The 72,089-nt window shown below is 41.3% G+C and overlaps 2 protein-coding genes across 9 annotated transcripts in view; both read right to left on the bottom strand.

The window, feature by feature from the left end:
• Positions 1-20,563: 20,563 nt before the first annotated feature.
• LOC117965548 (far upstream element-binding protein 2-like) lies at positions 20,564-61,308 on the bottom strand. 4 transcript variants are annotated; one of them, XM_059006916.1, is made up of 19 exons: positions 61,009-61,308; positions 48,495-48,600; positions 38,845-38,883; positions 37,079-37,112; positions 36,575-36,624; positions 36,370-36,441; positions 36,201-36,258; positions 35,701-35,872; positions 35,304-35,402; positions 35,034-35,168; positions 34,456-34,573; positions 33,617-33,717; positions 32,707-32,848; positions 29,290-29,450; positions 29,022-29,131; positions 24,667-24,755; positions 22,368-22,568; positions 21,579-21,809; positions 20,564-21,177 (listed from the first exon to the last, which is right to left on the bottom strand). In XM_059006916.1, the coding sequence occupies exons 1-19, from the start codon at positions 61,132-61,134 to the stop codon at positions 21,143-21,145; spliced, it is 2,079 nt and encodes a 692-aa protein (XP_058862899.1). In that variant the 5' UTR covers positions 61,135-61,308; the 3' UTR covers positions 20,564-21,142. The 4 variants fall into 4 exon arrangements, with proteins under 4 accessions (XP_058862899.1, XP_058862898.1, XP_034766218.2 ...); XM_059006915.1 differs by having other exon boundaries at positions 37,079-37,115; positions 61,009-61,307; XM_034910327.2 differs by having other exon boundaries at positions 21,646-21,809; positions 37,079-37,115; positions 61,009-61,306.
• A 2,096-nt stretch (positions 61,309-63,404) lies between these two features.
• The window catches only part of LOC117965550 (mitochondrial adenyl nucleotide antiporter SLC25A23-like), a 102,111-nt gene continuing 93,426 nt past the window's right edge, over positions 63,405-72,089 (bottom strand). For all 5 annotated transcript variants that reach the window (XM_059007234.1, XM_059007233.1, XM_059007237.1 and 2 more), the window contains one exon: positions 63,405-72,089. This exon is cut by the window's right edge and continues 2,175 nt beyond it. The gene's annotated coding sequence lies outside the window, so the exon portion shown is untranslated.

Here is a 72,089-nt window from a genome sequence, read left to right as displayed (position 1 = left end):
TAGCTATCTAGTTGTGGTGAGTGAAAGCAATGGCTGGTGAAGAGCAGGCACACCTGGGAGATATGAAAATTGCCACCATTCACAGCCAATCAAAGCAGGGGAATAGAGCCTGACAGCTTCTACGATCATAGCGCTTCAGCTGTCAATGATAGCACCTGCAGACCCCAGGTCCACCACCAGGGGGAGCTCCGGTGCAGCACCACTGCACTTGCGCTGTGCGGCTGACTACCTGCAAGCGAGTAGCTTTCTAGTTGTGGTGTATGAAAGCAGTGGCTGGTGAAAAGTGGGCACACCTGGGAGATATGCAAATTGCCTCCATTCACAGCCAATCAAAGCTCGTGAATAGAGCCTGACAGCTTCTACAATAACAGCGCTTCAGCTGTCAATGATAGCACCTGCAGACCCCGGGTCCATCAACAGGGGGAGCTCCGGTGCAGCACCACCGCACTTGCACTGTGCGGCTGAGTACCTTCTAGCGAGTAGCTTTCTAGTTGTGGTAACTGAAGCAGTGGCTGGTGAACAGCGTGCACACCTGGGGGATATCCAAATTGCCACCATTCACAGCCAATCAAAGCAGGGGGAATAGAGCCTGACAGCTCCTACGATTACAGCGCTTCAGCTGTCAATGATAGCACCTGCAGACCCCGGGTACACCACCAGGGGGAGCTCTGGTGCAGCATCACTGCACTTGAGCTGTGCGGCTGACAACCTGCAAGCGAGTAGTTTTCTAGTTGTGGTGACTGAAAGCAATGGCTGGTGAAGAGCGGGCACACCTGGGCGATATGCAAATTGCCACCATTCACAGCCAATCAAAGCGGGAGAATAGAGTTTGACAGCTTCTACGATCACAGTGCTTCCGCTGTCAATGATAGCACCTGCAGACCCCGGGTCCACCACCAGGGGGAGCTCCAGTGCAGCACCACTGTGCTTGCGCTGTGCGGCTGAGTAACTGCAAGCGAGTAGCTTTCTAATTGTGGTGAGTGAAAGCAGTGGCTGGTGAAGAGCAGGCACACCTGGGAGAAATGCAAATTGCCACCATTCACAGCGGGGCAATAGAGCCTGACAGCTTCTACGATCACAGCGCATCAGCTGTGAATGATAGCACCTGCAGACCCCGGGTCCACCACCAGGGGGAGCTCCGGTGCAGCACCACTGTGCTTGCGCTGTGCAGCTGAGTACCTGCAAGCGAGTAGTTTTCTAGTTGTGGTGACTGAAAGCAATGGCTGGTGAAGAGCGGGCACACCTAGGAGATATGCAAATTGCCACCATTCACAGCCAATCAAAGCGGGTGAATAGAGTTTGACAGCTTCTACGATTACAGTGCTTCAGCTGTCAATGATAGCACCTGCAGACCCCAGGTCCACCACCAGGGGGAGCTCCGGTGCAGCACCACCGCACTTGCGCTGTGCTGCTCACTACCTGCAAGCGAGTATATTTCTAGTTGTGGTGAAAGCAGTGGCTGGTGAAGAACAGGCACACCTGGGAGATATGCAAATTGCATCCATTCACAGCCTGACAGCTTCTACAATTACAGCAATTCAGCTGTCAATGATAGCACCTGCAGACCCCGGGTCCACCATCAGGGGGGGCTCCGGTGCAGCACCACTGCACTTGAGCTGTGCGGCTGACTACCTGCATGCGAGTAGTTTTCTAGTTGTGGTGACTGAAAGCAGTGGCTGGTGAAGAGTGGGCACACCTGGGAGATATGCAAATTGCCACCATTCACAGCCAATCAAAGCAGGGGAATAGAGTTTGACAGCTTCTACGATCACAGCGCTTCAGCTGTCAATGATAGCACCTGCAGACCCCGGGTCCAGCACCAGGGGGAGCTCCGGTGCAACACCACTGCACTTACGCTGTGCTTCTGACAATCTGCAAGCGAGTAGCTTTCTAGTTGTGGTGATGGAAAGCAATGGCTGGTGAAGAGAGGGCACACCTGGGAGATATGCAAATTGCCACCATTCACAGCCAATCAAAGCAGGGGAATAGAGTTTGACAGCTTCTACGATCACAGCGCTTCAGCTGTCAATGATAGCACCTGCAGACCCCAGGTCCACCACCAGGGGGAGCTCGGGTGCAGCACCACCGCACTTGCGCTGTGCGGCTCACTACCTGCAAGCGAGTAGATTTCTAGTTGTGGTGAAAGCAGTGGCTGGTGAAGAACGGGCACACCTGGGAGATATGCAAATTGCATCCATTCACAGCCAATCAAAGCGGGTGATTACAGTGCTTCAGCTGTCAATGATAGCACCTGCAGACCCCGGGAGCACCACCAGGGGGAGCTCCGGTGCAGCACCACTGCGCTTGCATTGTGCGACTGAGTACCTGCAAGCAAGTAGCTTTCTAGTTCTGGTGACTGAAAGCAGTGGCTGGTGAAGAACGGGCCCAGCTGGGAGATATGCAAATTGCCACCATTCACAGCCAATCAAAGCAGGGCAATAAAGTCTGACAGCTTCTACGATCACAGCGCATCAGCTGTGAATGATAGCACCTGCAGACCCCGGGTCCACCACCAGGGGGAGCTCCGGTGCAGCACCACTGTGCTTGCGCTGTGCAGCTGAGTACCTGCAAGCGAGTAGTTTTCTAGTTGTGGTGACTGAAAGCAATGGCTGGTGAAGAGCGGGCACACCTAGGAGATATGCAAATTGCCACCATTCACAGCCAATCAAAGCGGGTGAATAGAGTTTGACAGCTTCTACGATTACAGTGCTTCAGCTGTCAATGATAGCACCTGCAGACCCCAGGTCCACCACCAGGGGGAGCTCCGGTGCAGCACCACCGCACTTGCGCTGTGCTGCTCACTACCTGCAAGCGAGTATATTTCTAGTTGTGGTGAAAGCAGTGGCTGGTGAAGAACAGGCACACCTGGGAGATATGCAAATTGCATCCATTCACAGCCTGACAGCTTCTACAATTACAGCAATTCAGCTGTCAATGATAGCACCTGCAGACCCCGGGTCCACCATCAGGGGGAGCTCCGGTGCAGCACCACTGCACTTGAGCTGTGCGGCTGACTACCTGCATGCGAGTAGTTTTCTAGTTGTGGTGACTGAAAGCAATGGCTGGTGAAGAGCGGGCACACCTGGGAGATATGCAAATTGCCACCATTTACAGCCAATCAAAGCACGTGAATAGAGCCTGACAGCTTCATCTGTCAATGATAGCACCTGCAGACCCCGGGTCCACCACCAGGGGGAGCTCCGGTGCAGCACTAGTGCGGCTGACTACCTGCAAGCGAGTAGCTTTCTAGTTGTGGTGAGTGAAAGCAGTGGCTGGTGAAAAGCGGGCACACCTGGGAGATATGCAAATTGCCACCATTCACAGCCAATCAAAGCACGTGAATAGAGCCTGCCAGCTTCTTCGTTCACAGCGCTTCAGCTGTCAATGATAGCACCTGCAGACCCCGGGTGCACCACCAGGGGGAGCTCCGGTGCAACACCACTGCGCTTGCGCTGTGCGACTGAGTACCTGCAAGCAAGTAGCTTTCTAGTTGTGGTGAGTGACAGCAGTGGCTGGTGAAGAGCAGGCACACCTGTGAGATATGCAAATTGCCACCATTCACAGCCAATCAAAGCAGGGCAATAGAGTCTGACAGCTTCTACGATTACAGCACTTCAGCTGTCAATGATAGCACCTGCAGACCCCGGGTCCACCACCAGGGGGAGCTCCGGTGCAGCACCACTGCACTTAAGCTGTGCGGCTGACTACCTGCATGCGAGTAGTTTTCTAGTTGTGGTGACTGAAAGCAATGGCTGGTGAAGAACGGGCACACCTGGGAGATATGCAAATTGCCACCATTCACAGCCAATCAAAGCGGGTGAATAGAGTTTGACAGCTTCTACGATCACAGCGCTTTAGCTGTCAATGATAGCACCTGCAGACCCTGGTTCCACCACCAGGGGGAACTCGGGTGCAGCACCACCGCACTTGCACTGTGCGGCTCACTACCTTGAAGCGAGCAGATTTCTAGTTGTGGTGAAAGCAGTGGCTGGTAAAGAACGGGCACACCTGGGAGATATGCAAATTGCATCCATTCACAGCCAATCAAAGAGGGTGAATACAGCCTGACAGCTTCTACGATTACAGTGCTTCAGCTGTCAATGATAGCACCTGCAGACCCCGCGTCCACCACCAGGGGGAGCTCCGGAACAGCACCACTGCACTTTGCCTGTGAGGCTGACTATCTGCAAGCGAGTAGCTTTCTAGTTGTGGTGACTGAAAGCAGTGGCTGGTGAAGAGTGCGCACACCTGGGAGATATGCAAATTGCCACCATTCACAGCCAATCAAAGCAGTGGAATAGAGCCTGACAGCTTCTACGATCACAGTGCTTCAGCTGTCAATGATAGCACCTGCAGACCCCGGGTCCACCACCAGGGGGAGCTCCGGTGCAGCACCAGTGCGGCTGACTACCTGCAAGCGAGTAGCTTTCTAGTTGTGGTGAGTGAAAGCAGTGGCTGGTGAAAAGCAGGCACACCTGGGAAATATGCAAATTGCCACCATTCACAGCCAATCAAAGCGCGTGAATAGAGCCTGACATCATCTTCGTTCACAGCGCTTCAGCTGTCAATGATAGCACCTGCAGACCCCGGGTGTACCACCAGGGGGAGCTCCGGTGCAACACCACTGCGCTTGCGTTGTGCGACTGAGTACCTGCAAGCAAGTAGCTTTCTAGTTCTGGTGACTGAAAGCAGTGGCTGGTGAAGAGCGGGCACACCTGGGAGAGATGCAAACTGCCACCATTCACAGCCAATCAAAGTGCGTGAAAAGAGCACTTCAGCTGTGAAATGATAGCACCTGCATCCCCCGGGTCCACCACCAGGGGGCGCTGCAGTGCAGCACCAATGCGTTTGCGCTGTGCGGCTGACTACCTGCAAGCGAGTAGCTTCCAAGTTGTGGTGAGTGAAAGCAGTGGCTGGAGAAGAGTGGGCACACCTGGGAGAAATGCAAATTGACAGCATTCACAGCCAAACAAAGCATGTTTTTTGAGCCTGGCGGCCTCTACGGTCATAGCACTTCAACTGTGAAATGATAGCATTTGCAATACCTGGGTCATCCACTGGGGGGCACTCCGGTGCATCACCACTTTGTTTGGGCAGTGCGAATAGATTTCTAGTTGTGAGAAGAGCGGGCACACCTAAGAAATATGAAATTGCCACCATTCACAACCAATCAAAGTGCGTGAAAAGAGCCTGGCAGTTTCTACAATCACAGCGCTTCAACTCTGAAATGATAGCATCTGCACTCCCCAGGTTGCCCACTAAGGAACACTACAGTGCAGAACCACTATCCTTGGGCTGTGCGGCTGACTACCTACAACCGAGTAGCTTTCTAGTTGTGGTGAGTGAAAGCAGTGGCTGGAGAAGAGCGGGCACTCCTGGGAGATATGCAAAGCGCGTGAATAGAACCTGACAGCTTCTACGATCACAGTGCTTCAGCTGTGATATGATAGCACCTGCAGCCCCCAGGTCCACCACCAGGGGGCGCTCCGGTGCAGCACCACTGCGCTTGCGCTGTGCGGCTGAGTACCTGCAAGCGAGTAGCTTTCTAGTTGTGGTGACTGAAAGCAGTGGCTGGAGAAGAGCGGGCAGTCCTGGGAGATATGCAAATTGCCACCATTCACAGCCAATCAAAGCACGTGAAAAAAGCCTGGCGGCTTCTAGGATCACAGCGCTTCAGCTGTGAATTGATAGCAACTGCAGACCCCGGGTCCACCACCAGGGGGCGCTGCGGTGCAGCACCACTGCGCTTGCGCTATGCGGCTGAGTACCTGCAAGCGAGTAGCTTTCTAGTTGTGGTGACTGAAAGCAGTGGCTGGAGAAGAGCGGGCAGTCCTGGGAGATATGCAAATTGCCACCATTCACAGCCAATCAAAGCACGTGAAAAAAGCCTGGCGGCTTCTAGGATCACAGCGCTTCAGCTGTGAATTGATAGCAACTGCAGACCCCGGGTCCACCACCAGGGGGCGCTGCGGTGCAGCACCACTGCGCTTGCGCTATGCGGCTGAGTACCTGCAAGCGAGTAACTTTCTAGTTGCCTTGACTGAAAGCAGTGGCTGGTGAACAGCGGGCACACCTGGGAGATATGCAAAGCGCCACAATTCACAGCCAATCAAAGCACGTGAATGGAGCCTGACAGCTTCTACGATCACAGCGCTTCAGCTGTGAAATGATAACACCTGCAGTCCCCGGGTCCACCACCAGGAAGCGCTTCAATGCAGTACCACTGCGCTTGCGCAGAGCGGCTGAGTACCTGCAAGCAACTAGCTTTCTAGTTGTGGTGAGTGAAAGCAGTGGCTGGAGAAGAGCGGGCACTCCTGGTAAATATGCAAAGCACCACCATTCACAGCCAATCAAAGCGCGTGAATAGAGCCTGACAGCTTCTACGATCACAGTGCTTCAGCTGTGATAAGATAGCACCTGCAGACCCCGGGTCCAGCACCAGGGTGCGCTCCGGTGCAGCACCACTGCGCTTGCGCCGTGCGGTAGACTATCTGCAAGCGAGTAGCTTTCTAGTTGTGGTGACTGAAAGCAGTGGCTGGAGAAGAGCGGGCCCAGCAGGGAGATATGCAAATTGCCACCATTCTCAGCCAATCAAAGCACATGAAAAAAGCCTGGCGGCTTCAACGATCACAACGCTTCAGCTGTGAAATGATAACACCTGCAGACCCCAGGTACACCACCAAGGGGCGGTCCGGTGCAGCACCAGTGCCCTTGCACTGTGCGGCTGACTACCTGCAAGCGAGTAGCTTTCTAGTTATGGTGAGTGAAAGTAGTGGCTGGTGAAGAGCTGGAACACCTGGGAGAGATGCAAACTGCCACCTTTCACAGCCAATCAAAGTGCGTGAAAAGAGCCTGGCGGCTTCTACGATCACAGCACTTCAGCAGTGAAATGATAGCACCTGCATTCCCCGTGTCCACCACCAGGGGGCGCTGCAGTGCAGCACCAATGCGTTTGCGCCGTGCAGTAGACTATCTGCAAGCGAGTAGCTTCCAAGTTGTGGTGAGTGAAAGCAGTGGCTTGAGAAGAGTGGGCACACCTGGGAGAAATCGAAATTGCCACCATTCACAGCCAATCAAAGCGCGTGAAAAGAGCCTGGCAGTTTCTACGATCACAGTGCTTCAACTGTGAAATGACAGCATTTGCAATCCCCAGGTTGCCCACTAGGGGGCACTACGGTGCAGAACCACTATCCTTGGTCTGTGCAGGAGACTACCTACAACCAAGTAGCTTTCTTGTTGTGGGGAGTGAAAGCAATGCCTTGAGAAGAGCGGGCACTTGGGAAATATGCAAATCGACACCTTTCAAAGCCAATCACAGCGAGTGAAAAGAGCCTTGTGGCCTCTAGGGTCATTACGCTTCAACTGTGAAATGATAGCATCTGTAATACCCGGGTCGTCCACTGGGGGGCACTCCGGTGCAGCACCACTATGCTTTTGATGTGCGGGAGACAACTTGCAAACGAGTAGCTTTCTAGTTGTGGGGAGTGAAAGCAAAGGCACAAGAACAGCCGGCACCTGGGAAATATGCAAATTGTCACCATTCACAGCACGTGAAAAGTGCCTGCTGGCTTCTAGGATCATAGCGCTTCAACTGTGAAAAGATAGCATCTGCGTTACCCAGATTGTCCACTGGGGGTTGCAACACCACTATGCTTCTGCTTTTGCGGGAGACTAGCTGCAAACGAGTAGCTTTCTAGTTGTGGGGAGTGAAAGTAATGGCTTGAGAACAGCGGGGACCTGGGCGATATTCAAATTGCCAGTATTCACAGCTAATCAAAGCGTGTTAAAAGAGCCTGGCGGTTTCTACCGTCACAGCACTTCAACGTAGAAATGGTAGCATCTGCAGTCCCCGGCTCGTCCACTGTGCAGGAGATTACCTGCAATCGAGTAGTTTTCTATTTGTGGGGAGTGGAAGCAATGGCTCGAGAACAGCGGGCATCTGGGTTATATGCAAATTGTCACTATTCACATCCAATCAAACCGCATGAAATTACTCTACTGTCATAGTACTTCAACTGTGAAATGAGAGCATCTGCAGTCCCCAGGTCACCCTGTGTGGAGCTCCCCAGTACAGCACCACTGTGCTTGTGCTACCCTGGAGACTACCTGCAAACATGTAGCTTTCCAGTTGTGGGGAGTGAAAGCAATGGCTCGAGAACAGCGGGGACCTGGGAGATATGAAAATTGCCACCAATCAAAGCAGCCTATAAGCTTCTACAGTCAGAGCACTTCAACATTGAAATGGTAGCATCTGTAGTCCCCGGGTCGCTCACTGTGCTTGCGCTGCGCGGGAGACTACCTGCAAACGAGTAGCTTTCCAGTTGTGGGGAGTGAAAGCAATGATTTGAGAACAGTGGGCACTTGGGAGATAAGAACATAAGAAAGTTTACAAACGAGAGGAGGCCATTCAGCCCATCTTGCTAATTTATTTGTTAGTTGCTTATTGCTCCCAGAATCTCATCAAGCACCTTCTTGAATGATCCCAGGGTGTCAGCTTCAACAACATTACTGGGGAGTTGGTTCCAGACCCTCACAATTCTCTGTGTAAAAAGTGCCTCCTATTTTCTGTTCTGAATGCCCCTTTATGACCAGAACTGAACCCAATATGCTAGATGAGGTCTTACTAATGCAATGTAAAGTTTTAACATTACTTCCTTTAATTTAAATTCAACACTTCTCACAATATATCTGAGCATCTTGTTGGCCTTTTTCATAGCTTCCCCACATTGTCCAGAAGAAGACATTTCTGAGTCAACATAAACCCCTAGGTCTTTTTCATAGATTCCTTCTTCTATTTCACGATCTCCCATATGATATTTATAATGCACATTTTTATTGCCTGCGTGCAGTACTTTACACTTTTCTCTATTAAATGTCATTTGCCATGCGTCTGTCCAGTTCTGAATGCTGTCTAGGTTATTTTGAATGACCTTTGCTGCTGCAACAGCGTTTGCCACTCCTCCTATTTTTGTGTCGTCTGCAATTTTAACAAGTTTGCTTACTATACCAGAATCTAAATCATTAATGTAGATTAGGAATAGCAGAGGACCTAATACTGATCTCTGTGGTACAACACTGGTTACTTCACTCCATTTTGAGGTTTCTCCTCTAATCCGTACTTTCTGTTTTCTACATGCTAACCCCTCCCTAATTCATGTGCATGCATTTCCTTGAATAACTACTGCGTTCAGTTTGAGAATGAATCTTATGCAAATTCCAACCATTCACAAGAGCCAATAAAAGCGTGTGAAAGGAGCCTGACGGTTTCTACGGTCACAGCGCTTCGAAAGTGAAATGGTTGCAGCTGCAGTCCCGGGTTGCCCTGTGCAAACCGCTAACAAAGATCATGCAACAGTCTCTTGCCACAGAGGTTGTACAGACACACTGGAAAATTGCAAAAGTAATACTGATCCACAAAAAGGGAGATAAAACCGAACCAGGTAACTATAGACTAATAAGCCTGACTTCTATTATATGTAAACTATAATAAGATCCAAAATGGAAAATTACCTATATGGCAATTATGAATTCCGTTATACGAGAGTAGATGTTAAAACTTCATGCTGATATGAACTTGGCTCTCGCCAAGATAAGCACCAACTAAGACGTAGCTTTACAGTAAACTAATGTGATCCATATGTGTCTCCATCCATTTACGTTTCCTTCTGTCGATATCCTTCTGTCTGGTGTTAATGGCTGAAGTGTGATCAGCTTATTTTGCCCCCCTGCTGCATCAGCACACACAACGGCTGCGATGCTGGCTCCGGGAATCAACCACAGTGCGGCCTCCCCAGCGCATCAGCATGACAACCGTCTGGACTGAGCTAAGGAGGGTCTTCAAGTGGGCACCTTCCATCCTCAGTGTTTTGTCGACTAGCCCACGACACCTCAAGAGGGCTCAACGGTGATTCTGGCATCCCAGCATCACCCCCCTACGTCCCCCACTCGACTCAACCCAGCTTACTTACCTGTACATCAGTGTTTCTTTCTTTCTATTGTGCTTGAGATCCCCAACCAGAATCTTTCCGTCTCAACCACAGCCAGTTGCTGCTCCTCTCTGCTGCTTCAGATAAGTTCGTCACTGTGCAACGCAACTCTTGGCCACTGAATCCGCCGTCTCTGAGAAACCGGGTTGTAGTGTGCCACAAATCCTCGACAACCCACCTCCACTGGGTAAACCTGGACTCTCCATCCTCGCTGTCCCGCCTCAGTGGCTAGTTGAGCATACCGCAGTTTCTTCCTCTCATACGCCTCATTTACAGCATCCTCCCATGGCACTGTTAACTCTACCAGGTGAACAAGGCGTGCTGATCCAGACCACAAGACAATATCTGGTCGAAGGTTAGTGGTGGCAATCTCAGGTAGAAAAATAAGCCATTGACCAACATCTGCCATCATTTTCCAGTCTCTAACAGCTTCCAGTTGTCCTGGACGAGGATTGGTTTTAACACCTTTTCTTGGTGGTTGCTCTCCTGGGCGGAGGAATGTTGTCTTTTGTGTGTAATGTTTTGATGGAACAGGTGGCAACTTATTGGTCTTGTTACGCTTGTCTTCCAATGCTAAGGCCAAACATCGCAGCACCTGGTCATGGCGCCAAGTAAACCGTCCTTGGCTAAGAGCCACCTTACATCCTGTCAAAATGTGCCTTAATGTTGCAGGTGATGAACACAAAGGACATGAGGGATCCTCTCCTACCCAGAGATTTAGGTTCTGTGGTGATGGGAGAACATCTTATGTTGACCTGATGAGGAAACTGATCCTGCTCTGTTCCATTGACCATAGGTCTTGCCAGCCAATCTTGAGTTGTTCCACACTCTCCCATCTCATCCATTCTCCCTGCATGGCCTGGGAAATGGCCTTTATACACCTCATCCTCTCCTCCTGCTGTTGCACCTTGTTGACTACCAGCTTCCTCCTTTGAGCCATGTAGGAGGAGCTGAACTAAGTCCAAGACCCCCTCTTCCATGCTGAACTTGCCCCATGATATCACCAATTCGAAGGGCAGCCTTTGCATCTTCCACAGCTTTCTTTGCCGCTCACTTTCTTCCAGTTTTCAACACAGGTGCTGCCTCCCTTACGCATTTGCCGCGTGACTCTACTAATGACATTTCCAATCTGGCCTTGGCGCACTTAAACTGCTCGGTTAGAGCGGAGACTGGTAGCTGCAATATTCCTTTGCCATAATGGACCACTCTGCTAAGTATCCTGAGAGACAGTCAGCATGGTTTTAGGAAAGGGAGATCATGTCTAAACCTGCTTGATTTTTTTGAGGATGCAACATCAACAATAGATAATTGCAAAACATTTGTTGTTTTTTTTAGATTTCCAGAAGGCTTTTGACAAAATCCTGCATAAAAGATTAATCCTCAAACTGAACACAGCAGGGATTCAAGGAAATTCATGCACATGAATTAGGGAGTGGTTAACAGGTAGAAAACAAAGGACTGATTAGAGGAGAAATCTCAAAATGGAGCGAGGTAACCAGTGCAGTATCACAGGGATCAGTCCTCTGCTATTGTAATCTACATTAATGATTTAGATTCAGGTATAGTAAGCAAACCTGTTAAATTTGCAGACTACACAAAAATAGGAGTGGCAAACACTGTTGCAGCAGAAAAGGTCATTCAAAATGATCTAGACAGCATTCAGAACTGGGCAGACACATGGCAAACAACATTTAATAGAGGAAAGTGTAAGGTACTGCACGCAGGCAATAAAAATGTCCATTATAAATAACATATGGGAGTGTGGTAAAGTGGTTGCTGATGATGTACAGGTGCAGAGATGATGCAGTGCAGGAATAAACAGACAGAGTTTTGTAATCCGGTATGGAAAAATATACTTTTTATTTTTGTTATAATCCAGGTCTGGTGACCAAATAATAAACTCTGGTTATACCAGTGATGCGTAAAACAGATAACAGTAACAGGGATTGCAGCCCTAAACAATAAACACAGTATCTCTCCCACAATATACAACCACGGTCACCAGTCCTGGGTGCGTGCTGCAGTACTCGTGGTGTGAGATAGTTTAAAAGAGTGACAAATAGTGCAGTGCTGTTCCGGCTCTTAGCGACAGCTCCAGAACATGTTAGCCGTCAATAAACACACAAGTAACAAATTATCCAAGACAAACTAAACAAACACTCACAATACTTAATACACAGTGCACAGGTCCTTCCGGGTCTATTTTGAAACCAAAAGCGAAGGAAAAGATTTACAATTCTCTGACCCCTTTTATGTGATTCTGCATGGCCCCTTGGTAAACTATTGCAGCTGATTCTATTACCTCATTTACCTTCCAGGTCAATATATTCCCTACTGGAGTCTCGTCTTTTTCCAGGCTGACTGACTTCCCGACCCAGGGAATGAACTGTCAAGACAACCTGCTCAAAGCCTTTCCCTTTTGCTACTTTAGTACCCTCACAGGTCAAGAGGGAGATCTACAACCAGAACTCATATTTCCATCACAGGAAGATACTGAAATTGAAAAAGTAATCTATGTAAATGCTGGTTTGTGTTGACTCAGATGTTTTCATCTAGGCAATGTGGGGAAGCTATATAAAAAAGGAGCAAACAAAATGCTCATACATAGTGAAAAGTGTTGGATTTAAATCAAGGGAAGTAACGTTAAAACCTTACAATGCATTAGTCAGACCTAATCTATAATATTGTGTTCAGTTCTTGTCACTTCGCTACAAAAAGGGGTCACAAATGGAGATTAGATAAAGGGGCATTCAGAACAGAAAATAGGAGGCACTTTTTTACACAGAGAATTGTGAGGGTCTGGAACCAACTCCCCAGTAAATGTTGCTGAAGCTGACACCCTCGGATCCTTCAAGAAGTAGCTTGATGAGTTTCTGGGATCAATAAGCTACCAACAACCAAACAAGCAAGCAAGATAGGCCAAATAGCCTCCTCTCGTTTGTAACCTTTATGTTCTTATGTCACAGCCTGTGCGCTGCTGCTGTGTGTGTGTAAGCTGTGTCATATTTCACAGGCCTGCTAACGGCTTTAACCAGTGAGAGAGGTTTGACTTGTGTTTTATGCTTAGAAAACTTAGAGCGATTGAATTTCTGACATTTGTGATTTGTTTAATATTTGTGTGCTTATTAAAATACTATTGATTAAATTATCTTTGTGTTCATAGTAAATCCTTGATCATGTAACACATCAATTACATATTTTTTTATAACCAATCTAAAATCAGCCTAGATAAAACTCAACTATCAATTATAGAATTGTTCTTACAGCTGTCAGTAGCCAGGAGCAATTTGACACAGTGAATCACCTCCTGAAAGACTTCAGAGCATTGCAGGACAGACATAACAAACTGGAGCAGCAATAACACAAACTCCCAGAAGGGCTGATCAGTGCAATCAGCAAGGAATCTAAAAAAACAGGTTTGTGGCACGCTGGACTACACAGAGCAACAAACAATACAGGGCACTGTCTAGGAAAGGTCAAAAGCCAAACAATGACCAAATACCGAGCCAGTGACCACAACCTGGAAATAGAAGCAGACCGACACCAACAGACATGACAACCTGTGGAGAGAAGACTGTGTGGCCAGTGTGACAAGAATTGAGGACAAGGGAAACTTCCTTCTCTACTGCTCAAAATATACTATATCTCACGAACAGATCTCTACCGCTGAAGGACGAGGGTAAGATGGTAATTATTCTGGTCTAGGACACCAACACTGCACTCGCAGCCGCTTACATATTTATTTTTTGTAAGCTAGTATTTCAACAGGTATTTTAATGTAAAATCGCCTATTTTTTTCCCTAGATTTAACCAAAAAAGGCCAGATTTAGCTAAATACATGAGGGTCATTCTACCATTAGAGTGCCTTTTGCATCCCAAGGCCATATTTTGCTCACTTGCTTAGCATGAGAAAGTATGGCTTTGCTTACTTAAAACAGGAGGTAGAAAAGAAGTCTAAGTAATTTCGCTTGGGGGGATGGTACATTGTGAGGGTGTGTTACAATGCTGTTGTGTGCATTGTTAACATTGTAAAAGTTCTTGTTCTACATCAAAATAAAACATCAGATTAAAGCACAGGTCTCTCCCAATTGTGATGTACATGTTAAATATGCTGTAAAAAGATTACAATTCACCAATTAAAAACACACATTATGTTAATTGTACTGTAGCATCTTTATTGTATAGCAGTTGCAAAGTCAAATAACTTAATTTCTCTGATTCAGTTTGAAACAAATGTCAATTTTTAACTGCAACTTATCGGAAGGCATAAAGTGTTTAACGGTTGGATCACAATGAAATTTGTGATTACGACAGCTTTTATACATGTGAACACATGTTAGAAATGAACAGAATAGCCACTGCACGGATTGCCCCGTCAACTATGTTACTTCGGTCAACTATGTTACTTGCAAATTATTACTCCCAATACCTTATTTTATGTTTTATAACATAACTTGCTTTGTTTATTGACAAAAAGGGAAGAAAATTATCCATCCTAAATATTTTGTGGAAATATACATAACCCTTTTCTATATAAATGTAAGTGCTTCAAAGTGCAGTTAGTAGATTCTGCAATATTATTTGAACTAAAATAACTGTTCAAGAACTCACTTTTTTAGTTTCAAGAACTACATTCAGGTACATGTCAAACATTGTCAAATTGTTACTTATTTGTCTAATATAGCTGACGCACAATATACTTTAGACCGGGGTTTATGGCTTGTTATTCACAGGCTTACTGCTGTGAAGCTCAGTAAAAATGTTTGATATGTTCTAAATGTTTTCTAATAAAAACAAATAATAAAAAAAAATTAAATGTCTTCACAAGGTGCAAAAGGCACTAATGGTAAAATGACTCAAATGTTACACATTAAGTTTTGAAATCTGTAGAAGTTGGCAGTGTATGCAGGGCAGCTGTGCAGCAAACAAGGCAAATCAAACTCTGCAATGGGTGGGGGCTCGTTTGTATGTTAGCGTCGGATTTAGCTGGCAAAATTTGTGAAAACTCAGGATTTATTTTTTCAGATTGAATTACTGAATGATAATGTTTTTTCAGATTTATGCGTTAGGTAAATGTTGAATTACTAAATGTAAAAAAAAAAAAAAATGACATGTATTTTTTTCACTGATTTGTTAGAAATGTTGATTCGCCAAGTGTAAAAATCTTTGTTAGAAACCCAGATTTAACGTGTAAGCTAAATGTTTTCTCGGCAAGTGTACAAAACAGATTTATAGACCAATTTTAAATGTTGAATTTGTATCGGCGTTTTCAACATTTATAAAAGATATCGGAAAGTACAAATCTGTGTTGCATGAAAAACAGATGAAATAATCCTGGTACCCAGTACCAACATATTAAGTCCCGGCAGAATTTCACCCTTTTAAGTGCAACTCAATTCAGGTTTAACTTCCATCACACAACAGTGCCGAATTCAGAAACACTAAAAATAAACAATAAAAAAAAAGACTTCTAGTTGAAACATTTGTCATTGAATTTTCTAGCATTTCTAAATTAATGTCACACTGTTTAAAAGCCAGAAATGAAATAAATCTCTGAAAAAACACAAAAACCTGCAAGAAGAAATAAATAAAATGAACACCTCTGGAATATCACTCATGTACTTTAAAAACACAGACCAACACTGGAGGAAATACCTGTAACTAGAAAGTTGAACTACCCAATGATGTGGGAAGCAGTAAGGTATTGTACTCAATTTACAACTGAACAGTCACTCCAAGTTATACTCAATACAGTATCCAACACAGGTACTGTCCAGGGTTATTGTGAGCAGCCATTTATAAAAATCAGGCAAACTGCGCTTGCCATTCCCATTGATTTCAATAACAAAGGCATCGTTTATAGCGTGTTAAGCACTCAGGATGTTTTGCGCACACTCAGCTGTCTGGATCTCATTATGTGCCAATCATAGATTTAAACAAAAGGCACTGCTTATACCGTAGTAAATGCTGTGAGAGATTGATCAATCAGCTGTTTGCACCTCATTACTGAGCGATTAAATCCCTTGGCTATTTAATCCCTGTACGCAGTCGGGTTAACAGTTTGAATGGTCAGAGAGAGTTCTTGAACTTGACTAATGCAGAACTGAGCGCAGTTCAGTGTGAAAAAAAAAAAAGTTAGATGCTGCGCACCAGCAAACAATCAATCCACCAATGCTTCAAGAAAGCTGGGTTTTCTGTGGTTGTGGAGAGTGCCGACGGAAATGCAACAAACTGACACCGACAACACCAGACGGGATGTCAGAGAAAATTCTCTCAGCTTTGTCACCTTGGGCGACCACGATGCTCTGCCTGAAACGGACCACATACACACTGGTTTGTTTTGTTTACTGGTGATCGGGAGGCAGACGTTTTTAAAGTCAGGTTACATCCATCGCTTATTACAGGCGCTTCACGTTAACACAAATGCTCCCGGATTTAAGCAGCGGCATCTCTACATTGTAATCTTTTTACTACCCATAAAGTTCATTACAACACACACTACTGTTTACAAACAAATCAGCCTTTGATAAAGCTTCCTGAAGGCAAGGTTAGGTTGTCCCAGATTAGTGCTAATCAGGGTCTGTGTAAAAAAATATATAAAAGCACATGTTAAAAGTATTTTCCCTCAATACTAATCTTGGACTGTAATGTTACTTTAGGTAAGGTGGTCCAAGATTAATGATTGGTTTCACATTTCACTTATATTTTATTAAGTTTAGGACTTGAACTAAATTTGTTCTGGTGGTCTAAAATGAGCCCAAAGTGTGGGATAGGTGTACTGCCCACATGCTAAAAAAAAAAAAAGCTACATAAATGCCCTAAAATTGAAGTATAACATGTACAAGATCCATTTCCCCTTAAACAAGGGCAGTAATGTGTTGAGCTGCTCTGTGCAGCATCCTAACTCAAGGAACAAGTGAAAAACGAAGTGTGGAAATTAAGCTCAAGGTGTTTTAGGAAACTGGCCACTGTACCAAGCTGAGATATAAACCACCAACACACACAATTTGAAAAGATCACAAAGAGCTAATTCTGAGAAATAACATTGCTGTTTAACACAATGTACAATACTAGTATAAAAAAAAAAAAAAATGTTTTCATGGTTATATATATATATATATATATATATTACACACACACACCAGTCAAAAGTTGAGTACACCTGCTTGAAACCTCTTTGAGGTGCACCGAGTGAGCCAGGGGAAGAGACGGGTACTTGTTACCATTATGGAGCAGCACGGCTTTGAGGCTCCTGGATGAGCTGTCAATGAAGGACAGTATAACGAGAACATGATGGGAGACTACATTTGGGGGCTGATTCGTGAAAGTGATTTACAGTATAATTGTAAATCTCAAAAAACTACTCACTTCTAAATCTTTTGTAGTCATTTTTGTATTACTTTAGTATAAATACATGTTAATTTGGATTCATATGTTGTTTTTTTCTGACTGAACAAAAAGACACAAATTTGCCCGTTTTCTCATTGGAAATAGGTACATTTCAAAATATCACTGTCCAGGTCACAAAAGCAAAGTTTGTGGGGAATAGCCATTTTCTATACTTTTGAGGCATAAGCAATTAGGAAATAACACTTACTACCCAGGAACAAAAATTGTGTTACATAGTGTTATCTATGCTTTTAACTGTATAAACTCCTCTATAAACACTTAATATTTCATTATATGATACGTGTACTTATAAGCTGATAATCATAAGTGAATTGCATTCAAAATTGTTAAATAAATGTAAATCTTGTCAATTTCAATGAAATGGTCACCCAAGGCAAGGGGATTTCAGTCTGAAGCCCAAGTCAGTTAAAAGTCTGAAATGTGTATAACACGGTGTTGAACACTGGCCTAAGTATAAAAGTGTCTTTGTTAGATGTTCTCCGAGTTAACTAGCATGTTACCTAATTAACCTTTTGTCACCAATTATTGTTAACAGGTGAGAGTCCATGATTACTATAAATATAGGTAGCATAGGCACAAGTTTGTCATTCCTGAATGTAAGGGAGCAGAAAATGGCAAAATACACTCAGCTAAGCAAAGAAAAAAGTCTGTAATTACTTTAAGTAATGAAGGTCAATCTTTAAGACAAATCGCAAGAACTTTGCAAGTGTCTGTAACTGCTGTGGCCAAGACCATCAAACGATTTGAAGAAACTGGCACTCATGAGGACTGAACAAGGTCAGGCAGGCCAGGGGTGACCTTAGAATCAGAGAACAAGTTCATTCGAGTCACAAGTCTGCAAAACCGGTGATTAACTGCCCCTGAAATACAAGCTCAGCTAAATGCTACTAGTACAGATGTTTCAACATCAACTGTTCAGAGGAGATTGCATGAAGCTGGCCTAACTGGAAGAATTGCTGCAAAGAAACCATTGTTAAGAGTGCAGAATAAGAGGAAGAGACTTGCCTGGGCCAAAAAACACAGAAACTGGACATTTGAGGAGTGGAAGTCGGTCTTATGGACCAATGAGTCAAAATTTGAAATATTTTTGGGTCCAGCCGCCGAGTATTTGTAAGACGCAGAGAGGGAGAGCGCATGAGCTGTGCATGTGTGGTTCCCACTGTCCAGCATGGAGGAGGCAGTGTCGGGGTCTGGGGTTGCTTTGCTGGTGAGTTGGTGATCTTTACCAAGTCCATGGCAATCTCAACCAGCATGGCTATCATAGCATACTTCAGAGGCATGCCATTCCATCAGGATTACGGCTAGTTGGACAGTCCTTCATTCTTCAGCAAGATAATGACCCGAAACACACCTCAGAGTTGTGCAAGAACTATCTGGTGAAGAAGGAAAGTGAAGGACAACTCAATCTAATGACCTGGCCTGCCCAGTCTCCAGACCTCAATCACTCTTCAGTTTGCATTTGATCAGTTTGCTTTCTGGCAAACTCCAGACTTGCTTTCAGATGGTACTTTGAGTAACAGCTTCTTTCTTGCCACTCTCCCATAGAGGCCACTGTTATGTAGAGCTCTTGATATGGTTGACTGGTGCACCATTACTCCACTCCCAGCCAACTCTGTAGCTCCTTCAAAGCGATTGTTGGCCTCTCTGTGGCTTCTCTCACAAGTCTCCTCCTTGTTTGAGCGCTGAGTTTTGAGGGACAGCCTTTCCTTGGCAGTGCCTGGGTGGTGTGATGCAGCTTCCACTTCCTGATTGTTGATCCAACTGTGCTCACTGGGATATCCAAACACTTGAATATTATTTTGTACCCTAATCTATGCATTTGTATTACTTTATCTCTAACTTCTGTAGAATGCTCTTTGGTCTTCATTTTCCTTCAGATTCACAGCCTGACCAATGATCCTTCAACAGTGGGGTTTTTATCCAGAAAATGTGACAGCGACTTTAATGGTTCACAGGTGGAGGCCAATGGTAAGGTAATTGTGTCCTCGTTTGGGCAATTTCTTTCATCGGTGTAAACTGGGAGCTTACACAGCACAGGGGTTGAATACTTATGCAAGCAAGGTATTTCAGTTTATTTTTCTTAAATATTTCCCAACATAAAACCAATGTCACCTTACAATAATTGATTTTGAGTTTCAGTGTTTTAAAATAAAACATCAAACAGAATGAAATTTCAATGTATTATTTGTAATTCAGTAATATGAGAGAATTGGTCAGGGGTCTGAATACTTTTGCAAGGCACTGTATATATATTATTAATAACAATAATAACAATAATGATAATTACAAATCTAGGCAGGATGACAATGCCGGTGCATTTTGAGAATTATAGGAGAGGGCAAAAAGGGTTAAAAGCACACAGTACGATGACCTCTCACATGATTCTAGCCTAGCCTGCCACGCTCTGCTGTAGACATTCATTTAGGTTAGAACTGTAACCAGTCTAAGGGGCTCCCGAGTAGCGCATCCAGTAAAGGATGGGGCAGCAGTGTGGAGTAGTGGTTAGGGCTCTGCACTCTTGACCGGAGGGTTGTGGGTTCAATCCCCAGTGGGGGACAAGGTACTTTACCTAGATTGCTCCAGTAAAAACCCAACTATATGAATGGGTAATTGTATGTAAAAATAATGTGATATCTGTATAATGTGAAATAATGTATAATGTGATATCTTGTAACAATTGTAAGTCGCCCTGGATAAGGGCGTCTGCTAAGAAATAAATAATAATAATAATAATAATAAAGGCGCTCCGTGTGGAGTGCAGGATGTACCCTATAGTCTGGACGTCGCAAGTTCAAATCCAGGCTATTCCTTTGCCGACCGAGGAAGGCACACGCTTCGGAGGACAGCGTGTGTTCGTCTTCGCCCTCGCCCTCCCGATTCAGTGCAGGGGTGGTTGCGGTGAGCTGAGCCTAAAAATAATTGGCCAGTCCAAATTGGGAGAAAATACAAATAAAATTGGCAACGACTAAATTAAAATAAATAAATAAATAAATAAATAAATAAATAAAATAGTAACCAGTCTAGCAACGAGCGTTTTTCTTCAGTTCTCAATGATCAACCAGCCATAACCGCCTGCTGCTGCAAGTCTGTCTCAGATTGAAAAGGCATTTTAAAAGATTAAAACATCTAACAAACTCACAGCCTAAAATGAACCTGTGACGAGCAGCCATTTTGATATTGTTTATTGTGAAGTTTTAAAAACTAGCATTAAAAAGTAAAAACCAAGCGTACAACTCATTGTGTGTCTCGTGCTGAAACAGACAAACCCACTCACTAACAGCCCAGCTTAAAAAAAACACTTAATTTCTTCAGAGCAGTTGTGAAATAAAAATAAGACAACTTTACCAAAAAAAAGGGAATGTTCATCTTGGGTCAGAAAAAAAAAACGCATTTCCTACAATTAAAAAAACAAAACAATTAAAAACAAAAAGTAGATTAGAGCCCAATACAATGTTCTTTTTTGTGCTACCCTGAAGTTTACAAATGGACAGAAGTTGTAGTTTTCTGCAAGTCTTGTACCAGCCAGAAAATGTTTGTTCATTCAAAAGCCGTGATTTTGTGTCATTGATAGATCATTGTAGATAAAACTTTGCAGATTTCTTGACTAGAGGGGCAAGGAGAGGAGAGATCCTACAGCCAGGCAATCCCAATGTTTATTAAAAAAAAAAAAAAAAAAAAAAGGAGAAAAGAAAACCCAGGAGGACTGAACTGAATGTTTGTTTTCACAGGACGTAAGAGTTCACTTTTCAAATTGTGTATCCCCCTCCCCTCTTCACTGGGCCTGAAAAGACAAAACAGAATGAAAAAAAGAAATGATTAAATTGAGCTTCGTGGTTATAAAGTGCTGTGCCCTGGTGCTCATTATTATTAGACCTGTGACGCCATCCTTCTGTTCACAAGAACCGCCCCAAATGTAAAGCAAACATTTGGAGGTCTTGTTCACAATCCATATAACACCATGCCAAGTTAGCAGCTTCTGCTGTGAGGGCCATAGAGGGGTACAATGGATGGAAATAGACTCCCATTGCATAGAAGTTTGATCCATTCCTGGTTTTACTACAAGTTTAATAAGACACCTGAGTGTGTTACCAATAGACTGGGGCTAATCATGCTGGTATATTAACTTGGAATTGGTGAAATACAATATAGTCTTATTTCCATCCCTCAATAGGGATCCTTTACCTGCTGCCCCTGCTATGAGAGTTAGGGGGTAAGGAGGTATTGGATAGGGGGGGTAGGGTCTCTGTACCTGCTGCCCCTGCTGTGAGGAAGGCTGCTGTTGAACCGGCACGGGGGCCCCTGGCTGCCCATAGTAAGCTGCCTGCTGTCTGTAGTACTCTGCCCAGGCAGCGCTGTAGTCAGTCTGACCTGCGGCTGCTTGGGGCGTTGCTGCTGCTGTGCCAGACGCCTGAGCTGGAAGCAAAAGAAAAACAAAAAAAAAAACACACACACACACCACACAAATCAATAATCAGGTTTAGTCGTATCATATCTACGGTAGAAAAATGCTGAAATTGTGAACAAATCAAAATCTTGCTATAGTATTTTATTTAATGTTGAACTATAAAGGATAACTTTACATTTATGATTACATTTTTTATTTATCCATCTGCTGTAAACCACTAACTGGATAGTGTAAGTGGAAAGTTAAACATTCAAAATACAAATGTAAATTTAAAAAGACTGAATATTACAAACAAAGTCTTAAGATGAAGAATGTATTTCGGTGTGGTCTGTATGACAGTCATGTCTGTTTCTTACTAAATAAAAACCTCAAGATGTTAGCAACTAAATTAATTTCCTTTGTTTGTACCAACACTGTTTCATGAATTTGGTCACAATCAATACAAATCTCAGTGTAAACTATACAGGTTAGAAAGCATGTCAGGTCTTTCTGTACCTAGTTCATTATATAGTGCAGAGGGCACAGTGTAGTGGGCTGTGCAGTGTACAGTGCAGTCAGATCTGTACCTAGTTTCTTGTAGTACTCCTCCCATGCCTTGGTGTAATCTGGTTGTCCTGTGGCGTTCTGACTAACAGGTGGCTGCTCACCAGTAGCTCCACTGGGAGTGCTGGCGGGCTGCCCTGGCACTGGGGCGCCACTCTGCTGGTAGTACTGGGCGTAGTAAGCAGCCCAGGCTGCGTTGGGGTCTGCTGCTGCCGCCGCCTTACCTACAAACAAAACATACCATTAAAACCAGTAGACTAGAAAGTATTTACCCACTTCAAAAGAAGTGCTAAAATCTACAATGTAGAGGGGTCCTGAACACACACACAACTAAATTATCTTTACATAACCAAAGTCTTCAGGTCTGGGCGACTGTCTTATATTTTTGGGTTCCTGATGCCGATGGTGGTGGACACAACACACTGCAACAGTACTCCTGCGTGTTTAAAAATGGGGAGATGCCCACCCGTATGCCGATTTGTCAAGCACTGCACATTGTGCCTAAACCCTTTGCAGTGCAATTACTGAGTCAGGCAAGTCAGGTCTTATTTAATTAATTTTGGGGAACAAAATTAACACTTTAGACCATGTGCTGTTCAAATTGAATTAAAAGTGACATTGACAAAACATGTTTCAAATCACTATATAAATCAAAGTGATACTCCAAAAGGAAAGAATTATACACATTTTTTCACCACAAACTGTATAGCAGGGAACATTAAAAAAAAAAAAAATAGGTTTTGTTGAGTTAGTGACTAAGTTTGGAACTGGAGTAATTTGCTCTAAACACCCCTAACAAAGAAAACAAGTGAACAAAATAACCAACAATGTATTTTATAACTATAAGGACTGCACAATACAACAAAAAAGCACAAATTTGACCCAACAACAAATTACAGAACAAATATAACTATGTACATGCTATTCACAAATTTATCTGTAAGTATACAGTGTATGATACGTTTCAAAGCAGACGCCTATCTATCACAAAACTATCTGCGCATCTCCACCCCCCTCCACATCTGGCTCATCGTAATCACTTTCTTTGACAATTGGGAGACGACTCAGCTCTCAGCTCAGAGCCGACACATGACCTTAAAACAGGTTTTTTTGCCATGTCTGACTGAGTCCGACAGACTAGAACAGGATTTTTGCAATGTTGGACCAGGTCCAACAAAGGAACACAAAGGATTAAGGTTTGATACTTAAAAGGCAAACTAACTCCTCCTTGGAGTGGTAGCTAAACTACTGAATGATTCAAAAGCAGTACAGCCACACAGGTCTGCCTATACCGACCTCCTCCCAGTAAAGTACGCACAGCTGCCTCCGTTACATGATGACTATCAATCTCCCCCCGTTTGTTGAGGATTTCTGGGAAATTAAGTCTTTTCACAGACTTAAATGATGGGACTACATTTCCTCCTACAATGTTGTCATGTTTGAAGCCATGAAGTGCAGACTTAGGGCTATGCAGGGCATTATATACTTATCTATATACTACCACACCTAGCACTGGAGACACGGAGAAAAGACCTTTAGTTCAAAGTATAGTCCTTCAATTTATTTTATTAATTCTTAAAATTCAGCCCTATTGAGGTTGATCAATCAAGCAGAAGCAGTGGTTATATACACTGCTGCTGGTTCGAACAAACACTGCTGTTTGAAATGTATCAGCTGCCAAAAAAGTATGTCTTTTTTTGAAAGAACCAGCAAGTGACTATTTCACACATGGGTTTAAAGAGCAAACAAATAGTCTTTCATTTTTAAATGAGCTAGCAAACAGTAGAATTCATCCCATATTACAACTTAAAAAATAAGAAGCTTTTACTTCTGCTTGGTACAGCGTTACTTTAAATGTACAGCTGTTTGTTTTTATGCCCTCTTTTGCTTGGATGTCAATGCCTCCCAGATACAGCTCAGCAACCCTTATAAAAACAGCTTCTCCACAGTAAAAGCACAGCAAATTGTAACAAGCCCAGTGAAAGCATATCTATGCAAGCATTGTAAAGCACAGAGGTATGGTAAAATATTAAACATGGCAAACCAAGATAAACTATGGTAGGTGCATAATATACCAATAGGAAAACTGCAAACATACCATAGTAAACTTTTATAAGGGAAATTAGACAACGTATGATGTACATCCTCCCATTGCATACCAATATGAGGCATTCCAGCTTCATCTTACACAACCCAAGCAGCTTGTGTGCAGGTAAAACACCTACAAAAACCTGGAATGATGCAGTGGGAGTCTTACACATGTACCTGCACAGACATGCTCAGAAAAATTCACAAAAATTAAATAAATAAAAATAGGCTTACTTGGGTCATGGGGTCCGGGGGCCTGCCACTGCTGGTAGGTGTTGCCCCATCCCTGGGGAGGGTACTGGTGAGGGGGAGGGGGTCCTCCGCTGGTAGGGGAAAGAACAGCAACAGAATTTAAAAAAAAAAAGGAAGAGAAGCACAGAAACATACAGGGTTCCCACTAAGAAATCATTTTCCAGGACATTTTACGATAAATAGGGAGACATTACTCACCGAGTGGCGAAACACGCAATTACTATCAATGACTGGCTGCCACACAGCCTCAGTAGGTACCTCGTGTGTAAAAACACTGTCATGTCACACCTCTCCTCTGCACTCTCCACTGGCCTCCGGTGGCAGGGTGCATCAGATTCAAGACCCTGGTGCTTGCCTACAGGGCAACTAGGGAAACAGCTCCAGGCTATGGACTGTCCCTACACACACCAGCACCAAGTTGGTGCTAATCAATCTCTAAACCTATCAATGAATCCACTTTCAAACAGTAACATTGACCCTCCCTTTTCTTTACTACTTTAATATCTAAAGATTTACCAATAGGCTTGTGTTTTTAAACTTCAATATTGATCATCTTGTTTCTTTATTAGGCTACTTTAATATCTTCCACCCAGACTTTTCATTAGGTTAGTATTCTTCACTTCATGTCTTGAAGAGCTGCAGTGTGTGCAGGCTCTCTATACAGCCTGCCCTCTATAACACACCTGATCAATTAAATCAGCAGACGACCTTTGTCATGAAACAAACTCTTGCACACACTGCACCTCTCCAGAACAAGAAGTGGAGAATAGTAGACACATGAAAAGCATATCCAATGTCATAACTTAAACTGAAATGAAACCACCAACATAAGTACTTTAGGACAGATATGGAATACTTTATTTACTTTCAGTCACTCAATATAACAATTTACACAGCTATTTCTCTGTCAAAAACAAAAAAACACGTTTTAGTCTCTTTACTTCAATTGTTTCACTTTCTCTTAACTGTGCAAGATTCTGGTCCAGAGCTGTCACCTGACGACTTCTCTGCATTACTTCAATGCTGTTGATAACACTATGTAACACAATTTTTATTCCTGGGTAGTAAGTGTTATTTCCTAATTGCTTATGCCTCAAAAGTATAGAAAATGGCTATTATTCCCCACAAACTTTGCTTTTGTGACCAGGACAGTGATATTTTGAAATTTACCTATTTCCAATGAGAAAACGGGCGAATTTGTGTCTTTTCGTTCACAAAGTCAGAAAAAAACAACATGAATCCAAATTAACATGTTTTTATATACTAAAGTAATACAAAAATGACTACAAAAGATTTAGAAGCGAGTAGTTTTTCGAGATTTACGATTATACTGTAAATCACTTTCACAAATCAGCCCCCAAATGTAGTCTCCCATCATGTTCTCGTTATACTGTCTTTGGTAGCGCCGTTCAAAGTCCAGTATATCCTGGTGGAAGCGCTCGCCTTGCTCCTCCGAGTACGCTCCCATGTTCTCCTTGAATTTATCAAGATGAGCATCAAGGATATGGACTTTGAGGGACATCCTACAGCCCATTGTACCATAGATCTTCACCAGAGTCTCAACCAGCTCCACATAGTTTTCAGCCTTGTGATTGCCCAGAAAACCCCGAACCACTGCGACAAAGCTGTTCCAAGCCGCTTTCTCCTTACTAGTGAGCTTCTTGGGGAATTCATTGCACTCCAGGATCTTCTTTATCTGTGGTCCGACGAAGACACCGGCTTTGACCTTTGCCTCAGACAGCTTAGGGAAGAAGTCTTGAAGGTACTTGAAGGCTGCCGACTCCTTATCTAGAGCTCTGAGGCCCAATTTGATGTGCAGTGGTGGCATCAGCACCTTCCGGGGGTCCACCAGTGGCTCCCACTTGATGTTGTTCCTCCCCAAAGAGAACTCTGTCCGCTGTGGCCAGTTCCGCCTTTGGTAGTGCGCCTTGGTGTCCTTGCTGTCCCAAAGGCAAAGATAGCAGGGAAACTTGGTAAAACCGCCTTGGAGACCCATCAGGAATGCCACCATTTTGAAGTCTCCTATGACCTTGATGCCACCTCAGAAGAATACAGATATGTATCCACTTAGGCAGCTGGAACTAAACTGAACTGGTGGGCTTAAGGCCCCTGTATTTATACTACTATTTATATTACTGGAAAGTTCTAGAAGTTACTCCAAGTTTACTCAGCACTGAATCTATCTGGAATGTTCTGGAAAATAGGTAAATTTCAAAATATCACTGTCCTGGTCACAAAAGCAAAGTTTGTGGGGAATAACCATTTTCTATACTTTCGAGGCATAAGCAATTAGGAAATTCACACATGTTGATACACGTAGTCCGCTCTCATTCTCAATGCATTACCTGAAGTGAACATGAATCAGTCAATGAGGAAGCACTGCACAACAGCTACTTTCATGTTGCATATTGTTTCCCCAACAACAATTAGCTAGCTACCAGTAGCCTACGTTTCTGAGAAAAGATTACCACAGCATCAGGATCACACTCACGCACCATCTCTCTCTAACAACGAGTTGACTAGCTCGGTAGCTTGCTATCGTTACTAAATTTGATTCCAACTAGATTATAACATACAACAAACCAGTTGCAACTAAACATAACCAGTCTCAATGCATAATGTTAGCGACACAAATTGTCTCGCCACATCGCAGTGTCTGTCCTCAACGAGTTGAACCGAGAGCGCGGTCAAGCGGCGCAGTTATTGATGCTTTCAGTCTGCACTGAACTGACCTTCCCTGGACTCTAATGTTGCTGCCGCGCGCCAATACAAGCTACAGTATGCCCAAACACGTTTTGAATTGATGCAACTGCTTATTCGTTTGAGTTACTAAGGCATCTGTAATCTTTTTCCAGGACGTTTTATTTTTTTCTCATTCCATGTGTTTTCCAGGCCTGGAAGACTAGTCTAATTTTTCTGTAAGTCGCCTTGGATAAAGGCGTCTGCTAAATAAACAAATAAATAATAAATAATAAAAAGGAACATAAAAAACTGATTTTAGTCGACCCCACATACCGTGCGCAGAGATGGTAATGATTCTTCACAATTTATTGAATAGCTTGTTAGCCACGGACAACATGAATAAATGCCGATTTAATTTTACAATTTATTGAAATGGCGGTTATTGTTAGTCATTTGCATAGTTAATAAATGCATTACATTGACAACAGTAATATAGTAAAATCTGATTCTTTTAATTTATTGAATTGAGTGTTATTGTCATTGGCAACAGGAATACATGTTAATGTCTTGGGTTAATGTTTTTATATTATTGAAAGAGGAAGTAAATGCCAAATAAGAACATAAGAAAGTTTACAAATGAGAGGAGGCCATTCAGCCCATCTTGCTCGTTTGGTTGTTAGTAGCTTATTGATCCCAGAATCTCATCAAGTAGCTTCTTGAAGGATCCCAGGGTGTCGGCTTCAACAACATTACTGGAGAGTTGGTTCCAGACCCTCAATTCTCTGTCTAATCTCCATTTGTGACCTCTGGTCCTTATTTCTTTTTTCAGGTCAAAGTCGTCCCCTGGGTCGACATTGTCTATACCTTTTAGGATTTTGAATGTTTGATTCAGATCGCCGTGTAGTCTACTTTGTTCAAGACTGAAGATTCAATTATTTTAGCCTGTCTGCATACAACATGCCTTTTAAACCCGGGATAATTCTGGTTGCTCTTCTTTGCACTCTTTCTAGAGCAGCAATATCCTTTTTTGTAACGAGGTGACCAGAACTAAACACAATATTCTAGATGAGGTCTTACTAATGCATTGTAAAGTTTTAACATTACTTCCCTTGATTTAAATTCAACACTTCTCAATATATCAGAGCATCTTTTCTGCCATGTGTCTGCCCAGTTCTGAATGCTGTCTAGATAATTGAATGACCTTTGCTGCTGCAGCAGTGTTTGCCACTCCTCCTATTTGTGTTGTCTGCAAATTTAACAAGTTTGCTTACTATACCAGAATCTAAATCATTAATGTAGTTTAGGAATAGCAGAGGACCTAGTACTGATCCCTTTGTTTATCCTCTAAAACAGTACTTTGTTTTCTACATGTTAACCACTCCTAAATCCATGTGCATGCAAGTTTGTAATTTATTTAAAAATTGAAATATTGAAATGGCTAGCAACAGAAGTAAATGCACTTCAATTTGCAATCCATGCTATTTGGTCACATTGTGCCCCACAGTAACCTTGCTATGCGGCTCTCTGCTCTGTAAACTTTGGGCACCCCTGCCTTATCTATTTAATTAGACAGGTACTGCCAAACCTCAAAGTTACACACCGGTAAATCATGTTCATGACTGCAAAAAGTTTAACCAAAACTTATTCAGACTTACTGTGGGGGTGCACCAGGAGGCCCCTGGTTGTACGGGCCTGGGTTGTAGGGGCCCATTGGACCTGAAGGGCCTGGACCACCCAGACCAGGGCCAACTGGACACAGAGGAGCCTGGAAGACAAACAGAACCACATGTCGGAACCAGTGATCAGGTCAGCGAGACGGCTTAAACTTACATTCACTTTCAAAATCTATTTGAACTCTATTTGAACTTTTAGTAAAGTGAACATAGTGGAAGCCCTGTGCAGGTACAGGATAATTTCCAGTACCTCGATCTTCTCCTCTATGAGCTGCTTGGCGTGGTCAATCTGCTGGGGGGAACCCCGGATGATGAACAATTTGAAGTTGGGGTCCCCGTTGGGCGGGGGCTGTCTGGAGATCTCCACGAACGCACCCGTCTCCTGGTTAATGGCTTTCACATTCTCCCCGCCTGAAATTCAACAAGGATTAACGTCACCACTAGGGATTAAGGTTAAATTATGTGGGATTTACAAGGTAGTAGGGGGCAGCGATCTCATTGTGGCACGTAGTGCTGATGGAGAAGTGTGGAGGACGGGGGTCCCCTCATCCCACTGGGACATTTTTGAAAAAAGGGATTCAAATGGTGCATTCTGGAGCAATTCTGGATGGTTTAAGCATGTGCTAGACTAGTAGTGGTCTGCTTGTAGCCTGACAAAGTACTCCATTAGTGCAATGGAGTTTTATTTCAGCACTGCAATATCAACAAGAACTGACTTTTGGCATCGAGGTACCTGCAATAGAAAACTGGCTGAAAATGTGTGTGGAATTGGTGATTGCACCTTTAATTGTGTACAGTAATGTGGGAAACAGCATGCTGCAGCTCCAGTGGCGACTTCAGAATTCTTGAATAGGGGAGGCGGAGGGGTGGCACACACACACTATCATGAAACAAACAGGTGGGGGGAAAAAATAAATTGTACGATACCCAGCTATATTACTTACTGTAACGTCTACAGTAAAATCTATTATGCAAAATAAAATGTGTGGTTAGGGTAGGTAGGCAATTAAAAAAAATATTTGGAAAACAAACAAACAGACTATTTACTCCTAACTGGTCCCAAAAGAAACAGTTTAAGCATTTCAGATTAAAAAATAAATAAATTAAAAAAAGCTACACTATATCTGGTATGTTTAAAAATGGTTTAGGATTAGACAATGATTGATTGTTTAAAACTGGAGGACACAATAGAAAAAGCTTGGTATCAACACTGCAGGACATCTCAGTGGCACACCGTTTTCCTTTGACACAGCAGTCGGTCACTACAGTTTCAAGTACCATGAAACTGCAGGGCGCAAATAAAAGCAAAAAGCATAAAAAAAAAAATCAGACAATATTAGCCTAACCCTTTAGATACACTATAGTATCTGAAATCGAGTCATTCCAAATGTTCCTTCCATTGCGCTTTGACACTACTACTCTGCAAATAATTACGCTACTTGGGGCCTGTATTTTAACATGAAATAAGAACAAAGTTTACAAACGAGGGGAGGCCATTCAGCCCATCTTGCTCGTTTGGTTGTTAGTAGCTTATTGGTCCCAGAATCTCATCAAGCAGCTTCTTGAAGGATCCCAGGGTGTCAGCTTCAACAACATTACTGGGGAGTTGGTTGCAGACCCTCAATTCTCTGTGTAAAAAAAAGTGTCTCCTATTTTCTGTTCTGAGTGCACTTAATCTAATCTCCATTTGTGACCCCTGGTCCTTGTTTCTTTTTTCAGTTAAAAAAAGTCCCCGGGGTCGACATTGTCTATACCTTTTAGGATTTTGAATGTTTGAATCAGATCGCTGCTTAGTCTTCTTTGTTCAAGACTGAATAGATTCAATTCTTTTAGCCTGTCTGCATACGACATGCCTTTTAAACCCGGGATAATTCTGGTTGCTCTTCTTTGCACTCTTTCTACAGCAGCAATATCCTTTTTGTAACGAGGTGACCAGAACTGAAAACAATATTCTAGGTGAGGTTTTACTAATGCATTGTAAAGTTTTAACATTACTTCCCTTGATTTAAATTCAACACTTCTCACAACAGATCCAAGCATCTTGTTGGCCTTTTTTATAGCTTCCCCCCATTGTCTAGATGAAGACATTTCTGAGTCAACATAAACTCATAGGTCTTTCATAGATTCTGTCTTCAATTTCAGTATCTCCCATATGATATTTATAATGCACATTTTTATTGCCTGCGTGCAGTACCTTACACTTCTCTTATTAAATGTAATTTGCCATGTGTCTGCCCAGTTCTGAATGCTGTCTAGATCATTTTGAATGACCTTTGCTGCTGCAACAGTGTTTGCCACTCCTCCTATTTGTGTCGTCTGCAAATTTAACAAGTTTGCTTACTATACCAGAATCTAAATCATTAATGTAGTTTAGGAATAGCAGAGGACCTAATACTGATCCCTGTGGTACACCACTGGTTACCTCGCTCCATTTCAAGGTTTCTCCTCTAATCAGTACTTTCTGTTTTCTACCTGTTAACCACTCCCTAATCCATGTGCATGCATTTCCTTGAATCCCTACTGCGTTCAGTTTGAGAATTAATCTTTTATGCAGGACTTTGTCAAAAGCTTTCTGGAAATCTAAATAAACCATGTCGTATGCTTTGCAATTATCCATTGTCGATGTTGCATCCTCAAAAAAATCAAGCAGGTTAGTTAGACACGATCTCCCTTTCCTAAAACCATGCTGACTGTCTCCCAGGATACTGTTACCATATAGGTCATTTTCCATAAGTTTACATTCAAGGAAATGCATGCACATGGATTAAGGAGTGGTTAACATGTAGAAAACAGAAAGTACTGATTAGAGGAGAAACAAAGGGATCAGTATTAGGTCCTCTGCTATTCCTAATCTACATTAATGATTTAGATTCTGGTATAGTAAGCAAACTTGTTAAATTTGCAGACGACACATATAGGAGGAGTGGCAAACACTGCTGCAGCAGCAAAGGTCACTCAATTATCTAGACAGCATTCAGAACTGGGCAGACACATGGCAGAAAAGATGCTCGGATATATTGTGAGAAGTGTTGAATTTAAATCAAGGGAAGTAATATTAAAACTTTACAATGCATTAGTAAAACCTCACCTAGAATACTGTGTTCAGTTCTGGTCACCTCGTTACAAAAAAGGATATTGCTGCTCTAGAAAGAGTGCAAAGAAGAGCAACCAGAATTATCCCGGGTTTAAAAGGCATGTCGTATGCAGACAGGCTAAAAGAATTGAATCTATTCAGTCTTGAACAAAGAAGACTACGCGGTTATCTGATTCAAACATTCAAAATCCTAAAAAAGGTATAGACAATGTCGACCCAGGGGACGACTTTGACCTGAAAAAAGAAACAAGGACCAGGGGTCACAAATGGAGATTAGATAAAGGGGCATTCAGAACAGAAAATAGGAGGCACTTTTTTACACAGGGAATTGTGAGGGTCTGGAAACAACTCCCCAGTAATGTTGTTGAAGCAGACACCCTGGGATCCTTCAAGAAGCTGCTTGATGAGATTCTGGGATCAACAAGCTCCTAATAACCAAAACGAGCAAGATGGGCTGAATGACCTCCTCTTATTTGTAAACTTCCTTATGTTCTTAAATGTCTTCAAAACAGGAGTTGCTAAAGGCTATCAGTTTAAAATTGATCCACTCTACCCCGCCTCCCCCATCCACACCTCTGCCAATGACGAGCCCACACTTGTGGCTAGGGATGGAGAAGGTGACCTCCCCCCCAGGGGGACCCCAATTCCCTTGACTCCGCCCCCGTCCACGACCCCCAGGGGGCATCCCAGGACCTGGGGGGCCTGGAGGACCACTCTGAGAGAGAGAGAGAGAGAGAGAGAGAAAAATCATGACAATGGTAAAGATCCAACGAGGTCTGAATTCAATGATGAACGTATTGACTGCAACTCCTGTCCTCCACCATGTTGCTCCCGATCCTGGTTTTCAGAACTCAATTAAGTATTATTGAAATGATCAGGGGTTTGGTGTTGAATAAATTGTTCCTCCCTTACAGCTGCATGAGCAACTCCTATTAATAACCCAACAGACTCTGTGAGATTTATTCATGCTGTGATGAGAACCAGTTAATTCAGAGTAGATTTAACAGCGACCTAATTGTTGAAACGCCTGGTCATTTCAATAATATAAAACGGAAGGAGAGTTCTAAAGCCCAGGACTAGGTGCAGCAGCAGGGCTACTATGAGTTTCTAACCCTGCTCAAACTTCTGGCTCCTATTCATTTCAATAATAGACTTCATTGAGGGGAGTTGTGAGCCCAGGACTGCATTCAATAGCAGAGCGCTCTCTCGTGGCGCCCCGTAACAGCAGTTATTGAACTGTCTGTTAGGAGCGAGCCATTTCACAATTGCAGGCAAGAAATCGCTGTTATTAATAGTTGCTTTAAGCGAGCTATGCATTTTTTGTATGTTACTACTCGACTCACTACTGTTCGGAAGCGCTCTCGGCGTGCAGGTCGTTTAATAGAAAGCGCCACGTAACGCTCTGCCTATTAAACGCACCCCTGGACTGGGTGCAGTAGGGCAGTGTCGTTTGTGGTTTTGGTTTCAGTGTCGTTGCTCTCACCCGAATGCTCTGCAGCAGCTCATTGATGATGCTTGCCGCATGCTCGCAGCGCTCTGGGGGGCCCATGATGTGCGCCACCTTGTCGGGGCCCGTGCCATCATCTGAAAACGAGAAACAGACAAGGGTCAGACAGGAGGCCACACGCCACTAAACACTTGAAGGTTATTCCAAAGCAACCCCCCCTCCCTGGTATTGAAATCCCCATGATGCCTCATAGTTTTTGTATTAGAATTATTTTATAATGTTATTTTCTGTAACAAATTAACTGAGAAGCTGGGTGTGGTATTTGGAGCTCAGGAATGCAAGGAGAGACTCCGCCTCCGCTTGCTTGGATGGGTGAATATCAGAGATAACAGATTAAAAAGTAATGTTTGTTAGGGTTGGGAATCTGCCATGAATACATAGGTATAGGAAAGAGTTCATATATGACATCATTACAAGGGTGCGTTTTGGAATCTACAAAACTAAAGTGAATGCATTGTCCGGGGCGCAGTTCTCAATCACTGGAGCCCAGAGTGTCGTGACTTTGTCCATTTAACTTATTCTATTCTCAGCTATACCAAACAAACATATTTGACATCAATACTATTGTTTATCAGTTTTACTTCCCCTACACCATAGATGAAATAAGACTCCCATTGCATAGCGGTTTGATCCATTCCTAGTTTAACTAAGAGTTTAAAATCAGACACCCTGAGCTTGTGGCTAATCAAGCTAAAATCTGAAATGGGCGAAACTGCTGTGCAAGAGGAGTCTTAGTGCCCTCCATGAAGTGTTAGTTTTCCATCTTTTGAGCCTGCCCATGCTCATCTCACTTTGCCCCCTCTCCCTTCACTGACCCGGTTTGAACTGTATTCGAACTCCGGCATCGTTCTGGATCTTTTTGATCATTTCGCCGCTTCGACCAATCACCACTCCCACAGAGTGCCGAGGCACAGGGATCTGCAGAGAGAACGACTGGGGACAGTCAACTCAGCACAACGACACTGATACACAGAGAAACAGACTGGGGACAGTCAACTCAGCACAACGACACTGATACACACAGAGAAACAGACTGGGGACAGTCAACTCAGCACAGAGACACCGATACACACAGAGAAACAGACTGGGGACAGTCAACTCAGCACAAAGACACAAATACACAAAAAATGGAGAGTACAGGGGACATTCCAGCCAATGCAACGATGGAAACAAGACTCCTATTGCATAATAGTTCGACCTATTCAATGTTTTATTACAAGTTTAATTAGCCACAGTGTATAGGTGACTCCTAGTAAAACAAGAAATGGTTCAAACTACTATTTCCATCCACTCGATACACAAACCAGCAGAAATAAAACTGAGGTCAGTCAACTCAGCACAGACACACAGCTTGCTCATTGAAGGGGGGGGGGGAATCAACGGGGACCCTTACCTCTATGCCCCCTCCTCCAGACCCAGAACCCCCTCCTCCGGACCCCGCTCCCATTCGGGAGCCGTACTCGCTCCTCTCCCCAAAGCCACCGTGGTCTCTCTCCCGCAGAATCTCCATCACCATTTCACGAGCTTGCTGAGCACAGACAGAGAGACGGTGAAAGAAACAGCAGGGTTAGTACACAGCCACACTACACACTTCTTATAACTTAAGCTTGCTGGTCAAAGACTTCTATAGACAACACATCTTAAGTGGGGTCTCTGAGCTGACCTGCACTTTGTAGGGGTCTCCAATGATGCGCAGGGGCTTGTCCATGTTCGCAGACTGAGAGCCGTCCTGAATCAGAATCATCTTCACACCCGCACGCTCCTGGAGAAACAAGAAAGAACTAAATAAACCCAAGGTAATTAAGAGGGTTGCTGCAGTGCAGAGTTTAGTTTTCAGGGGGAGGGGGGAGCACACAGTCCTGTCATGCTCTCTCACCTGCAGCTGTTTGTTATGTTTGGATGAACAGCTGCTCGGGTGTGTAGTTTGTTGTTTTCTTAGACTCTGGAGTAGCCATGTCTCCCACCTGCTTGAGGCAGAGTGTGTTTCGTTTGGGGATGTCGGAGGGTTGCTACAGTATACTTTAGTTGTATTTGTTTTGGGGAGCAGTGTGATGTCTCACCTGCAGCTGCTTGATGGTCTCGCCCCCCTTGCCGATGACGAGCCCCGCCTTGCCCGCAGGGATCATGAGCTCCTGCACCGAGCCGTTCTGCCCGTTCGTGGAGTCATGGAAGGGGCCGGGGGGACCGCCTCGGCCACGAGAGACAATTTCGTCCAGGAGCCCCTTCGCTTTTCTGAGGGGGAGAATTAGCAACGAGTCTTCTACAAACATGTAGGTTAAAGGCCAACAAAATGAAAAGGATTTCACGGGATAAGAACATAAGAAAGTTTACAAACGAGAGGAGGCCATTCAGCCCATCTTTCTCGTTTGGTTGTTAGTAGCTTATTGATCCCAGAATCTCATCAAGCAGCTTCTTGAAGGATCCCGGGGTGTCAGCTTCATCCAATACATCCGAGGCACAATTTCAAATGTTGTACTTAAGAGTGACAGGTGTTTAGGGAAGCTAAATGTTTAGGTCAGTCAATTATAAGCTTGTATAAAGAGAAAGAAGCTTTACTTACTGGATAGAGTCTTGAGACCCTGTCAAAGAAACACTTCTATCTGGTAGACCACCGCTGTCTGGGGGGGGGGGAATTAAACAAATAAAGCGTTTAACATTTAAAATATAAAACTCTCCAATGAAAATCTTTGTAATATCAGGATTGTTTTGGGGGGGGCTCAGTAGCTTACCTGGTGCTATTTGTACCTTGCACCCCGAGTCTTGCTGTATTTTATTGATCTGTTCACCCCCCCGTCCGATTACTGAAAGATAAATATTAAACAATTATTTTAAATACTACTTTCTATATGCATTTTAAATCTGTAATGTAACTATTTCAGCAGCCCCCCTTCTCAACATTATAAATGGAACTTGTGCATCAGACACACTACTTACTGAGTCCCACCATGCCGTCAGGCACCCGGTACTCCTCGGTTATAGTCGTCCTGAGAGAGAGAGAGAGAGAGAGAGGCTGGATGTGCAGTACACACAATGAAAACTAACTTATCACATTTCTATGACAATCGTTTTGACTAGAACTCGTTTAATTCCTAATGTCTGGAGTGCCATTTAAAACACAGAAAGACTAAGTCAAAATGTGTGATTGAATTTACACTGTAGACACCGAGAGATTTCTAGTAGAATAGTTCCTCACTGAATTGATTAAGAGTTTAGTATTTCAACACTGTACACACACTATATATATATATATATATATATATATATATATATATATATATATATATATTCCATAGAGTTAATACAGCAAGTCAAATTTTCATTTGGAACGTGGCTATAAATGAGGGACCAGTTTCACCTCTTTTTTTAATCATGAAATTGTTTTACTATAAACAGCTGATTTGAATTAAATTTCAAATAAACTAGGATTTCTACTGTTACCTTTGCTGGTGGATAGCAGCAAGCTGTGCTCCGACTGCTGAAAATCAGAAAACAAAACTCAAGATCTGACCACAATGAGCACTCGACCCAAAATGCATTTAAAAAAGGGTTGCTGTCATGCAATCAGCAGGTTGAAAATCACACTTTATTAAAGTAAAGAGAAGCTAACTGAAATAATTATATTATAGCTACATGAGTCAGTTTAAAATCTGAAGTCAAGCGGGGAAGTGTTTTTTCTAAATGTATGCCAATCTGTAGGTGCAGTGGCAGCTGCTATCCACAAGAGGGTGCATATGCAGAAAGGTCCAATACGCCAAATCTCAGGAGGAATGCACACATACAAACACTCGTACAGTATAAAATGCCTTTGCACACTGGACACTGTCTCGCTTCTTTCTCTGATGCGTCTCCAGGTTAGACCATTGTTTCTTTACTTCCTCGACTACAATAGAAATAAAAAAAGTATATGCTTGCAATGACTTACTATACAAAATCCACGTTTTCATATTATATAGTACATACGATTCATGCCCAAGTCCACGGCAATGTCTTACTATATGTGTTCTTTGTAATCTGTTGCATTTATCAAAGTAATTAGATTTTCCATTTTGTTCAGGGTACTGCAAGAACCCAAGTGTCTTCCCAGTCGCTTCATTGGTCAATGTAATTTTTAACGCACGTCAAATCAAACTTGCTTCGATTCCAACATTGACGCATCACTGTCATACGACAATTCCGGACTCATTGTGCAAGGTACAGTAGGGAATGCACAGGATCGTTTTTACACAATTCCGGACTCATTGTGCAAGGTACAGTAGGGAATGCACAGGATCATTTTTACACAATTCCGGACTCATTGTGCAAGGTACAGTAGGGAATGCACAGGATCATTTTTACACAATTCCGGACTCATTGTGCAAGGTACAGTAGGGAATGCACAGGATCATTTTTTTTTACAATTCCGGACTCATTGTGCAAGGTACAGTAGGGAATGCACAGGATCATTTTTTTTTACAATTCCGGACTCATTGTGCAAGGTACAGTAGGGAATGCACAGGATCATTTTTTTACAATTCCGGACTCATTGTGCAAGGTACAGTAGGGAATGCACAGGATCATTTTTTTACAATTCCGGACTCATTGTGCAAGGTACAGTAGGGAATGCACAGGATCATTTTTTTACAATTCCGGACTCATTGTGCAAGGTACAGTAGGGAATGCACAGGATCATTTTTTTACAATTCCGGACTCATTGTGCAAGGTACAGTAGGGAATGCACAGGATCATTTTTTTACAATTCCGGACTCATTGTGCAAGGTACAGTAGGGAATGCACAGGATCGTTTTCTTCTGTTTAGACGCACATTAAATTTGGATGCGTTATCGGATCCAGTGTGCAATGGCCATTAGTCAGCAATTTCCTGTTCTGCTGTCTAACTTAAACATCCAAAAGAACCATGAAATACTGAATAGTGAATTGGTGTAGGGCCCATGCACAGTAAAGCACAGTACTTCATCTTTAAATATTAATGCTGAATTTAGAAATACTAAAATTGCATTCTTGAATAAAAGTAGTTATTTTACATTTTACTGTAAACAAGCCCTAACCGTAGTAATGCTAGTATAGTGAAGGAAGGAGAGCGCACTGTATTTGTAGAATATTGATCTCATTTAACATTTGAATGAATTTCATTAACCACTTATTTTACTTTGTTATAAATCAGTCCCCCAGAGTGAAGATTAGTGAAAGACTTGCTTATTACTTACGGTCATTCTGAGAAGCTAGTTTCTTACTGTCTGGCTGTTCTGTAAAATATTAAAGAAAACACATTAGTTCAATTAGATGTTTTCCACCTGTGTGACCAAGATATTCCTCTTAGTGATATTCCTCCTTTTATTGGCAACTTGCTTTTACAAAGTGCGAAACTAACAAGAAAACAGCATAAAAGGACAAGGAGCTCTTAAAATAAACAAATCCCCTGGGCCGGATGAGATCCTCCCAATAGTACTCAGAGAAATGAAAGTAATTATTTGCAAACCGCTGACCAAGATCATGTAACAGTCTCTTGACACATGGGTTGTAACGACAGACTGGAGAATTGCAAACGTAATACCGATCCATAAAAAGGGAGACAAAACCGAACCAGGTAACTACAGACCAGTAAGCTTGACTTCTATTATATGTATACTTATGGAAACTATAATATGATCTAAAATGGAAAATTACCTATATGGTAACAATATCCTGGGAGACAGTCAGCATGGTTTTAGGAAAGGGAGATCGTGTCTAACTAACCTGCTGGACTTTTTTGAGGATGCAACATTGACAATGGATAATTGCAAAGCATATGACATGGTTTATTTAGATTTCCAGAAAGCTTTTGACAAAGTCCCATATAAAAGATTAATTCTCAAACTGAACTGCAGTTGGGATTCAAGGAAATGCATGCACATGGATTAGGGAGTGGTTAACATGTAGAAAACAAAGTACTGATTAGGAGAAACCTCAAAATGGAGCGAGGTAACCAGTGGTGTACCATAGGGATCAGTATTAGATCCTCTGCTATTCCTAACCTACATTAATGATTTAGATTCTGGTATAGTAAGCAAACTTGTTACATTTACAGACAACACAAATAGGAGGAGTGGCAAACTGTTGCAGCAGCAAAGGTCATTCAAAACGATTTAACAAGGGCCGCCAGAAATCACTTTACACAAAAAAAATCATTAAATTTTAATACCCATAAAACAGTTATGTATTTAAAATGAGTCAAATAATGCTAAATAGTAAAAAAAAAGAGACACACATCACCCTGGCAGAACTGGGCCAAGAATCGAACCCTGAGGAGCCCCACATGTAACATTTGATAGAGGTCTCCCCTCCTCAATCAACAAACAAACAAACAAACAAACAAACAAACAAACGTTAGAGATAGTACCAGACAGTACCACCATATTTAAGATGATCAATTAAAACAGAGTGATCAATGGTGTCAAAAGCTGCACTTAAATCCAGTAAAACTGGAACCGAAGGCATGCCCACGTCAGAGGACCTCAACACTGTCTCAGTGCTATGATACGGCCTAACACAAGACAAATTTCTCAGCAATGTTCTGTGCAGCAATAAATCTGTTACGTTGCTCCACCACCACTCTAACACCTCGGATAAAAAGGAAGATTTGATACAGGTCTGTAGTTAAGCACACTGGGATCGAGTGTGGGCTTCTTGAGCAAGGTTTTATTACTGCTGTCTTCAAAGAATTAGGAACAATACCCGATGAAAGAGAGCTGTTAATATTTAAAACGCTGTTATTTATTTTTGGATATACTTTTGTAGTAGGAATGGGATCTAATGTACACGTTGTGGGTTTTGTACTTGACCGACACCCAGTTCTTGTTCACATGTCAATAAAAAACGCTCCAAGGTTTGATTAGATTCAAACAGACCAAGAATTTTTGCATCATTGTTTTTGTCAGCTGGCATGTCAATTTGGTATACAGTTGCTCATCTGATTTCTGATGTCTGACACTTATTGAAGCGATTCAAACTTGTCACAACTTACTCAGGGCTCTACATTTAGAAGTTTTACTACTGGCCCCCTGGGCCACTGAGGTAGTGTTTTTACTGGCCAAGATACAATTTTAACTGGCCCAATAAAGTACAAAACTGTAAGTTAATAGCAGAGTAATGTATTAGGTTGTGTGTTAGCGCCATTCAAAAAGAAACAATCTTATGGACTAGTTTTTTTTAACCATTGTGATTGTGTATATACCATGTTTAAATGGGAATAGCTGATCTATTTTTTGAATCTGGCTTTTTGTACATTTAACATGTTTTGACTAGATGACAATATATCTCCAATAAATTCACTCAATGTTTAATTTTTAAACTATTATGTTATTTTATTTAATGTTATTTTTGGCTTCAGAGTTGCTACAGCTTCAGTAAATTAAAGAAAAAACAAACGCTGTTTTTCACTGTGGAAATCTGGTAATACTAAACTACATGGACAGCGCAAGAAACAAGCTCTGGTAGAAATTTGGTCAGACACCAAACTCTTGCAAAACTCAAAATAGTAATATGAGAAAAGACTGAATATTTTACTTTGTTTAAACGCAGACATTAGGAGAACCGTGCAGAATTGTGTAAACTGCATTCTCCTACTGTAGGCATTCAAGAAATGTATTTCATTAAAAATTAGTTAAGTGCTCCACCAGTGCTTTCTTCCACAGCAATATGTAAGAATCTAAAACTGGAGCAATACATCAATATCTGCCATCTTTCAATATGCCTTGCAGGATATTGTAAACATCCGGTTCACACCCCATATAAAACGAGCCAAGTGCACTTGCAAACTGCATTGTGAACACAAACAAACACTCTGTCCTGAGAGGGGGGGGGGGGGGCAGGGGGATCCAACACTTTCGCTCGCATGCATATCCTTTCATGATGGTTTTTCATTTCCGTATGTTTGGTAATGTGTACGGGAACCAGAGAGCCCACGTCTTTAAATAAAAAAAGCAGCTAAGCAAAGCCTTTAAATATGGTATTGTAGTATTTCAGCCATTTAACATGCACACATTTGTGTGCTTGTCAGAAAATGAAAATACCGTATTCAAGATTTGAAAATGTATGTGTACATCGTTCTCAGATCGTTGTCGCTTGTAGCCTCTCCCATGTCAGCACCAATCAAACTGCTGATACGAACGAGACCTGTAAAGATTGTGAATGGCATTTCTGACCTGAACACATTGTATCCCAAATCAAAATGTTATTTGATCCCGTCGTCCAGCTTCCACGTGGCATATCTGGGTATCCATCGGTGCATCTTTTTTCACTGCAGTCACAGCAACAAACACCTGCTATCTTGCAAACTATTACTGTGAGACTGAATTCCCAACAAAAAAGTTGCCATTTTATCTGCAAGTCTGAGTAACTGACATTTGTTTCACTGTCATCATGAAGCCAGATTAAGTCTTTCTTCCACTCTACTCTATATTTTCGTCTTAATTTATTTTCAGAATTTCTTTCTTAATGATTTAAACATTTACTTTTGGCTTATTGGTGCAGTTGGTTGCTTAGTTGTAAAAAACAAAAACATTGTCATGTCGAGGTAACAAGTATTACCAACAGCACTTCAAATACGATGTGTGGCGGGAAAGCTTTTTGGCTGACCCACTTTTCTGCATTCATGAAAGGGAAGCCATGTGCACTCTACTATATACATTACACAGTTAAAAAATGAAAGGGAAGCCATGTGCACTATACTATATACATTACACAGTTAAAAAATGAAAGGGAAGCCATGTGCACTCTACTATATACATTACACAGTTAAATGAAAGGGAAGCCATGTGCACTATACTATATACATTACACAGTTAAATGAAAGGGAAGCCATGTGCACTCTACTATATACATTACACAGTTAAATGAAAGGGAAGCCATGTGCACTCTACTATATACATTACACAGTTAAATGAAAGGGAAGCCATGTGCACTCTACTATATACATTACACAGTTAAATGAAAGGGAAGCCATGTGCACTATACTATATACATTACACAGTTAAAAAATGAAAGGGAAGCCATGTGCACTCTACTATATACATTACACAGTTAAATGAAAGGGAAGCCATGTGCACTCTACTATATACATTACACAGTTAAAAAATGAAAGGGAAGCCATGTGCACTCTACTATATACATTACACAGTTAAATGAAAGGGAAGCCATGTGCACTATACTATATACATTACACAGTTAAATGAAAGGGAAGCCATGTGCACTCTACTATATACATTACACAGTTAAATGAAAGGGAAGCCATGTGCACTCTACTATATACATTACACAGTTAAATGAAAGGGAAGCCATGTGCACTCTACTATATACATTACACAGTTAAATGAAAGGGAAGCCATGTGCACTATACTATATACATTACACAGTTAAAAAATGAAAGGGAAGCCATGTGCACTCTACTATATACATTACACAGTTAAATGAAAGGGAAGCCATGTGCACTATACTATATACATTACACAGTTAAAAAATGAAAGGGAAGCCATGTGCACTCTACTATATACATTACACAGTTAAAAAATGAAAGGGAAGCCATGTGCACTATACTATATACATTACACAGTTAAATGAAAGGGAAGCCATGTGCACTCTACTATATACATTACACAGTTAAATGAAAGGGAAGCCATGTGCACTCTACTATATACATTACACAGTTAAATGAAAGGGAAGCCATGTGCACTCTACTATATACATTACACAGTTAAATGAAAGGGAAGCCATGTGCACTATACTATATACATTACACAGTTAAAAAATGAAAGGGAAGCCATGTGCACTCTACTATATACATTACACAGTTAAATGAAAGGGAAGCCATGTGCACTATACTATATACATTACACAGTTAAAAAATGAAAGGGAAGCCATGTGCACTCTACTATATACATTACACAGTTAAAAAATGAAAGGGAAGCCATGTGCACTATACTATATACATTACACAGTTAAATGAAAGGGAAGCCATGTGCACTATACTATATACATTACACAGTTAAATGAAACGGAAGCCATGTGCACTATACTATATACATTACACAGTTAAAAAATGTTACCGTCCCAGTTGGGCCTGTGGTGCTTGTTATGGACTGAGAAATATTGGGTTATTCTTATTTTTGTCAATACGATCAGAATAGACCGATCTAGCTAGAGACAAGGCAGCCCTGTATTTTCAAAGAGTATCTTTCCAAGTTAGATAATGTTCCTGAAGTCCTGTAGCTCTCATCTGCGTTATAGTTTAGACAGTTTCTTCACTTTACAGGGTGCAATAGTATCCAAGGTTCAGAGTGGCATTAGTCATCTACCAACTCCCCCACCGTGCCAGAGTGAGCACAATCTAAAATAGACAAAGCTTCCAGGAGCTTTTTAAAAGTTGACACATTTAGAGATCTAGTTTTAATACAGCATGTTGGCTGTTTCATAGGTCGGGTAATAACATTTCAAAAGACAACTGCAGAATGATGGACAGATTGTGAATAATTAGACCATGGATACACAAGTCTAATGTATGGCCATGAATATAAGTAGGACCAGTAACATGTAGAATAATCCAAGTACTCAAGCAATGCCAGAAAATCTCTACCAAGAGGATCTCTAGCAACATCAACATGTACATTAATCACCTAAAAAAGTAAGATCCCATCATGTTCAACAATAACTGTTGATAAAAACTGAATTCAGATTGAAGAGTTGACTCTACAAGGGACGATAAATAACAGCAGCCAAAATAGGAGTTTGGCCATAAACATAAAATACAGGATTTCAAATGATGTATAAACCTCTTTTTCATTACAAAAAATGTAATTCTTTACCAGAAATGGTTGCCATACCACCACCTTGTCCCTTAAGAAGCGAAGGAAAAACCTGAACAGGCCTCTACCAGGGATGCACTTGTCTTGCTTCAAAAACATCAACTAAAGTAAAAAATGTCTAAATTAGTTTCAAGAATAAAATCGTTAAATAACAGACTTGTTTGTCAAAGATCTTGTATTAAGTGAGCCAAGACGAAGCCTGGCTGGCACAGGGCACGGCAAGTTGACAGTGTGATGAAGTCATAACTAACTACATTTTCAGTACAGGAGCCCCGAGGGGAAACTGTTGGTTGATAGTGGGGAACTTACACTACTTCAAGTGGGTAGATTAAATGCTTCAATTGTGGAGTCTGTCCACATGACTGAGGCGTGCGAGTCAATCCTCCTGCCACGACAGTTACACAGACCTTCAATCAGCACTAGTGTAACAGTAGTTGGTCCAAGACAAGTGATAATTGGGGGCAGGGTGAAACCAGACTAAGCTTTGTTTTCAATCTGGAAAGTGTTTTGTGAATAGCTTGTATCTACAATGATGAGACTATTAAATGTAAATACTATCTCTACAAATTTAATAGAAAATTATACTTGTGTGTGCAGCATGCATGACACATTGTTAATAGGTTTTCTTGTTTATATGAAAGCTTGCAACCCCTACAACTTCTGAACGCCTTGTAGACTGATCTGAATTTGCACCCAGCTTGGTAAGGGTGAGGGAACAAAACAGGCAAATAACAGATTTTCATAACAAACATAACAATCCGAGCGGCTGATTGATCTTTGTTAAGTTGGGTCTTAAATTATGTGGCTAGGTAACCCTTGGTAGCCCATTCTATGCCCTCACCACTGTATGAAGTAGTGATAACTCAAGCACCCACCCGACAGCTACAAATAGTTCTCAGCAGGATGGTTCAAATCAGGTCGCCTAGTTACCAGAATCTGCACCGCCCTGTTGATCTCACAGAGCCAAAGTTTTCATGGAACCAGCCCCCTTTATTTGTTTCCATAGTAACACGCACCAGCCAGTCAAGTTAGGATAGAACAGTGGGAATTATCACTCAGAATTCTGAGTTGGCCGCAGTTCGGAAGAGACGGCTATTGCCAACTTGAAAACTAAGAAACAAACTTTAAAAGCAAGTAGATTCCCCTCACCCCAACAAGGGATGAAATGACTGTTGAGGTCTCTATGCTGCCTTATGCCACAGACAGGGGGTTTACAATAACTACACAGCTTTTAAATTCTCCGTTTTGCAGGAGTGCAGGAGCGTTAGTTTCCCTGACTTGCTCGGTTGATCAACAAATCTCTCTACTTATCCTAAATAAAATGCCAAAGAAACTGAAGCAGTCAAATCTATTTGCATTTATCTAGCCAACTCCATGAAAATGCTAAGAAATAAATAATAATAATAATAATAATAATAATAATAATAATAATGTAAAAGATGAGGAGGAGGAGCTAATGGTGTTAGTATGTTAGCCAGCTTGTCTATGACAGTAACTGAAAAATGAAGAAATGTGTCCACATCCTTGGAAATGTTATAGTTATCTTCCCTGGCATTTGAGTCATATAGTTCTATTTCCTGGGATTTTATTAGCGCTGTAAGGGTTTAAACGTTTAATGTGGATTAAATATTTGTTTAAAATTTGTATTATACATTTAAACGCAACTTAACAGTAAAATATATTATCAAATTATTTTTGCATATTTTCCGCAAAGATATGGTTTCCGTTTCTATGGTTTTCCCCTTTAAGGAAACCAGACCTGTTCCTCCACATGTTCACTCTAAATAAGTCTTGCATAAATTATGGGCAAACCAGCTTCCTGCGTTGTTGTGTATCTCCATCGCATTGCCTTTTTTCAGGTCTTATAGGGCTCTATGGAGTCTGTGTTAACGAGAGCACGGACGGAATCACAGAATCAAAAGAATATTAACGTAGAATTAAGTGCTGTACGAAAAAATGCATTTGGCAGTAGAGCATTAAGCTTGAGATTTACATATTTGAAGGGAAAATGTGAAACTAATGGTCAGTACAGGCAGCGGCGTAACTTTGGTTTCAAAAGTGGGGGAACGGATGGCGGGTGGGGGCGGTTTCTGTAGCTGGGTTATATGAGGCGAGGTATTCTGTAAGGGATAAACAACGAGAAGGGCTGAAATCAGTGAAAATAATTAATCCACCGTTCGAGTGCATTAAGTAAATGCAATCATGGAAAATAAATGGAAACCTTTTTAAGGACTTAGACAATTAAACAACGTTGCAGACTATTTAAGGTCTGTATTACAACACAAAAAGTACTCCTCACACAGACTGCTATTACAGCAGTCACTTTGAACAATACGATCCTCTATGTTTACACAGAAGATTTATGGTAGTGAAACCATGGGCATAGCAGTAATATAGAATTGATCAAGTTCAAAACAAAAGTTATGAAACACGCCTATCTGTTTGCTTTGGAGCGCCCCACACTGCATAAAAAAAAAAAAAATTACAACCTGTTTTTAAAGTTAATACTATTTTTCAATACAATTAGATAAAACAATACTTAATCCAATGAAGACGAACGCAAACCAAATGGAAAAAGTAGAAGCCTGTAGGTTTACGGTTTTGTGTTGTTCACCTTGCCTGTGGTGTGCAGAAGTTCATTTAAATTAACCTAATTACATTTTTTTAAAACTGTAAAAATGGAAAAAAATCAGGGAAAAAAATGGGAATAAGAGCAAAATAACACTAATTCCATAGGGCCCTAGTCTTAGTACTGTACATTATTTCAGTAAAGTGAATAGCCTGTGTGATTAAGGCACCTCACGGCTCCATTCACGCCACAGTAAAACACTAACACATTGGAAAAGAAACATGTAGCTACTATTTATTTATTTATTTATAAAAATAACGGCGAATAAAATGTCTTACAAAGTGTGTACACCTTTTTGTTTGTCCTTATTTTTATTGTGTGTGCTCAACAGGACATCTGCAATTACAGAACAGATTTTAATTATTTAATTAAGCAAGCTGAACCAAGAAGCCGGGAAAGAGGAACGCTGTGAAATGAAGTCTTTATTTTTCCACGTGAATGTGCAAGCGCCGTTGGGAAGGGGAGGAGACGCTGGGAACTAGTATTGTATCAGACAACAGCTTCGATTTTTAATGAAAAAATAAAGGTTTTTGTTTCTGGACATGTTTTGTTTCCTGCCAACAATATACAAGTGAATGAAACTAAAAATGTAGTCTTGTCACTGTTTTAAGTTTAATTTAAATAGTTGCTTTTTAATATTTTTTCGGTGTTGAATACACACTTTTTATTGAGCTTCTGGAGAAATGGTACGTTGTAAAATCGACTGTTTATGCTATTAAAATAGATTACATTTTAGTGTTAATTTACAGTCCTCCTTTGTGCTTTTATGTTTACCAGTTTGTCTAAGTGGATCTATATGGGACACGCTTTGAATAACAAACCAAGGTTAAAATGACAAAATATTGGAAGTAAAATATAAAAATATGAAATGAGTGAAACATTAAATTTATGGCCGTTTAAACGACGGATTAACAATGGGTTTAAACGTGTAGTCAATTAAACATAGATTTACAGCCCTACATTTTATGTATATACTTCACTCACTGCCATTTTTATGGAGTTAGTTCTCTGGCACATCGATTGTATATAGTTCCCCTCCCACAATTTAAAGATAATAAAAAAACACCCATTACATGAAAACAATGCAAAAGCAATGTGTGTGCAGCATATACATGTCTCCTCATATTGTCCCCGTTTGATAATGTTGGCCACCAGGTTTTGAAAGCTAGACCAAATGACCACCAGCGTGATTTGTCCCATGCTGGTTCTCGGTATAAACATGCATTTAAACTCTAAATGTGTTCAATGAGCACAGACCTGCTGAAGCTGCGTCTCGTTCTGCATGGTTCAAACAGCTTTGCTACTATTCGCTTTCTTTTTCTATTGCTCTTTTAAAGAAGTCGTCTCGTCAGCTCGGTTACTGGTTTCTAATCGAACCCCGGTCTGTTACCTGCGTCCTCCAGCTGTCGTTTCTGCCCCGGAAAAGGGAACTCCGGCAGCGTCGCACTGTTATTAATCGGCGGTGTCCCGGTGTCGCCTCCGATCTTGGCTGCTATCTGCAAGACATCACAAAAGACATCGGCGCTCACACCATGATAGTAAACAGTTTCTATAAGATCTAAACATTCTTACCATTCATACCAACTATAAGGGTTCCGCATGCTCAAAGAACACATACTTTGTTAGGAGTCCAGTTAGTTTGCTCCCCCCGCCCCCATCCTGTTCCACAAACAAATCGTCCCATAAAACAGGAACAAAAACAATTCAGATAACAAAATCATTTCACACTGACCTAATGTTAGAATAAGATTGCGTTATCACGTCATTACTAATACTACAAGCTGCATATAACTTAGACGCAATGTTTAAAAGATACCGGCGTGTTTCTAAATTTAGTATAAACAATAGCATAAGTAACTTTACACCAAAGAAAAAAAAACACCATTACTTGCCCATGCGTTAACTGCAAGACTGTTACTGTACACTTAACTCGCACACAAACATTGAAAATTCTGCCAGATTTTATCACGGAGCTTTAATATGTCATTAAGAAATAGTGAGTTACACAGAAACGTATTTATTAAATATAGTTCTAAATATTACTGCATATTACCTTTCAGTTCAGGTGGTGAACGTCGGATTTAGTAGCCACTATAGGCCGCGAACCAAATGGTGCTGAAATAGTACAGTCAGCACTCTGGATATCCGTTACCCAGATGCACGTCAGTCACGTTTTACTGGCCTTGTATTAATAAAATCAACCCCCATATACACACACACATATATATATATATATACTTACACATCACACGCGATTTCTGACTCTAGCCAGTTTTCTGATGACGCCCATCTCTTCAATGTTACAATTTATTTATCCATCACAGCCCGCATTTTTTTTTCTCGGCAAACCAAAACGTATTTATTGTGCAGTTACACAGCGCTATCTCCAGGTTCACCAGACAAAAATGCAGCCAAAACAAAGCGAACAAGACAAGCTAAGGTAATGTAACACTTAACCTTTAAACAGTTTTAGATACTGTGATGTACTTATTTATTTATTTTTATCTGTGATCTTTAATTGTTTTTGTGCATTTTCATTTGCAAGTGAACTGACATTCGGGCCTATCAAGCACTACATTCTGCAATTTTGAATGCTGACTTTGGGCACTCAATTCTGGAGCCTTTGCTAAATTGCATTACCTTTTATGTTGTACGCAGTTCTGTTTATGGGTAACATTTTGATTTCATTTTGCTTTTGGGTCGTTAACAGGGAATTTTACATACTGCTACAATACGTACCGGATTTAAAAGTATGTACTGTATTAGAGTTATATGTCCAGTCGTCTTTTTTGGCAAGTGATATTTTCAGAATCATATCGTTCTGAATTAAAGTACTACTTCTGTTGAAAATATAGTACTGTGTCCAGCCTTTTCATTTCCATTCGGCAGCTAATGCCATCTACTTTGCCAGATGAGCCGCAAAATAGTTATTTTAAATTTTTTTTTTACAGTGCTCGTATATGTGCCATTGAATAGTATTCTAAATGTTTAATTTCTTCCAGTAAAACAGCAATTTCCACAATTCATTACATATGTAAGTTGAGTAAAACATTCCTTCTCTGAGGGCATTTCGTTTCCGGGCTCATGTTTCAATGAACACCGTAAATCGCAATGGACCAATCAGTTTCGAGCTCACAAGCGATGTTGATGATGAAGGCCAAACTGTACAATCGTATACCTGTCAGTAAATGTACAGCAGTTATGAAATTGTATAACACTTATCAAAATCAAAATAGGTCCGTGTGAATTGCTTATACCGCCACAGAACCGTCCTATTTTATGCCGTCTCTGAACCACCTCTCGAGGTGTTGGAGACAGCTCTGAACCGTCATAACTGCGTGTGTGAAAGGCTGTACCGCCACGGAAGCGCTATAGTGCGTGTGGTTTCAAAGGCAACATGCCACGTCACTATAGCGTAGTGCTTAATTTGTGCCTGACTAGTGCTGGTACCTATAGTTAAAAAATCTCATAAAATGCCTTTTTTAAAATCTCAACACAGTTGCATGGAGTCTGCAAGTTCTTTCGTGCACGTTAGAGAGACAGTCCGTTGCCACGTTTGTAGCCTACTTTAAATTACGATTTCAGCTTGAGTGTCTTTAAGTAAGATGACACTGGCTGCAACTCTATTCTCGTTTTTTATACACAAATAAGCATACTTGGTTTGAAGAACGTCACGAACGATACAAGCAACTTCTTACACTATATTGTTGCATACTTCAATAGGAACATTAGCCTGCTATATTATATTAAACCCAAACAAAAAAATAACAATCTGGTTCTTTTGCCTTTCAATGAATACAATTTAATTAATAGAGAGTAAAACATACTAAGTTATACATACTAACAAATACCTAGCCTAAGTTTAATGAATCGTTTTTGTAATCTACCAGCAGCTGATGTTGCTTACACATCGCTGATAGTGCAAACAGTGGGCCAAACCAATGTTCGTGTTGGGGTGCGTTTGTCAATATCGTCCTTCTGGACACTTATTTGTAATGTAGAATACGTGAGTGTAAACATTTAAAACAAGTACGTACAATACTCTTTCAAATAAACGTGTTATAATTTTGAATATGCTCTTCTTAGGGTCGGTATTATTGTCATTGCTTGCGTCCGGGCAACTCTTTCTTTACAAAGTAAGCACTGCGCGCATGTGTTAGGTCTTGTCAGTGAACAATCTGTTGATTGACAGGTTTGAAAGTTGTACTCGCGCAATCTCTTTGGCTGTGTGAAAGGGTTATGACGGTATTACACCAGCATAGATTGTGCAATTTCATGCTGTAACGTCTCGCTCTTAGCACAAAACTAATCCCAACGGCGGGATTACCTCCCTGTATCAAATATACCCAAATTATTAACAAGGGGAAGATCCCCCAATAAATACACTATAGAAACATGGGATAACCTTAAACATTTATTGGCTAAAATAATTGAAACTGTTCAACAAAACAAGATGGAAAAGAAGTTCCGAGCAAAAAAAGAAAACATAAACAAGCCAGCAAAATATCCACTGCGAGAACAAAGTAACAAAATAAAACAAAAAACAAAAGTCCCGCAACAAAAATAAAAAAAAACAACGATCTCACCAAACTCCTGGGTACCCGCTTGCTTGAAGATCCTCTCAGAAGATGATGACCAGTAATCAACAAAAACTATGAACATGCACTTGAAAAAACCCACACCGTCAGCAACGTGGCGCATTACAAGCCGGCTCCAGGCTTTAGCGATCGTGGGCAGCAAAGGTGAACAACACCGGCTAATACAGCCTGAAACTGGAACAAAGCACTTGCTGATAAAAAAACAAATCAACTTCCAACAAGAACGACAGTCGAAGGTAAACAGGATCGCTCTACCATGGCAAACCACCCCGGGAAAAAGAACGCAGCGGACTTTTCAAAAACAAGGAAGGGTCTCTAAACAGGAACTAAGGAGACGACAGGAACTCAAAAGGCAGGTAAGCAGCACCCCCCTATGGCGTAACAAAGGTACTATTTATACTTGTCTAAAAAAATCTTTCCATTAACAACGCTGCCGCTTCCAGCGAATAAGAACCTCGATGTATTTGGAACCTGGCCAGGCTTCCGTGCTGCCCAATTAAGGCGCAACACATGGTACGTTTATTGTACCATGTAGAACCAAACATTCAATTTAAGTGGCAGTGCCACAGTGCTGTGTGAAAGGGTATTTTACACACTCGTTAACTTTTCAGCGACGCCACAGTAGCTGCATTTCTTTATGAAAATGGTAAAGTGTACCAATACAGCAAGTGTTATAGCATTGTTTTATTCACTGACTTAAAACATCGATCTGAAACCTAGCATATGCAATTAATTCAGGAAATGATATTCGCATTGCGCAATTAATGAATCGGACTTGATTATTTTATTTGCATGCTCTCAGTCTTAATTAAACAAAAAATATCCCTATATGAGCTACAAGATGTACCGGTCAGATCTTTTGTTGCATAATCAGCTGCTGTAAAACTGTCGTTCAGTAACATTATTGCCTGTTTACACACAAAATGTATATACTAGGGGGGAGACGATACACCAAGGTCGCAATACGACATGTATCACGCTACACAAGCGACGATACGATTCACATCACGATGCTCATGAAAAACTCATCTCTGCTTCAGGTCTATACAGATTAATTTGAAAATCAATTATATATTTACCACTAAGTAGTATAGCACTTATTTGAGTTTAAAGTCAAAACTGTATGTCAGCTAGAGTTTCTGGGATATCAGATTTAACTTAATTAACCAAATCTCTTTACCACATTTCTGAGAAAGAAAAGAGAATACTAAGCAATGTGTTTGATCACTATTGAAGTACAAACATTGTTCATGTGTTTCTTTAGAAAAATCTAAATATCAAATTGTTTTTTTTAAATGTACGTTTGATACTTCACTAACTCAGATTATAATAATTTATCACTATTTGTATTTCAAATTAAGGTTGAGTATCATTTTATTGTGTATACTATTCTATACAGTGCTGTTTAAATGTGGTTAGATATAATTTAAATTAGATTAAAATTAATGATAAGATTAGTATTGAAGCAATTTTAAGGATCATTCAACCAAATAAAAACATTAGGGTCACTGAAAGGTGAGCAAATATAAAATAAAACTTGTAAGAAATGTAAAAATTTTTAAATGTATTATTTTTAAAATATTACTGTTTAACTCACTAGTGCAGCCTGGCACAGTTGTGTAGCTCATAACCAACACCTCTAGCAAAACATGGAAATAATTTATGAAATGTACATGTATTTATTGTAAATTTACTTTCCTCATTGTTATTACACTGAAATCAGAAAACAATGGCTGCCCTGTGTTGTAAATTGACAAAAGTGAAATTTCTCATAACTGACACTTCAAAAACAAAAAAAACATTGGTTATGAGAAGTTAGTCAGTTATGATTTTTATATTTACTTGTATACTTCAAATCATTTTGGGGGTGTCGCACATTAATAACACTATAATCTCATTATATAGATATAGTCAGGGTTACAATCAGTTTTATATTCTCTCCCGGATCCAGATTCTCTCAGAGCTGATAGTTAAGATATTAATAAGATGTCTTTGTATATAGCAAGGCTGAGCTGTGTATTTGTGAGAAGTTTAGAAGATACAGGCAAAGAAGAAAAAATGATCTTGAGACAAAGTAAGTACCTAGCAAAGGAAAGGGAAAGTAAAAAGAAATACATACCAATAAGTGTCTGATACAGTACAGAGAGGTAGAAGAAAGAATTGGAAAAAGGCTTTCAATAAAAAAAAAAGACAGACCGACAACTAAAAGAACTGACCACTGTCACTCCACAATCAACACCACCACATCCTGTAAATCAGGGTAATAACTGTGCAGAAAGGCCCTCTGTATCTGGAGCAGGCCAGGTCCAAACGCATGAATCACTGTGCACCTCTAGAAAGTCTTGGGAAGGGAAGACAGATAGAAGAGAATACTTCCAAAGAAGAAAGACCATAAAAGGCCACATAAAAAGCAAAGTTCCTTGAGGAAAAGATAAGAAATACAAATTCTGATGTAGACTTGCTTGTGTGTTTCGGATCATTGTCTTGCTGCATGAACTAGCGACGGCACTGTATATAGTTTTTAAATGTATTTAAATAAAAGGACTCAAAGGGTACCGTGTCAACTGGATATAGAAGGAAGTGCAGTCTGTAACCCTTTCTTTCTGATGTTATAATGAATTGCATCCAAGGATTTAGTTATAAGATTAAATGCCGAGAAAGAAACTCATAAACCAACACAGAGCTTTCATAAGTGACACCCCACACTCATAACCAACATTGTAATTAAAAGGAGAATTTAAAGAAATATGAAACAAATGCTATAGTTGTTTTCTATTTGCAAAACACTCCACATCTGTCTAAGTACTGTTTGCTTAGGATTTATTTTTTCTTCAGGAAAAAAAACTTATGAAAATGTTACTTAGAATGTCAGTTATGAGGTAGAAATTTAAATAATTTAAATGAAAAAAAACAATAAGTTTTTAATTATTGGGTGAAATATACATAAAAAAATTAGAATACTAGAAATACCACTTGTATAAATCTATCTAACAGTCTCTTGACACAGGGGTTGTACTGACAGCCTGGAAAATAGCAAACTTAATACCGATCCACAAAAAGGGAGACAAAACCGAACCAGGTAACTACAGACCAGTAAGCCTGACTTCTATTATATGTAAACTTATGGAAACTATAATAAGATCCAAAATGGAAAATTACCTATATGGTAACAATATCCTGGGAGACAGCCAGCATGGTTTTAGGAAAGGGAGATCATGTCTAACTAACCTACTTGACTTTTTTGAGGATGCAACATTGAAAATGGATAACTGCAAAGCATACGACATGGTCTATTTAGATTTCCAGAAAGCTTTTGACAAAGTCCCGCATAAAAGATTAATTCTCAAACTGAACGCAGTAGGGATTCAAGGAAATGCATGCACATGGATTAGGGAGTGGTTAACAGGTAGAAAACAGAAAGTACTGATTAGAGGAGAAACCTCAAAATGGAGCGAGGTAACCAGTGGTGTACCACAGGGATCAGTATTAGGTCCTCTGCTATTCCTAATCTACATTAATGATTTAGACTCTGGTATAGCAAGCAAACTTGTTAAATTTGCAGACGACACAAAAATAGGAGGAGTGGCAAACACTGTTGAAGCAGCAAAGGTCATTCAAAATGATCTAGACCGCATTCAAAATTGGGCAGACACATGACAAAATGAAATTTAATAGAGAAAAGTGTAAAGTACTGCAGGCAGGCAATAAAAATGTGCATTATAAATATCATATGAGAGATACTGAAATTGAAGAAGGAATCTATGAAAAAGACCTAGGAGTTTATGTTGACTCAGAAATGTCTTCATCTAGACAATGTGGGGAAGCTATAAAAAAGGCTAACAAGATGCTCGGATATATTGTGAGAAGTGTTGAATTTAAATCAAGGGAAGTAATGTTAAAACTCTACAATGCATTAGTAAGACCTCACCTAGAATATTGTGTTCAGTTCTGGTCACCTCGTTACAAAAAGGATATTGCTGCTCTAGAAAGAGTGCAAAGAAGAGCAACCAGAATTATCCCGGGTTTAAAAGGCATGTTGTATGCAGACAGGCTAAAATAACTGAATCTATTCAGTCTTGAACAAAGAAGACTACGCAGCGATCTGATTCAAACATTCAAAATCCTAAAAGGTATAGACAATGTCAACCCGGGGGACTTCTTTGACTTGAAAAAAGAAAAAAGTACCAGGGGTCATAAATGGAGATTAGATAAAGGGGCATTCAAAACAGAAAATAGGAGGCACTTTTTTTTTTTACACAGAGAATTGTGAGGGTCTGGAACCAACTCCCCAGTAATGTTGTTGAAGCTGACACCCCCCGGGATCCTTCAAGACGCTGCTTGATGAGATTCTGGGATCAAAAGCTACTAACAACCAAACAAGCAAGATGGGCTGAATGGCCTCCTCTCGTTTGTAAACTTTGTTATGTTCTTATGTATGTTTCACCAAGAATTTAAAAATGCCAATATGTTTTCGTAATGAGGTCAGCTGTAGAGATGCGTGGATAGTGAACTTTTCTTTGCCTTTAAAAATTGTTATTATCAATAAAAACACATGATTGTCATTGAGCCAGCATTACACTTCAGCCATTAACACCAGTCAGAAGGATATCTACATCATCATATGGAAGGAAACGTAAATGGATGGAGACGCATATGGATCACATTAGTTTACTGTAAAGCTACGTCTTAGTTGGTGCTTATCTTGGCGAGAGCCGAGTTCAAATCAGCATGAAGTTTTAACATCTACTCTCGTGTAATGGAAATCACCATCACAGAATAGTCCAATGTCATTACTGAGTGATTGAGGCTAGCATGGAGGCTTTGTTGGATTTTAATTAATTGATATTTAAAATAAAATGATGAGGATGTTTCCAACAACTAGAAACCTGTTTGAGGGACTATTTTTATCCAAAAGTAAATTAATATATTTTTTCTTTTATAATATTGTAACTTTTATAATTGTATCAATAACACACTCCAAGGCTTGTGCGTTTTGTTGTATCATGTTATTGTACAGACCTTTTTTCTGTTTTGATTTTATTATGACTATCTCCGATGGGGGTACGCGGTAGAATACATTTTTTGGAAAGGGGTAAGCGCTTAAAAAGATTGAAAACCCCTGTTCTAGTGTGATTTGGTACAATATCCTCTACTCAGTGATACAACAGCATGACTGACACATTTCCCAATATTTTCCCCATGTGAGTGAGTATTGTAGAGACACCTTGGTTGTATCTACAGCTTTACAGTTTTATTTTTTGTTCTTCAGAAACAAAAGGTCCGTAAAGTCTGTTGGCATATTTAAAACAAACAAAAATAATAAGAAATGGTGGTTGGTTCTGAATCAAACATATTGACCCCCTCACTGAAGAAAATGCCCCCCTAAAATGTTGAGGGGGCCACATTGACTCCCAGTCTGCAAAAGTCCTGGAGCAAACACTGTATAAGTACATGAAAACACTCAGTAAATTACATTTTTAATGTTATTGTATACCATAAACAGGTAAGATTTTAACTGAAGCGTTAAAATTCTGAAATATTGTACTTTAATTTAGGAAACCTGAAATGAATATAGAAATAAGTTTGTTGGTTATGAAATATTGACTTATTTGTGTACCATTGCCATATGAAATGTTGCAAAATAATTGCAATAAATAAATAAATCCTGGTATAAGTTCTTCATAATGCATTTTGTGTCTATATGTAGCTTTTCAGGGCAAAAGTCTGGTTCTTGAGTTTTAAAGTTTAAAAGTTTACAGCTGTAAATGACCAATTTATTTAAACTGTAGAGCATTATTAAAATGGTTTAATTAAATAATTGTTTTTGTCAATACAGTGATTTAAGGTATAAAATTAAAAACAGGATTCATAACACCCTTGAAGACTTGAGCTGTGCGCCAGTAGTGACTACTGAATATCTGGAGTGACTAATGTTTTTAGAAAGGATTAGTCACTAGTGACTACAAAAATCTAGAACCCAGGGGAAACCATGGCCCCAATTCTCTGGTCCGATTTCACTCCTGGGGCTGCCCTGAATTCTAAAGTCTGAATTCGGGCTGGGAGGAAATTACATCACTAAATGTCAATCAAATGTTCTAGGTGGCAGGTACATACCATATATTGGGACATTTTGGCTGGTATTAAAGTCGGCAGATTTGCTACTTTGGAGATTGATGGTTTTTGAATTGCCGTTTTTCACTAAACACAGTCACAAAGAAACGCAACACATTTGGCTGTTACTTAAACCCTTGACAAAATAAAAAAAAAACATGTAAAATGCTCAGCAAAAAAACAAAAAAGGGAACAGTGCTACTACAGTAACAGGTGCAGTTTACAGTGCCTCTGATCACATTCCAGATTGTTTAAATCCTTTGATGGAAATGTCAGGTTTACTTTCAATGTTTGTAAGCAAATTGGCTTCTCATATCCACTTTGACATCTGACACATTTCCCTTGTCCAGCTCTTTTCCTGTTCTGCATATCAGTCTGCCAGATGTTTGCATGAAACAAATGCAACAGAATATCCAGGTGAATTTATCTTTTAAATCATTGACAATTTGTCTGTAATACCATCTGCAGAGAATGCACGTCTTGACCTTTAACTCGCAGGTATTTCCTGCATAACTCACATGATAACTTGGAAAACCATGGAAACGCCTTCTTTTTCACCAACTTGAGTTGTGCATCAACTCGAGTTCTGCGAGAATTCAGACCAATTTGACACACAAATTGGCTGTCCCTGGAAACATATTTATGCCCAGAATCTTGGAAGACTAAGAATATGAGGTAACCAGTGGTGTACCACAGGGATCAGTATTAGGTCCTCTGCTATTCCTAATCTACATTAATGATTTAGACTCCGATATAGTAAGCAAACTTGTTAAATTTGCAGACGACACAAAAATAGGAGGAGTGGCAGACACTGTTGAAGCAGCAAAGGTCATTCAAAATGATCTAGACAGCATTCAAAATTGGGCAGACACATGGCAAATGACATTTAATAGAGAAAAGTGTAAAGTATTGCATGCGGGCACTAAAAATGTGCATTATAAATATCATATGGGAGATAGTGAAATTGAAGAAGGGAACTATGAAAAAGACCTAGGAGTTTATGTTGACTCAGAAATATCTTCATCTAGACAATGTGGGGAAGCTATAAAAAAGGCTAACAAGATGCTTGGATATATTGTGAGAAGTGTTGAATTTAAATCAAGGGAAGTAATGTTAAAACTTTACAATGCATTGGTAAGACCTCACCTAGAATATTGTGTTGAGTTCCGGTCACCTCGTTACAAAAAGGATATTGCTGCTCTAGAAAGAGTGCAAAGAAGAGCAACCAGAATTATCCCAGGTTTAAAAGGCATGTTGTATGCAGACAGGCTAAAAGAATTGAATCTATTCAGTCTTGAACAAAGAAGACTACGCGGTGATCTGATTCAAACATTCAAAATCCTAAAAGGTATAGACAATGTCAACCCGGGGGACGACTTTGACTTGAAAAAAGAAAAAAGGACCAGGGGTCATAAATGGAGATTAGATAAAGGGGCATTCAGAACAGAAAATAGGAGGCACTTTTACACAGAGAATTGTGAGGGTCTGGAACCAACTCCCCAGTAATGTTGTTGAAGCTGACACCCTGGGATCCTTCAAGAAGCTGCTTGATGAGATTCTGGGATCAATAAGCTACTAACAACCAAACGAGCAAGATGGGCTGAATGGCCTCCTCTCGTTTGTAAACTTTCTTATGTTCTTATATTTAGGACCAATTGGTTCCATGAATATTTTTAGAAACCTCAAATTGGTCTTGTTTTTGTGTATAAAAAGACATGTTTGTGGTTTAAAAAAAAATGATAATATAAATTGTGTAATTACTTTTCATAAGACACATAAGTAACTTACTTGCTCATTAAATCTTTAAATCTGGGTGCCTAAAATCATAAAATTAACAAAGTTATACTTATTTCGAATTTGGGGTCCTTAATAAGGCACATATTTAGACCCCTGCAAAACTCTGAAATTCACTGCCCTCCTGCACCCAGGCTGGGAGCACCTGGGGACACCCCCATACCTTCTACTTAAGATTTCTATCCTCCTACTTTAAATGAAAAAGACTGTGTACCAACAAAACCAACTACTGCATATCTAAATGGAAGCCTGCTTATTTTAAAACACAAGTCCTTTCAGATATGTGTTTTTGATGTTGTCTCTTGTGTGTTCCCTGAAAAACATACAAGGGTTGGAACAGGCCAAAATGAAATCTGATGTGTCACACGCATTAACCCTCAATGAAGTCAAAATTTGATAGGGTCAGCTAGTTTAATAGGGACAGTTAGGTTCAGGGGTTAGATTTTGAGGTTCAGTTTAAGCGTTAGGTGTAAGTCCCATATGACTGGCGTAGACTGAAGTTGTGCATGGACAAATAAATGGTGTTAGTAATTGTAAATTGTTTGTAAGGAGAATGACAGAGTAACATGACGTTTAGTTCTGTTTAAGGGGAAAAAAAAACTTTTAAAAATGTGATTTGCCAAAGATATCCCGTAGTATAGTTTTGTTTTTGTTTTTTTAGTTTTTTTGTTTGGGTGCACGTAGTTATATGTATTATTTTCCGCATTTTTTCTTTTTATATTAATATAATAAAAGGTAACGGATGAGATATGTGTGCGAGTCTACCGTGCCCCTTCAAGACCAAGCGTGTTATACGGAATTGTAGAGTACCTGCAAGTTTTGAATCGGTAAACTATCGAAGAACACTAAACAGCTATATAAATAGAAAACAGACGCCATGCTCACTATAGTACATTTACAAAAGACTCCTACATTGATTATATATTCATTTTAAAAGTATTTTGTTTAAAAAATACACCCAATATCAAACAGACAGTATTTTAGCCCTGCACAGCCACGTGTTACTCCTGGTACAGGAGCACGGTCGGGAACCCCATTCCGGGTTGAGTACTGGTTAATGTACCATTCTCTGCCGAACCCAGTTTGCAATGCAATGTACCGACCTAGCGGCCTGCACCCCAGTCAACCTGCTGCCACACACAAACTAACCGCGGGAACCCGCGCACACGAGCCCTGAATTAGAAAACACGACCGGAGCCCTTCACAAGGAAATCGCACATATCGTAACCCCCAAATACTTAACCAACCGCATTATTTCTTTTAAAATCGCACATACATAGAGACAAACAGGCGGGCCCACACTCTCGCATACATGCCGCTTCATCCCCTTCTCTTCATTCACGCTCTGTCCTGCACCGTTCGCTTGATATTTTGCTTGTTTGTTTGTTTGTTTGTTTTTACCTGCCGGGCCCTCTGCACCGCGTCGGCGAAAGCGTCTTTCCTGATCCCAGGGCCGCCTGCTCCGGGCGGTTGCTGGGTAGAGGCTGGAACTCCGGGCCCGGTCGGCACCGCGTTAAATTCCGACATTGTGACTGTACTTGCGGAGAGACGAGCGGAACAAGTCTAGGAGAACTGCGCAGAAGCGGAAAAGGGGAGGCCGAGAAATGTCCTAGGATAGTTGAAGCGGCGAGGAAAAGCCTCAGCGCTGACCAATGGGAGAACAGAACCGCGCACGAGGCTGTAACCCCCGCCAATGCGAGTGGCCTTCGTGGAAAATGGGCGTGATTGGCAAGTGCGATCGTCTTTAAAAATACAATAAAAAGTTTCACGGATTTGCCTCATGAATATTAAGCAAATGTGTGACGCTATGGTGTTCATTACTATCAACCAATTAGAGTCCAGGCACAGGTTGAGTCGTTGCGTGTGTAACCAAGGAACGTATAGGGGGGGGGGGGGGGGGGGCAGAGGCTTGATCGACTCCTTTATTGACCAATAGGAGAGTTTATAAAACAAAGCAAAGATTCCCCGACGAAAGTGTGTCATCAAAATCGAAACTACATTCGCGACAAATTCACACAATTGTAATACATACCCGTTTTGGCAAAGTAATATAGCCAGACTATCATTTAAAAAAAAACGTGGTGCTGTAGTGTCTTCTGTGTGAAATTAGAATGCGAAACTACAGCCATACATTCGCCATTGTTTCTTTCTGGTCTATCAGGTTATCACACGCTGGCGACTCCATCCAAGAGTTTCACAACCTCGCCGTATAAATCTTATGAGGCCTCGGTCTCAATCGAGTGTCTATAAGTGAATATACAGCGAATACTATCTAACGACTGCTTCTGCTTTTTGCTATACGGATATTTTACAGGATTTTTTTTCCACTAACATAATTTAAAGATGCAATTTAAATGTGATAATAAAATTTGTTTTAGTTAGTTTTGTCCTGCGTATTAAGTTATTTAGTTTTCGTGGTGCAGGGATAACAAAATTTAACAGTAAAAACTAATAATGTAGTGTTTCAGGGGAACAAACCAGAGCCAGACGACCGCAGCACGATCTCATTCATTTGTTTATTCATTCAATGTCAGGACATCACAGCACTGCCTCGAGCTGCTCGCAGACAGCTGTTAATAGAGCTCTATATTGGCTCACACACACTCACACACAAGGTGCACATTTACATACACTGACCAATCGCTCAGAGCCTCGGTACCGCTCAAACAGCTGACCGGCAGAACTGAACACAAATCTCAGAACTGCAACCATAGACGCCATCTACATACAGCTGCACTGTGCATGTGACACCCCCCCCCCTGCCTAAACACAAAACGCAATGCAGGGTGACACACAAACGGCGGGAAAGACAGGACAGGACACACGCACACACACACAAATAATACAATAATAATAACAAGACTGTACTCTGAACAATACAGACTGTTCGTTCATTCTTGCTAGTTTGATACCGTTGCAAATAATTTAATACAAATTGTGACTATAATTTACCATACACTATAATACAGTACTAGTAACTATCCCTTATAAAAGTTTACCATGGGAAGTCCGCACAGAAATATTCACATGATTTCCCATGGTTATACAATGCATGTACCATAGTTTATTGCCATGGTGTGCCATGTTTTTTTTTTTTTTTTTTTTTTTTTTTTAAACATGCTTTACCATACCTCCTACTGTTGGCACCTTTGAGATACGAAAATACTGGACGCCCCATCCCCTCCTATTGTCTACTTCATTTGTCTCTGCCATTGTGACTAACGTTTCTACTTCATAGTTTCGTGCTTAACGTTACAGTATGCTACTTAATAGTTTCGCGCTTCTTCATTCAAAGGACTGTCAAACTTAACAGCAGCGCGCATGCTCACACCAGATAACACACAGCGGTGAGCACACATGAAAAACATAACGGCGCAGCGTTTTGGTGGCTTACGTTGTTACCTCAATTCTTTCTGGTGCATTTACACACCGCTGTGTTACAGTATTTGAATTTCACTCATACAAGCACAACATGTTATATTAAATTGTTTATTGTAACACATTTTTTTAATAACATATCCAGTAGATTAGAATGCTTAGAATTACCGGACATCTTACAAAAAAAAAAAAAAAACGGACAGGGGTCAAAGTACATAAAAATACCGGACAGTCCGGTAAGATACCGGCGGGATGGCAACCCTAATACCTCCCTGGAGTTTACAACGCTTCCCTATGGTTTCACTGTGCTTTATTACATTTTGCTATGCTTATATTATATATGGGATATTTACTCTGATATTTCAGAAGAGAAAACAAACAAACAAATACATAAAAGAATACATGGTCAAACAATCAGATTTAAGGGAAAAAAAGCTTTATTTAAAAACTGTGACTATCAGCAGGACATTACATAATTATAAAACACTCATGCCAACAACACGCTACAGAGTGCTACAGCCATTCAGAGCTTTCACAAAGCGGTCAGGAGCAGCTTTTCCATAGTGCTCAAGTTTTAAAACATTTTATTGCAAGGTTGAAATGCCTGAAAACAATACATACAGAGGGTAGTGCATTCACATTCAAAGATTGACATTTCACCCCAATGAACCTAATACATTTTAGAACAGAGTGAGAAAGACAAAAAGAACAAAGGAAGAAAAGAGGGAACACATGAGAAAGAAAAAAGAAAGCAAGAAAAAGTAAAATAAAAAAGCTTGCATTCCAAACAATTTTTTACACCTCTGAATAAATGAAGATTCCCTTGTAGAGCGTCACTGATCACATTAAGATTGTATGCAGCATGCAGCTAGAGGCTTCAAATCTCTCTCCCTCTATATATCATTACACCAACCAAGGTCATATCATGCTTACATAAATAACACAATCACATTTATCATAATCTTCATAGTAGTAATAATATATTAAATTACATTCAGTAGTTACTTTCTTAAATACAGTAGATTTACATATTGTTTATGTTAAAAAAAAAGGCTATCATTTTTTATTTTAAAATCTAAAGTTTGTTTCTTGCTCAGGATTTGAAATCAAGTCAATACCTCAAATTATTTGATATTTATTTAGTGATAAATACAAAAAAAAATGTTTAACTGCAATCATGGACGCAGACCTTGCAGGTTAATGGTTACTCTCCTATTTGACGGAACCAGAGTTATGGTAATAACCTAACGTTCCCTATCAAGTACTAATTGTAACCATTACCTAATGGGTGAGTATACCAAAGCCATCTCTGCTGTCCCGAACCTCTCCCAGATGAGGCTCACCACCTAGGGGTGGAGCCTTCACTCTGAGGTGCTGGGAACTGACCTAGAGAGGAGGTCCGCTGCCCAGTTTGTCACCCGCAGTGAGAGGAGGTTTTTTCCACAGCAAAAGCCTGTGGCGCACGCGAAGGAGCCTGGGAGATCTGAGTCCGCCATGGTGGTTTATGTACGCCACCACTGTTGTATTGTCCGTACAGACAAGCACGCGTCTCCCTCGAACAACCTAAAAAACCCTGCTGTGAACCAGGCCTGCAGAAGGGCGCATGTGCAGGAGTCCCAATGTAAAGGTCTGAGAAGCTGCTGCCATCAAGCCCACAAGTCTCTGGAACGTCACTACCATGAGCGCTCTGTTGAGCTGAAAGAGCTCTAAACAGGTGGCTATTCTCTGATTCTCTGCACTGCCGTCCAACAGAGTGGACAGCATGGACCTGGAGTCCAAGCACACTCCTAGATAGCAGGCTGTCTGAGAAGGCGTGAGCTGGCTCTTCGCCTGATTCACCATAAGGCCCAACCGGCAAAGATGGCCGGTGACAAGTTCCGTGTGGGCCTCTGCCTGAGCTGAAGACTGGGCAAAAATGAGCCAGTTGTCCAGATAACTGAGCACTGATGCCTTTGAGTCTCAATGGGCCAGGATAGCTTCCAAGCACTTCTGGAGAAGTCATGGAGAGTTAGGGAGAAGCCAAAATGGCAAGAAAGGGACGCTGTTCCCTGAAAGGCGACCCGTAGGTACTTCCTGTGCACTGGTTTTATGGGGATGTGGAAACAGGTGTTCTTGAGGTCCACCTTGGTTAACCAGTCACCTGGCCTGATTGACTGCAACAACTGTTGCATCATCAACATTTGGAACCTCCTTCAGCTCAGATAAGGTTGACTTGTCTGAGGTCGAGGATTGGTCTGAGGCCACCATCCCATTTGGGCACTAGGAAGTACCTGGATAGAACCCGTCCTCCAACTGGAGGGAGTGTACCATACGAATACACAGAGCTGCTACCTCCTGAGACACCATTGTAGCGTCCTGTGGGTCTGTGACTGATGTTGGAGTCATGCCCCGAAAGGGAGGGGGACTGTTCTTGAACTGCAGTGAGTAGCTGGTTTGAATGGAAGTCACCCTAGATGTCCGCGGTGCACTGACGCCAGTACTCCAAATGGCCCCCTGAAAACTTCTAGGGCTGCTGCTCAGCTTGTGGCTTGGCCTGAGGCTTCTGTCGCTGCGCTGGGCAGTGGAACTTATTAAAGCCTCTGGGCGAGCAGCCGCAGGCCGGTTCCGAACTTCACCTCCGGTTTGCCGCTGGTTTGCGCACTGGAGATGGTCATTTAGGCAGCAGGCGAACCTACGCGCTGCAGCATCTCATCCACCGCGGGTGCTTTGTGTAATTGGGGCATCCAACAGCGGTGCTTTGTCAGGTAAATTCAGGGAAAGCCAAGCTGCCTGCATGCAGCTATCAGCGCAGCCAGGTTCCTCCCTACAGCCTGCCCGAAGTAGGTTCTTATTAACAGGCGCAGCTCATCCAGCTGTTGTGGAGAGGGCCTTTGACTCTCAGAAAGGGACCTCCGCAAATGGGACTGGTAGGCAACCATAATGCTATTACAATTGCCTAGCCATGTGACGAACGCATTGGCTGCATAGGCACGCTTGCGTATCACCTCCGAGACCCGGCACTGCTCGTTAGGGCAAGCAGCATCCTTGGACAGGAGTGCTAAATTAGGTGCGTGGAAAAGATGGAAATTGAAGCCTCCATCGGCGGAAAATGGGTCAGGCCCAGCTTCTCTGCATCATGCACCTGATAAAGGATGTCCATCAACCAGGGAAGAGCAGGAGCTGTAGCCAGATGACTCCAGGATGACTGGATCTCAAAAAGAAAATCTGAGTGAAGGGGGGGGGGGGGGGGGATACGGGAGAGGCGGTAGGATCGTCCTCAAAAATTGACTGCCAGCGCACTTGCAAGATTGCAGTGGCCTTCTTGATCAGCGGTAGAAGCTCTGCCGATAGGGAAAGCATAACTGTCAGGGAAGTACTGTCAGATTCCACGTCATCCAACGGAACTGTTCGCCCCCCTCCTCAGAGGTGGCGATGGACAGTATGTTCTTCTGTGGCCAATCTGTGCTTGTAGCCCCCTGGGACCCAAAGGGGGCAGGCGGCGCAGAACGTTCACGCAGTGCTCTAGAAAGAGTGCAAAGAAGAGCAACCAGAATTATCCCGGGTTTAAAAGGCATGTCGTATGCAGACAGGCTAAAAGAATTGAATCTATTTAATCCTGAACAAAGAAGACTACGCAGTAATCTGATTCAAGCATTCAAAATTCTAAAAGGTATAGACAATGTCGACCCAGGGGACTTTTTTGACCTGAAAAAAGAAACAAAGACCAGGGGTCACAAATGAAGATTAGATAAAGGGGCATTCAGAACAGAAAATAGGAGGCACTTTTTACACAGAGAATTGTGAGGGTATGGAACTCCCCAGTAATGTTGTTGAAGCTGACATCCTGGGATCCTTCAAGAAGCTGCTTGATGAGATTCTGGGATCAATAAGCTACTAACAACCAGACGAGCAAGATGGGCTGAATGGCCTCCTCTCGTCTGTAAACTTTCTTATGTTCTAACTCTGCAAGCACCGTACCTTGGTGGGAAACAGCTGCCCAGATTTTCTCCATCTGCACCGAGTCTGCCGATCGCTTGGAATGGTGACTCTTCTTCTTATTCTTCCTCGGGGGAGGAGAAGGCGAGGCAGAGGTGGATGAGAAAGACTGAAGATGGTTTCCTGCGTGGGCTACTTTCCCGGTTATGTCATCTGGTCTCCCTTGGCACAATGCTATGGGGCGAAAACGCAGCCACCTCTCTAACAGGGTGATGAGGAAGAGCGTTGTGCAGGACTGAGGGATGCAGAACGCTCTGTAGCACTGCAGGAGAGACATTTCTCAAGCCTGCGCTTACAGAATGGTGCACAAAACTCCCAGAAACTGCGGTTCACCAGTGCCTCCTTGGCATGCTCCGGCCCCATGCAGGAAGAGCATCTGCTGTGCTTGTCCTCCACAGGCAGACTGGCCTTGCATGTCTCGCAGGGATAAAACCCAAGTAAGATGCAAGAAGCAAGCAGTGCAGTGTACAGTGTACAATGTAAAGGTGCTGCCTCAATGGGAGAGGGGCGGAGCCAGCAGCAAACAGAACACAACAAAGCAAGGCAGTTCTTCCTGCAACAGCGTGTGGATGCGACAGCGTGGGAGAAGTACAGTCGTGGAAAAATACAGAGCAGTTAGAAGCAGTTTGAAAGGTTGACAGCTGCAGAAGCTAACTAAGCTTCCAATAAATAAATAAATAAATAAATAAATACAATTAACATGGTCTTCAAGCCAGTAAACTGTGACAACTGCATGATGTGGGAAATCCGAGAAAACCCAACCTAGCTCAACCAAGTGTGTGTAAAGTGCAGCACGATCCAGGACGAGTAAGTGTGCTAGAAATGGAGATGCAGGAAATGAGACAGCAACAGGAGCTTGAGGAGCTGGCACACCCACAATTCATGGAAGTCTGCACCCCTAGCAGACTGAAAGCCACCAGGGAGATGGAAGAGAGTCGAAACAGCTGGGTTCAGATAGGCAGAAGCAGGGAAAAAAAGAAACTTCGTCAAACACAACCACCAGAAATCCAAACATCCAACAAATTTGAGCCACTTCAACATTTAGATGACCAAAACCAACATCAAGAGAATGAAGGGAACAACATCCAGGACCCTATAAACAGTGCTGGCCAGGCAGCAAAAAAGAAGGAGGTCATGATTGTTGGGGACTCCATATTGAGAAACACAGCAAGTTCAGTTTGCAGTTTGGACCCCCTTACTACAACAGTGTGCTGCCTTCCAGAGCCTCTGTCAAGCACATCACTGAGAATGTGGACAGGCTCCTAGAACTAACAGGAGACGACCCGGTGACCCAGAGAGCCATTGGCAAACTCAGACCACAACATGGTCTCATTTGAAGTGATTAAAACCCCAAAAGTAATGACTAAAGCTAAGGTTTACAATTTTAGAAAAGCAAACTATGAAGGTATGAAACAGAGACTACCTGAAGCAGATTGGAGTAAAATAGAGAAAACATCCACAGAAAAAGGATGGCTGTTCTTTAAAAATGTAGTACTAGAGGTAGGGTTGCAACAATAATCGATTATCGTGATATTATCGATAATGTTTTTGCATCGATAATTGTATTGCTTTGAAAAATAATTATCGATAATCATTTTATCGTCCGTTACCCACTATGATATGCTTGTGTGTAACAGTAACTCTGCATTGAAGCAGTAAGACAGGACTTAACTGTCTGCGTGAGGCGCAACACGTGATCTGTGCACACTTTGCTTACCTCCCACACTTTGCTTACCTCAAGAAAAAGGAAAACCAAGGAAGGCTTAACCTCACTTTTGAAACAGGCAGTCAAAATCAAGACGAGAAAACCTGAAGTACTTGCAAGAAACCTGTCTGTGTCAGAAGCTGTTCAGCGTGAGATTCTCGGTTATCTCAGCTTACCTGAAAGTGCTATAGAGGTTGATGCACTAAACTGGTGGTAGATGCATGCCCAGTCATTTCCACATCTTTCCATGTTAGCTTGCAAGTATCTGTTTGCCAGCCACGAGCGTTTCGTCTGAAAGGCTGTTCAGTGGATGTGGATTGATAGTGACCCCGCAACGTAAGCAACTGATATTTTTGAATCGCAATTTATAATTTGTTTGGTTTTTTTTAAACACTTTTTTTAATTTTAAGTAGCTTATATTTCAAAAGTTGAAAAGCTACCAAACAAACATTTGGTTATATTATTTGTGCTTTTTTGTAACCAACCATTGTTTCATAACTTTTATTAAAGATGCTGGTCTTTTTGAAAATTGCTTCTAAACTCGTAGAGGCAGTTGTCATATTGCTCAAGTATATATAGCTTTAAATTTGATAAATTCCAAGACATTTTACATGTTATTTTTTCAGCCGATAATCATGATTATCGTGATAATTTACAGCCGATAATTGATAACTGAAAATGTCATTATCGTCCAACCCTAACTAGAGGCGCAAAACAATTACATCCCAAAAGTAGACAAATCTAAATCTAAATCTAAAACAAAATGGCCAAAATGGTTTAATAGATCAATTAAAAAAAATATTCAGCAAAAAAAGACACTTTACAGAGCGTTTAAAAGGGACCAAAAACAAAGCACACAGAAAGAGTCCTTGGAACTGCAAACACAAGTCAAAAAGGAAGTTAGAAAGGCCAAGAGAGAGTTAGAAATCAATATTGCTAAGGGGGCTAAAACCAATTCCAAAATGTTTTTCCAACAGCAAGAGAACATTCAAAGAGGAGGTTAAATGTCTAAGAGACACAAATGGCAAAATCATAGATGAAGAAAAAAAATAGCAAATATATTAAATGATTACTTTCACAGGTTTTTACAAAGGAGGACACAGACAACATGCCCCACATGTCGCCCTGTTCCTATCCAATTTTAAATAACTTTAGCATAACAGAGGCAGAAGTGTTAAAGGGACTAGGAGCTCTTAAAATAAACAAATCCCCTGGGCCGGATGAGATCCTCCCAATAGTACTCAAAGAAATGAAAGAATTTACAAACCGCTAACCAAGATCATGCAACAGTCTCTTGACACAGGGGTTGTACCGACAGACTGGAAAATAGCAAACGTAATACCGATCCATAAAAAGGGAGACAAAACCGAACCAGGTAACTACAGACCAGTAAGCCTGACTTCTATTGTATGGAAACTTATGGAAACTATAATAAGATCCAAAATGGAAAATTACCTATATGGTAACAATATCCTGGGAGACAGCCAGCATGGTTTTAGGAAAGGGAGATCATGTCTAACTAACCTACTTGACTTTTTTGAAGATGCAACATTGAAAATGGATAACTGCAAAGCATACGACATGGTCTATTTAGATTTCCAGAAAGCTTTTGACAAAGTCCCGCATAAAAGATTAATTCTCAAACTGAACGCAGTAGGGATTCAAGGAAATGCATGCACATGGATTAGGGAGTGGTTAACAGGTAGAAAACAGAAAGTACTGATTAGAGGAGAAACCTCGAAATGCAGTGAGGTAACCAGTGGTGTACCACAGGGATCAGTATTAGGTCCTCTGCTATTCCTAATCTACATTAATGATTTAGACTCTGGTATAGTAAACAAACTCGTTAAATTTGCAGGCGACACAAAAATAGGAGGAGTGGCAAACACTGTTGCAGCAGCAAAGGTCATTCAAAATGATCTAGACGGCATTCAAAATTGGGCAGACACATGGCAAATGAAATTTGATAGAGAAAAGTGTAAAGTATTGCATGCGGGCAATAAAAATGTGCATTATAAATATCATATGGGAGACAGTGAAATTGAAGAAGGGAACTATGAAAAAGACCTAGGCGTTTATGTTGACTCAGAAATGTCTTCATCTAGACAATGTGGGGAAGCTATAAAAAAGGCTAACAAGATGCTCGGATATATTGTGAGAAGTGTTGAATTTAAATCAAGGGAAGTGATGTTACAATGAATTAGTAAGACCTCACCTAGAATACTGTGTTCAGTTCTGGTCACCTCGTTACAAAAAGGATATTGCTGCTCTAGAAAGAGTGCAAAGAAGAGCAACCAGAATTATCCCGGGTTTAAAAGGCATGTCGTATGCAGACAGGCTAAAAGAATTGAATCTATTCAGTCTTGAACAAAGAAGACTACGTGGCGATCTGATTCAAACATTCAAAATCCTAAAAGGTATAGACAATGTCAACCCGGGGGACTTCTTTGACTTGAAAAAAGAAAAAAGGACCAGGGGTCATAAATGGAGATTAGATGAAGGGGCATTCAGAACAGAAAATAGGAGGCACTTTTTAACACAGAGAATTGTGAGGGTCTGGAACCAACTCCCCAGTAATGTTGTTGAAGCTGACACCCTGGGATCCTTCAAGAAGTTGCTTGATGAGATTCTGGGATCAATAAGATACTAACAACCAAACAAGCAAGATGGGCTGAATGGCCTCCTCTCGTTTGTAAACTTTCTTATGTTCTTATGTTCTTAATGCATGTGCCAGTGATGTATGTGCTAGTAATGTATGTGCTAGTGATGTATGTGCTAGTGATGTATGTGCTAGTAATGTATGTGGTTGTGATGTATGTGCTAGTGATGTATGTGCTAGTAATGTATGTGGTTGTGATGTATGTGGTAGTGATGCATGTGCTAGTAATGTATGTGCTAGTAATGTATGTGCTAGTGATGTATGTGCTAAGGATGCATGTGCTACTGATGTATGTGCTACTGATGTATGTGCTAGTGATGCATGTGCTAGTGATACATGTACTATTGATGCATGTGCTAGTAATACATGTGCTAGTGATGCATGTGCTAGTGATATATATGCTAGTGATATATGTGCTAGTGATATATGTGCTAGTGATGCATGTGCTAGTGATGCATGTGCTTGTAATTTATGTGCTAGTGATGCATGTACGAGTAATGCATGTGCTAATAATGTATGTGCTAGTGATATATATGCTAGTGATTCATGTGCTAGTGATGTATGGGCTAGTACCTTCACCTGCATCTGAGTGTTACTGGACACAACTAGGTTCATACTTCTGAGTCTAAAACATTTTTCATAAATGTTTAAAAACATTGAAATATATATTTTAGCATATGTTCACACACAACAGTATCTCTACAATCCAGGCCGATTTATTTAATATTAAGTATTTCTTCACAGTCTTTTCCATATAGTATGCAA

The sequence above is a fragment of the Acipenser ruthenus genome, chromosome 34 (assembly GCF_902713425.1).
Source record: "Acipenser ruthenus chromosome 34, fAciRut3.2 maternal haplotype, whole genome shotgun sequence".
Taxonomy (NCBI): domain Eukaryota; kingdom Metazoa; phylum Chordata; class Actinopteri; order Acipenseriformes; family Acipenseridae; genus Acipenser; species Acipenser ruthenus.
The sequence above is the reverse complement of the archived record's forward strand: the minus strand, read 5'-3'. Positions and strand labels throughout refer to the sequence as shown.

Excerpts from the sequence above, each read along its gene's own strand:
- LOC117965548 (XM_059006915.1), bottom strand. The coding sequence starts at position 61,134 with ATGTCGGAATTTAACGCGGTGCCGACCGGGCCCGGAGTTCCAGCCTCT. Across the intron at positions 35,403-35,700 it reads AGACCATCAAGCAGCTGCAG|GAGCGTGCGGGTGTGAAGAT; the intron begins GTGAGACATCAC and ends TTGTTTCTCCAG. Across the intron at positions 35,169-35,303 it reads GAGACCCCTACAAAGTGCAG|CAAGCTCGTGAAATGGTGAT; the intron begins GTCAGCTCAGAG and ends GTCTGTGCTCAG.